The sequence below is a fragment of the Thermobia domestica genome, chromosome 9, assembly GCF_964235325.1.
Source record: "Thermobia domestica chromosome 9, izTheDome1.hap1.1, whole genome shotgun sequence".
Classification (NCBI taxonomy): Eukaryota; Metazoa; Arthropoda; class Insecta; order Zygentoma; family Lepismatidae; genus Thermobia; species Thermobia domestica.
This window is the reverse complement of record NC_137462.1, coordinates 209,556,144-209,628,232: the sequence shown is the minus strand read 5'-3', so window position 1 is coordinate 209,628,232 and position 72,089 is coordinate 209,556,144. Positions and strand designations below refer to the sequence as shown.

At 34.9% G+C, this 72,089-nt stretch overlaps 1 protein-coding gene across 4 annotated transcripts; it reads right to left on the bottom strand.

Moving 5' to 3' along the window:
- Positions 1 to 19,948: 19,948 nt before the first annotated feature.
- LOC145660580 (uncharacterized) lies at positions 19,949 to 66,659 on the bottom strand. Of its 4 annotated transcripts, XM_081725816.1 has the most exons (3): positions 46,111 to 46,224; positions 45,347 to 45,536; positions 19,949 to 20,880 (listed from the first exon to the last, which is right to left on the bottom strand). In XM_081725816.1, exon 3 carries the CDS (start codon positions 20,858 to 20,860, stop codon positions 20,222 to 20,224), a length of 639 nt encoding a protein of 212 aa, XP_081581942.1. In that variant the 5' UTR covers positions 20,861 to 20,880; positions 45,347 to 45,536; positions 46,111 to 46,224; the 3' UTR covers positions 19,949 to 20,221. The 4 variants fall into 4 exon arrangements, with proteins under 4 accessions (XP_081581942.1, XP_081581943.1, XP_081581941.1 ...); XM_081725817.1 differs by lacking the exons at positions 45,347 to 45,536; positions 46,111 to 46,224 and adding an exon at positions 66,554 to 66,659; XM_081725815.1 differs by lacking the exons at positions 45,347 to 45,536; positions 46,111 to 46,224 and adding an exon at positions 66,106 to 66,383.
- Between the last annotated feature and the right edge of the window lie 5,430 nt (positions 66,660 to 72,089).

The window sequence follows — 72,089 nt, the reverse complement described above, 5'->3', positions numbered from 1 at the left end:
TTTGTGATTTCAATTCTTTTTAAGGCCACTCGTACATGGCTCTTTTACAGGAATGTTTTTTGTTGGATATCACTTCTTTTTGTAGGCTAATTTCGAGGATAACATTTTCTTTTGGTATCAAACTCAGTAACTTGTAACTTGCGTCTTACTTTTCATGTACAAGGGAATTATATCAATATTTTGTAAAGAAAAAAATAATACTACTAATTGTAAAAAAAGAATACCTGTGCCATACACAGTGTGTAGAAGTTTTTATACCCTTCAATATCCTTATAGAACATATTTAGTATTGTACACTACCAAGACTACTAATAAAAGTAATGCCATTTTTATAATTACTACTGCCCCTACTACTACTACAAGCATTCTATAATACTACTACAGGAAATAAAAACAACAACAAAAATAACAATTACTAGTACTATAAAAACTACTGCTACACTGGGCAATTGTTTTTAGAGGACTTGAGTTTTGAGGAGGGAAGAGATTATTAGTTTTGGGGGGGAATGCGCCATCAGCTTTGGGGGGGATGGGCACCCCTGAACACAGATATTATAAAATATTTCACAAGACATTATTGAGTATGTACTTTTTATAATAGTTGAGGTCATAATGAAAGGAAAATTGTTATATTCGAATAGAGAGAGGAAGGACGTAAATATTGTAACTTTTTTTTCAATACTTCTTTTTTATTATTTTACTCGAGATTTCTTCATAGTTTGTTATTAAAATATTTACAAACATATCCTCATTTTATTGTCCTAACTAAACAATATTTGTTAATAGTAAAGTAGTTTAGATTGATCGAGCTTTTAGGCCTTCTGTTGGTAGGTATGGAATGAGGCCACGGGCTCATAACGTTTCGAGATAATGGCACATACTCATATTAGTAGGTTGCTAAGGAATAGAGTCTATACTGTGTAAACAGTTAGTTTATGTAATAAAAAAGATATTAAAAATGGATTGATGTGAAACCTAGTATGTTCCCTTAGTATGTGGATATGTAGGTAATGGATACGTTTGTTTATAATTTGAAAATACTACAGTACAGTGAAATGCAAGTATGATGTGGATGTAATACGGTAATAAATGGATTTAGTGAATTCGAATTAATAGTCTTTATAGTTGAGTATAAATATCAGTCTGTGAAACAGTATTAGCTTACAGACATTTGGAAGTGATTTAGGCAAATATATCTATGTAAAATATAAAGGTGTAGATTAAGTTTAAGAGAACCTAACCTAACCTTGGTTTTCAACACCTTCAGAATTTCATGTCTCGCTCCCCCCCCCCCTCCGTTACGAAATCCTGGATAAACGAACCAATATATGTTACAATAAAATAATTTAGAATGATCTAGCCCCTGGTGTGATGACCACAGTATTTCATGTCACGGATCCCCCCTTCACGAAATACTGGCTACGTGCCTGCTGCCCCCATAATCTGAAATCCAGAGTGGGGATGTTGGCGGTTGCCCTCCTGTCCCACTGACGCTCCTGTCTAGCGGCTGTCATATGAAACTATCCCACGCCCTTTCGTATGGTTTTATTTACATTTGTTTTGGACTCTTGACTGCGAAGATATTACGTTTTGAAACAGAATTCATTTGCTGAGCAAAACTGAACTTTATTGAAAATGGATTTTGATCCATTCTGCTCTGAACGCCCCAAACATTAACTTTCTTCAATAAATTATTTACTCTATAAACAACCAATTACATAGGCTTACAGAAAATATTCTAAAGTTAGCACAACATGAAGTGTGCTTCATATATTACTTTTCGAAAATTTATTATTTTCAAATAATTTTATTAGCATCAGTCTTCTGAAATAGTAATCAAATTTTGCAACAAAAATCTCACCCGCCTTCACGAAAAGCGAGCTTAACCCCTAAAGGCATAATTAGAAAACTTTCAGAAGCAGTAACTCCGAAATGACTTGTTTTGGGGGCTAAAATAACCGCCAAGGGTATTTTTGGTAAAATTTTAGCTTTAACATGACTCCCTTTGCATTTGAAATTTCGAATACCAATCAAAGATGTCCGACATGATGCTTGAAGCACTATCTGATGTGTCAGACCACTTCCAAGTTTCTTCGTTCACCCTCAATCCGTTCTCAACACACAAGGGTGGTAAGGACCTTTGTTTGACCATGCATATTGATAGATTGTGTGAAATCTACTTAAAAAGCTTATTACAACAAGAAAGTACACATGAGAACCACTGGCAAGAGGATGTAATAAAAGGGGGTCGTCATATGAAATAAGTTGAGAATTACTAATCTATACTGAAGTATTCTGTACCCAACCCAGGTAGTCTTAACGAGAATAAAATAAATGAAAAGATCGGTTGCAAGAGCAAAAAGGATCCTAATAAATACGGTATTACACGATTTTGAAATATGTTTAAAATCATGTTTTAAACTGGTCAAAATGTTTAAAACATGTTTTTGTGTGTGTGTGTGTGTTTTAAAACATGTTTAAAACATTTTGAACACCTTTTTCAATGTTTTAAAACACGTCTTTTGTTCTTTTTTCTTTAAAAAACTGTATTTTTTTCCAACCCTAATTCCAGATAGGTATTCTCTTATACCTAGTGATTCATTAAACCTTGTAAATGTGAGAAGTGCACCAGAGAAGGTACCTGTGTATGCAGGCAAGCCTCCTTCAAATGTTGTACTTTTTGTAAATGTTCCGGTTCCAGAGGCTGTGTAAATCCATATTAATGCAGTAGTTGTTTCCTTGTATCTTAGGATTTCTCATCAGTGTGTATAATTTTTAGCACAGCACTACAAATTTTTACCAAATTAAAGTACTCCCTACTTCAACGCTAGACTTCTTAGATGCCTTAGGAAAACTCGACAAATTATGCCCTGGTCACCTACGCGTATAAATAACACATTCATGAATTATTTTTTTCTCTGTATATACATCAACTATCTTCCTCAAAGTTTCTAGAAGTGTTGCAGATATATTGTTACTTTCCTACAAGTTTTATATTGTCTCTTCCTCTCACAGTTGCCAGCTTATAAGCGATCAAACTAGATAAAAGCGATTTTTTCCCCGTAAATTTCCAATAATTCTGCACAGTAATGCCTCCCTCCTGCGACATACGTGCATATCATATACACCGTTTTAAAGAATGGATATTTGCAATTCGAATGAAGTATAACTCGTTTCGGTATTATAATTAGGACCTATGCTAGAGCTATTTAATTAGTAACCTACTAGTTTTCTCAAAACTTCATTATCCCTGTTCAAAATTCAATATGGCGGACAGAACGAGCACTCACCACACGATGTAACCAACTTTTTTTTAATGCCCCAACCCCCAACCATCCGTCAATCGAATCTGAAGTCAAACGGAGGGGATCTTTCAGGGACACGAGACATGAGCTAGCCCCTACACTATAAGGATATTTTCAGTAAATAAGTTCAGTAAATAAGTTTAAAGTAATTTTTTGTTGCAATTTAAACATGTAATTACGTACGTCATAACTATTCTAATTAGACGTTGAATTAAAAGTTGCTCTTTAGAATTCCATGAACTAAATAGAACTTAACCTACACAGACATTTAAAAATATTAATTCGAATTCAAGCACTTTTTGTTAAGAACATAATTTTTCGGAAAAAAAATAGAGTAAATTTTTTCTGGTTTACATCACTAAAAAATGTTATTTTCTGTTGCAAAGAATTTATGTAGGTAAAGACGATTGTGCTTTTTCCCACATAATGGCGTTCAAAATATGCACTTTTACGTAGAATTCCGAACTATGCTATGCATATGTTCCAGAAGTCTTATGGAATGGCTGTGTCCGTTTATTTACGACCCGCTCGGGAAAGTAATACTCCCGGAAGTACTTTTATCGCGCGCTACCCTAGTCAGCTGTTTTACGCACTATCCTAGGCAGCTGTTTTAACTTGATCACAAAATTTATATCATGGGGGTCAAGGTGGAACAGAACGAGCCCTGCGGGGCTTTTAAGCCGTTCCTACTACTACTACTACTTAGCTGCTCAAAAGTAAGTAAAACACTTTTGAGTATTATTTTCATCTTGTTTTAATGAAAAAAGAGTTATGAAAATTTAAAACAAAATAAAAGCTTTCTTTGGGCCGGGTTTGATCTCATGCCAAAAGCGATCTCCGTTGCTAGCACGTAGCATTAGCACGCTCGGCCACGAGGGCCGACAGCAGCAGACGATTGATTTCTGCTATATGAATGCTACGTGGCAATAAACGGATAGCGCCAACCAATCAGACCCGTGTATTTCGTTCCTACTTCCGGGAGCATTACTCTCCCAAGCTAGTCCTGTTTATTCGGCGACAGATATTTGAGCGGTGAGAGGTGTCGAAAAGTTTTTTTTTATCGATTCAGCGTCCCAAGAATAGATTCCATCTTCTCCGTTAACCATCTATTAAAACCGAAACTGGCATAAATCAACCATTTCCGGTTTCAAGGTTGATCGCAATAGAACAAAAGCGGTAATAGATAACGACAAGTGTTTTTGGAATCAATTCAGCCTTTCAAGAAAACACATAATAATAATCCGTAACACTGTCAGAGCCAAAAGTGGTTGAAATTTACTAGTTCTTCTGTTTCAATGCTGATTTATATAGAGGAAAAACGGTAAGATATATCGAGAAGCGTCTTTTCTTTTTTAATCGATTCAGCGTCCCAAGAATGTTTTATCTCCTCCGTTAAGCATCTATTCAAATCAGAAGTAGAGAAATCAAACGTTTCCAGTTTTTAACGTTGATCATTACAGAACAAAAACTGTAACAGGTAACGGCAACCGGGTTTGTGGAATCAATCCAGCGTCTTAAGAAAAGATTCAGTATCTCTCTACTAGGACTGGAAGTAATAGAAATTTACTAGTTAACAGGTTTCACCTCACACTATCCTTCTACTGCAGTCAAAAGTTATAGGATGAAAGTCTACCCCAGTTTCACAACTGTGAAACAACACTCACTATTTCGTAAAACATGAAATTCGTTTTCCGAAGGCCGAGTTGTAAGTCTTGCAATATGTTGGTGCACAACATATCTGTACTTATTAGAGTCTAATGAAAGCAAGTACAGTACAAGGTTATAGTTACTGTACAGTTATAGTACAGTAAATTATAACTCCTCGTGTTGCACCGTCTGCAGCCACCTTCCTGCTAGTTTCTCGATACATCGTCTTGTCCGTACATGTTAGAGGCAAAGACTCTGCTGCTTGTTGAAGCATCGTCTTTTCAGGAAGTCCGCTATGGAAACAAACGGGTAGTAATTCGAAGGACTAAGGACAGCATTATATGCTGGGCGTGACATCAGTTTGACATCATCAAGTTACTGCATATATATATATATATTCATGTTTCTGAGACTAGTGTTATTTGTGTTATCCTGTTACAGTAGGGCGCACTTTCGGTTTAGCAGTTCAGGATACTTTCTGCGTAGTCGTGCATACATCCATTCCAACTGTTCGGAATAAAAATCGGCATTGATGGTACGACTTGAGGAACGAAATCAAAGTGAGTTATTCCTCATAGTTCCACCACATACAGTGCATGACTTTGTGCTCGAAACGGCCCTGCCGGTTCTGGAAGTTGCCTTTGCTCAACCATTATTTTTGTACATTCAAATTTCGAAAAAACACACTTCTCGTCGCATGTGAGAATCCGTTTTAGGAAAAGCACATTACGCGGATTTTGCAGCAGTTTTAGGCACACATCTAGGCCTACTCTCCTTTAAGCCGGAGGTGGTTGAACTCATATGACATAATGGGGCAACTTGCTTTGATTTTCCTTATTTCTTGAAGGTGTTAACACTACCATAGACTACGACATGCCGAGTTAGTTTAACAATCGTCGGTGTTAGTGGATGGATTTTCCTCATTGGTATGTCGTATGACTTATGAATCTGTCAACCTGGTGCGGCCGGACCTTGACTGATCTTCGTCATCTTTAAAACCACGAAATTTCTGGAACCAACGAGCTGCTGCTGTGGTTCACTGCACCTGCCCCTTTCGCATGAAAAATCTAGTGAGTTACTGCCGCAGAGTTATGCCCGAGTTTGCACAGTTCACGTGTGAAACGCTTGTGAGCACTTATCGTTTGCCACACAACCTGTTGGGACTAGTTTTACCTTATACTTATGGTTGATCACGTCGTATACATGCATCTGCTGTTTGGGTCGTGGAAATATTGCAATATTTAGGACTCATCCTTGTAAAAGAAATATGTATGCAACGGATGCTGAATAATTAGAATTAAAAATAACATACAGTAATTTTCTCTGTTGAATGCAGTAGTTATTGTCATGTTATCATGAGACCTTCTTTCGCGAACTTTATACCAATAAAATAGTCATTATTGAAGGTTATAGACACCTCTCTGATATCCAACTGACATTACATACATATATCACTATTACTATATTTTAATAGATTGTATCAATACCTGTTGTTGAAGTTTATAGCATTGAAGCTTTTCAACATGATGAAATTCGAATCACCGTAACGCCTTAAAATTGCAAATCTTACTTTTCTTTTTCTTTCTTTTTTTCTTTTTTTGCTTGATCTAAGTTTAGTCTCTTAACAGCGACGCTATTTAAAACGTGAACGTACAGCTTAACTTGGAATCTTGCATGCTATTCCACTGGGAAAGGAACTCGAGTCTCCCAGTTCAAAGTGGCATACGCCAACCATACAGCCATGAGGGTGCTCTCTCCAATCGGAAATCGAGGTTGGCACTCCATGCACCAAAGGTACGCGCGCTAGTCACTAGATCAGTTGGGAGGGCTATATCTACGTATAGCACTGATAAAATTGTTACGGAATTTTATGATTTTTTCAATTATCAGTTTTGTTTCAAAATTGTAAGGCTGGCCGCACACTGAAGGAGCAAATAGCTGGAAAAAAGTGCTGCGCATCGTTTTCGCTCTACTAAGGCTTGTCGGAAACCAATTCTACATACATTCAAATAGGTTTCGCACTCACTGAGAGAGCGTATGCTTCAGGGTCATTCTCAATTCAACACGGCACTTCTAGTAGAGGCAATATACGGTTTGACCCGGAAATAATTGCAACACAAATGGTTTTTTCGTATATCACTTCCAAATAGCGTTGCTAGTAATATATTCAAAATCCGCTTTCGTAATGCTTGGGGAAACTCCGTCATCTTGGATTCAATATGGCGGCCAAACCGAGACATCGACTCACACTTAAATGACAATATCTACTCACAGATTTAAACTGAAAAATTCGTTCCTGCGCCATTTTCAAGATAATAGCATACCTTAAGGGATGCAAGTTTGCATGCCTCTATGTACCACCGCCATATTGAAAAATGGCGGCGATTATTAAAAATATAGTTTCTTTTTAAATTGGCAATAATGTTTTATTGGCAGATAACTCAGAAACTAACAGAGATATGCAGATATTTCTTGAAATAAACGTAAAAGCTCATGATCTTAGCTTTCCAACGAGGGTACTTATGTTCGTTTATCTTACAAAGTAACGGAGATAGTCGAATTTATGTGGCATTGGGTGTGCGATTTTCGATGACTTTTTTCTCAGGTTCCTGCTAGAAGCTAAGTAGACGCAGTATACGGATTGACCAGTAAATAATTGTAACACAAATAATTTTTAAACCAGGATTTGTAACAAGGTGTATTTAGCTACATATTAAAAATCTTCTACTCCCTCCTTGGGGAAAGTCCTCCGAAATTTCGTTGAAATATGACTTCTGAGATTTCGTTCAGATGTCGCTACAGATCGCGATAATCCATCATTGAAATGAAAGAAGATGTGAAAAATTGCTCAAAATTACGATATTTCTTCAGTCCTTGTTATGGTTAACGTTACATATCAATTTGAAAGGCAAGAATTAAAACAGTGTAGCAACCTCTTCACTGAAAATATTGTCCTCGTCTTTACAAAGTTTACACCGTTTTCCACATTATCACAAGTTTCTTCCAGGCAATTGTCACTAGTTTATATTAGTAATAGATCACGTTTCTGGCATGAATACTTCATGTCTCTATTGTTTTCATGTATGTGTATATATAATGGATAACAATTAAAACAGTGTAGCTATCTAATCATTAAAATGAATGATCATCTTCATAAAATTCTAGAATTTCTTTACACATTGCACAAGTTTCTCTCACATAATGCCCACATTCAATGTACAAAATATATCTACTTTGCACCGCATACGTGTATATTCATACCTTATATACATATTCAATACATAAAAACTACATTAATAACTAAAACTAATAATTTTCATTTTCAAAAACTTCAGTTTTGTCTCACATTATCAAAATATTTAACGAGAAACACACCTAAGGAGAACTAGAGATTTGAGCGCTCCTGAAGTGCTCCTTTCTCCAGAAATGAAACTTTCTATGAAAAGGGAGAGACTAATTCGAAAATTGGGTTTGGAGCTTTCTGCTGTTGGATTTCAAGTTTTGTATTCAGACAGGGATGCTGACACACTGATAGTCAACACAGCTATTCAAGAATCACGAAACCAAGATACTTGTGTTGTTAGAAATGATGCTGATCTGCTCATTCTTCTCCTAAGTCTATCACCGTCAAACACGAATGGTTTGTTTTATAAAACAGAAACTAGGCTTTGGGACATTAAATCTACGAAAACAGACCTTGACGATCTCTGTAACAATCTTCTATGTATCCATGTATTTCTTGGTTGTGATTCAACATCACGATTTTTTGGAAAAGGAAAATAAGTGGCATCACAACTAGCTAATTCCGATGAGGTCTTTCAGAAATCCATCTCTATTTTTAATTCTAAAAATGCCTTTAAAGACGAAATTATTCGTGCTGGAGAACAGGCAACAGCAAGTCTGTACGAATGCAAGGAAGATGAATCTCTTGTTGCTTTAAGAATAAGAATGTTTTCTAGCAAAATCAGTACAGCAACAGATTTTGTACGACCAGAAAACCTTCCCCTTACTCCTGATGCACTTAAATATCATTCTCTGCGTGTTTACTACCAAATCATGGAAAGGAAGAGTCTATCCTCTCAAATGTGACCAGAAGATTGGGGATGGCGACTACATAAGGAAATGTATTTTCCAGTGATGATGGACAGGAAACCTGCTCCTGAGAATATACTGGAAATCATTCATTGTAATTGTCATGGAAATTGTATAAGCATGAAGTGTTCTTGCAAGAAGTATGGTCTGTTTTGTACATCATTTTGTGGACAGTGTCTGGGACAAACTTGTGATAATGTAGAAAGGGAATCAGAACATTCTGACAATGAAGACGACTTGTTTTAGTAATCAGGCTGGTGTGCTGCTTATTTGCCATTTACTAAATATACATATCCGCAGAAAACTATGTCAGTATGGTGTGTTGATGCAAGGAGTATGGACAGTTTTGTACATCAATTTGTGACCAGTTTCTGGTTAAATATTTTGATAATGTGAGACAAAACTGAAGTTTTTGAAAATGAAAATTATTAGTTTTAGTTATTAATGTAGTTTTTATGTATTGAATATGTATATAAGGTATGAATATACACGTATGCGGTGCAAAGTAGATATAGTTTGTACATTGAATGTGGGCATTATGTAAGAGAAACTTGTGCAATGTGTAAAGAAATTCTAGAATTTTATGAAAATGATCATTCATTTTAATGATTAGATAGCTACACTGTTTTAATTGTTATTCATTATATATACACATACATGAAAACAATAGAGACATGAAGTATTCATGCCAGAAACGTGATCTATTACTAATATAAACTAGTGACAATTGCCTGGAAGAAACTTGTGATAATGTGGAAAACGGTGTAAACTTTGTAAAGACGAGGACAATTTTTTCAGTGAAGAGGTTGCTACACTGTTTTAATTCTTGCCTTTCAAATAGACATGTAGCGTTAACCATAACAAGGACTGAAGAAATATCGTAATTTTGAGCAATTTTTCACATCTTCTTTCATTTCAATGATGGATTATCGCGATCTATAGCGACATCTGAACGAAATCTCAGAAGTCATATTTCAACGAAATTTCGGAGGACTTTCCCCAAGGAGGTGAGTAGAAGATTTTTAATATGTAGCTAAATACATCTTGTTACAAATCCTGGTTTAAAAATTATTTGTCACAATTATTTACTGGTCAATCCGTATACTGCGTCTACTTAGCTTCTAGCAGGAACCTGAGAAAAAAGTCATCGAAAATCGCACACCCAGTGCCACATAAATTCGACTAGCTCCGTTACTTTGTAAGATAAACGAACATAAGTACCCTCGTTGGAAAGCTAAGATCATGAGCTTTTACGTTTATTTCAAGAAATTTCTGCATATCTCTGTTAGTTTCTGAGTTATCTGCCAATAAAACATTATTGCCAATTTAAAAAGAAACTATATTTTTAATAATCGCCGCCATTTTTCAATATGGCGGTGGTACATAGAGGCATGCAAACTTGCATCCCTTAAGGTATGCTATTATCTTGAAAATGGCGCAGGAACGAAGTTTTCAGCTTAAATCTGTGAGTAGATATTGTCATTTAAGTGTGAGTCGATGTCTCGGTGTGGCTGCCATTTTGAATCCAAGATGGCGGACTTTCCCCAAGCATTACGAAAGCGGATTTTGAATATATTATTAGCAACGCTATTTGGAAGTGATAGAGAAAAAAACCATTTGTGTTGCAATTATTTCCGGGTTAGGCCATTTTTTCTCGTTTGTTTCTTCTACTATTCGAGCCAGTGTTTCTTCCAGACATATTTTTTTGGGGGGTACTGCCCCCCCGGAGCTCTGAGAGTGCCCTCCCTAGAGGAGACCAAAATAATACGTTTATAATATAAAAATAAATAGAATAGTACCAGCAGTGTTCCCCCCGAAATACTAAATGCCCCCCCGGAACATTTTTTTCTGAAAGAACGACTGCTTGGAACAGTGTCGGACTCCTACCCTCATTTCTTTGTTGCGCGTCAAAATTACAGAAGCACATGCGCCAACCTAGATTTGAACTTCCTGTCGTCTGTTCTTTGTGTTTTAGTGTGAATCCTGTCTCTGCGAGCACAATGCTACCGCGCACACTGAGGAAGCAAAGAGCTGAATTGCTCCGGGCATAAAATTGATTTACAACACTTACTTCTACCTGTTTGTCCTTCGATGTGCGGCCAGTCTAACTATTCACAATAATCGATTGCTTTTCTCATATTCATAGTTCTGTCCATTAAATTTTACCTTAACTTTCACATCTATAATGTTGATAATCGCAATCTTTAGTTTTACTTAATTTCGAAGTTTAACTTTAGATCCTCGAAATTTACGTGAAAACACCTGAAAAGTATATCATTCAAGCAAAAGTATAATTATTAAAAATCGATACATCTACCACGAAGTTATGCTTGATCACACGTTGGAGTCGGTTAATTGCGGTGTTCACACTGCACCTATTGAGATATTTTATGGACTAACTCCGAAGACTATTATAATCCTTATGAAATGTATAGAAGTCTGCTGGGAAAGTATACTCCTTTAACCCTTTCGGACCCAGGTCACTTTTGGCGTTTTCCTACATTTTCAGTTAGTGACCTATTGCTCAAAAACTATTTAACCGATTTATATGGATAAGGCCTTGGTCTTTAGTCTCTTTTTTGTTGTAAGTTACATTACAGTGTTTCCAACGAGAGAGGAATTATTCAGGGAAATGTAAGGGCAAAACTTTACAAAAAATTCTCTAATCGAAATTCAATATTTTTTATAGCTGGCACCATTGTTACCACATGGATCCAAGTCACCTAAAAAGAATTCTTTGGTGTGTGACAAGGCACAGTGAAAACCTGAAATCGCTGGTCGCTGGCTGTCATACAAAGAGAGAAAAAATTATCTGTCATCATACACATGAAATTTTGACACGTTTTACGCCTCAGAAGCAAAAATCAACAAATATATCGGGACTACAGTTTTCCTAATTATCATATTCAAACTTTTTTTTGGTGCGTACTGTAGGCCTAAGAGGAGGCCTTCAGACAGTGGTACGTTTGTTCGAATTTAGCCAACAAGAGAGAAATAATAGAGACAAAAAAGGAAATTTTCCAAGAATTTCCCCCCAAAATCGGGAATTTTCTATAACCAGCAACACAGTTACCAGACAAACGCAAAATATCTTAAAATAAACATTGTATACCACTAATATATCCTACATGTATCATGGCGATAGTTGAGAAAAAAAGCTTCTAATTACAAAAAAATAGATTACGATAAACAGAAAAGCAGGGAAAAACTACAAAAAATATAGTAAGAATTTTTGTTGCGTCCCCTAATTACCCTATTGTAACGATCTGGACCCCGATTTTGTTCAGTAAGGATCAATGTTCTACTGGCTTAAGTTGACTTGCGCTCGGACGTATAGGTACGGATTTACAAACAAAAATTTCGAATTTTTTGCCCAAATTTAGGGAAATTTTAATTTCCCTAGTTGGCAAAGCTGCGCGCGGGCCGTTGCAATAGATGTCCACAATTAGGTATCCATCCGAGTTACCTGTATCTACCTGACAAGTTTTAAGGAAATCTCCCTGCAACGAAGAAAGCTACATGGAAAAAATAAAGAAAGAAAAAAAGAAAATTCGATTTTTTTTTTTTTTTTTTGAGAAGGAAATTCGACGTCCAGAAGACAAAGAAACTAATATGATAAACTATGGTCCAACAATATTTGGACAACAAAATCATCCTGATATATTAATTAGTGTCCATACCGGAGTGGATTAAAAAAAGTGACACACCCGTGTGTACCAGTTTGGCCATCTAGGTCCAAACAGGAATCATCAAAATCAATGCCGAGGTTATGCGTGAACATGCAATATATATATATATAGGATGCGTCCACGAAGTATCAAGACTGGTCTCAAAATGACCCTTGGGCATCACCACACTGTTGGCAGTGGCGTAACAACGTTTTATGGGTCCCCCGCAAGAGAATACCCAGTGTCCCCTTAAAAACATTTTTTGTGTGTGAAATGATATTTATAGATATAATAAATAACCATACTTCGATGCAGACCCGCAACTGGAGGGGGCTAGGGGGCCCGGCCCCCTAAACTATTCGTGGCCCCTCCAGTCCTTAACAGAAAATGCTATTATTAATACAAAAAACACAATTTAATTATTTGTAAAGCAGCGCTAGATTGTAAGAGAATCTTTAATGACTTGGCTCCCCTAACATATTCATGGCCCTACAAACCTCTGTGGCTGGTTACGGACGTGCTTCCCTGTATCTGTAAATATTGAATTAAATGTATTGAACTACTAGGCCTAAATACTCATAAATGGAAACCACTTTGCTATATATATAATTTATTCAATAAGCTTCACAATGGAAGATGGATTACCTCTTTGCAGTTAGAGACGTCAGTCTTCATTAAGAGTAGCAGGAATTAACTTAAGGGTTTCCTTTTTTGCTTTCCTGTCAGCAAAATCCTTTACTAACTCCCATACATCCATTTTTTTCAGTTTATTAGGCATTTATTGGGAACAGTGCTAGATTACTTAATCTATTTTGGTCCATTGTGCTTCTCATATAGCTTTTAATATTATTAATTTCAATTTTGAGAAAAGAGCTCATCCGTGGCTAAGCGGTTAGCATACGCGCCTGTGGCGCGGGAGACCCGGGTTCGATTCCCGGCGGGAGCTCATGTGGTTCGGATTCCACGTTAATCAGTAAATCCACGTCTCATATAGCCTCGCTGCTGAACGGGACGTAAAACTCAAAATCAATCAATCAATCAATTTTGAGAACGACCTCTCCGCAGAACTGATAGAGACAAGGAGTGTCAAAAACAACAAATACGCGGTTATAAGTTCTGAAAAGCTAAACGCCAATAACTTATATTTCACAATTAAAAGCGGTGTTAGGTCAAACAAAGAATTCTGAACACTCAGCTGTGAATTTCAGATTTCAGCTGTTTTACTAAGCAAATTACTTCCACCGGAAACGAAAAACCAATATCACAACTGTAAGTTGTTTGAAGTATCTGTGCCCTTGTCAGAATTTCGTCATCAGTGAGATGAGTTATATTGTCAGGAAACAAAAAGGAAAATTTGGATACTATATCACGCAAAGTAGTAAAACAACAATGTAAGTGTGAACCCGCCAAAGGAAAATATATAGCCTATAAAAGCTGACCAACCGACATTCCCTCTCTTTGTTCGCGGTGTGTTTGACCTACACGTCAAGCCTCCCAAAGATAGCCGAAAAAAGGTAAGGGTGGAAGAAATCGCCAACGAATACAAAACTGAAAAGCAAGTTGATTCAACCTATTAGGAGGCTAGAATAAAGGGCCCCCTTGGAAGTGTCGCGCCCCCGTATTGTAGAGTTTTGCCCCTGGCCAGTGGGTTTTCCATTGTTCATAGGTTCCCTGAAAGTGTTCGCGCACTGGGTAGGGGTGTTCGATAAGGCTGAGGACCTATCGAACTTCGGGACTGAAAATTTATCGAGTTGTCATCGGTTACTCGAAACCTTTCGAGTATTTGAAATTATCGAAGTTTCGGGTATTATCGAAATTTCGAGTATTATCGAAGTTTCGGGTATTATCGAAATTTCGAGTATTATCGAAGTTTCGGGCATTATCGAAATTTCGAGTATTATCGAAGTTTCGAGATTTATCGAAATTTCGAGTATTAACGAAGTTTCGGGTATTATCGGAATTTCGAGTATTATCGAAGTTTCGGGTATTATCGACATTTCGAGTATTATCGAAGTTTCGGGTATTATCGAAATTTCGAGTATTATCGAAGTTTCGGGTATTATCAAAAGTAGTGATGGACAGTTCGGTTCCTTCACCTCTTCAATGATTCCTTCTTGCAGCCAAACTATTCAAACAACTTTTTTTAATCTGATAAGTTATTGCAAAGGAAAGCGAGTAGAAAGGAAAGCGTGCACAAAGGGATTGCTTTTTCGTCCCCTCCCACCCCCACCCCCCCCCACACACAGAAAGCGTTCATTTTCCCCTGAATTTTATCTCTTGTTTGTTATTTGCTAACAGCTAGTGTATTAGTGTTGCCAGAGATACGGTCTTAAACGTACAAATATGGTAATTTGCTCTTCATACAATATAGTATACGCCCAACACCTCAACCATATTAATCACGCACGGTGTTGCTAAAATGTTATAGCAAAATTTTATTTTTAAGTCAAATGTATTATCTTCTGTCATGTTTGCTTTCTCGTAATTGCCACTAGTTCACACATTGCCGCAATCAGATATGATGATGCTTTGGGCGCAAACTCCCCCTTTAGCCTTTCAGTAAAATAAATGTTAGTCAAATCAGTGGTGATTTCAGGGGTTGTTTAGGAGGAATATTTCCCCACAAATATATCTCTGATCATGTTCACCGTGGTTTACCAGTATTTTTGCTACTTTCACCCTCCGTGTATTCAAAATCTCCGGGGGTAGGATTACCATAATTTCTGGATATTTTTAAGAATGGTGTGTCTGTTTATTGAGAAGTTAAGAAAAGTTTAATCTTAATTTCCTAAAATGATTATGCTCATTTTCTATACTTAAAATATGTTTTTTATATTATTGTCTTAATTATTTTCCTGAGTAAAGTATTCTTGCGAAGAACACCTTATCGTTATTGATTTTTTCATAAATATCAGCACAAGACAGAATTGCAAGCCAAGCACTTGACCAAACACAGCGAAATTTTCCAGTCTTCCATTTTCCCTAAAATTTCGGGCATTAGTTAATTCCAGACAATTTTCCGGATCGGGCTTGAATCTAGGACGTATGATAAGACTACGAGGGGGGAACCTTGAAATCATCACTAAGTTTAATGAAGGTGAAAAACGGAAATAAATCTATTTTCTCGACAGTGAATATACAGTGTATCATATGTTCTATACAATTGATTTGTACATTATGATGAATCCACACACTAGCGGATCCAGAAGTGTAGTTTGGCGTCGTTAGATTGCTTCCTGGACGAATAATGTAGGTTTTAAAAACGTAAGAGTTTTGCATCAATTTAGAATAACGTGATGCATTATTTTATATAGAGTGTTTCAAAACAACACCGCCAACGTTTGGGTTGCCACATTACCTAATTTTAGCGGATACCACCAGATTTTCAGGTCTTATATTCGTCCCCCGCTTAATCATCTCTTAATCACGAAAAACCACCCGCTTTTTTGGATTGGAGAAAAATCTAAGACGACTTTGTTGATAAAGTGTTGTTATATTCAACGTAAACGGCTACATTTCTGTGTCAATCTCAATCGCGAATGGTCAGATGACAGAAACAAGATGAACGCAAAAACTGTCAAATTATTACTACTGATTTTGTACAATATAAAAGACGTATCATGCGTAGAATTTTATGATAAGATTTTATGCCATCGAGATTTATTAAAGGAAGTTAAAGGGAATGAAAAATGTAAAAAATTTGGCATAATCATTCACATTTTGGTTCAACCCATGAATACTAATGTATGATCTCATGGGTGCGTATTTCTTTGATAGCATTCTGTTCAGTTCAACTGAACACGTCTATGTTGTTACGTAATCTATATGTTCAACTAGTCTTTATATATTCAGAAATGATTGCAAATTGAACCTACGGATCCTTAGCATATTGTTTAGATTAGATTCATTATTAGTATTTTTTCTTTTAAAATGTTTACACTGTATTTCATATATTGTGAAACTGTGGTATTTTTGTATGTTAGTATGATTTCAAGTAGAAATCTTTGAAAATGATCAGAAATTTTATAAGAGATGGCCCAAGACTCCTAAATATGTTTTAGCTTTGTTACGATAAAAGTTTAGAAATTATTTTGTATTCCTTAGAGAGAAAACCGTATGAACAACATCTGCCATATATCGCTTGCTTTTTTTTTCTTTTCTTTTCTTTCTTTCTTTTTTTTTTTTTTTTTTTTTGAAAACTTGTCTTAGAGAAATCTTTATTAGAGATATTTTACTGTAATACTTATGTAATATTTACTTTACAATTCGAGACACATTTGTTGAACTTAATAAAACATTAAAGGCAAAAACTAAATTTTCTTTAGTTTTGTTAGAAAAGTACATTGGAAGTGTCACTTAAAGAAATCACTAAAAAAAAAAATAAAATAAAATAAAATAAAAAATGGTCAGAAGGATCGTCAGTATTTCTAATACACAAATTCACATCAATACTTACGGTTTAGAATCCTCCGCTTTTCTAATTTCAAAATATGGCAACCCTATCCTGAGACCAAGATAAAACAAAAAGTATAGACCAACCTGGGTGCACAAATGCTTCCTTTTGGAGTTATAAGATGCCGAAAACATGAATAAATGAACTTTAAGGGTCCATAGCTCCAATACTATAGGATCTACCGTAGTCCGGTCAAGATTTTATTTAGGAACTAGTATGTGCCCTATCCAAATATCCAAGTTTCAGAATGATCCAAATATCCCATACGATCTTTTCGCTGACATTTTCACTTCAATAACTTGAACACACTTTCCAGTACTGTTTCAGCTTGAATTAGCAGTATAACCTTATTTCCCATAGAGAAATCTGATTACAACCGAAGTGCAATGTAATCGTAATCGGTTTTAAAGACATTGGCTTCTTGTTTCTTAAAAGAAAGAAACAATGATAAGTAGTCTATTGTATGCAGGACACAACAGGAGAGATAGGGTCTAATATTTCTTTCAACAACTGCAAAGCAAGTACCTGCACGACCATCTTTCTTTGAAAGGCTGTTTGCAACAATATACGAAGCAGCTAAAAGAACTCTTGAGGAAATAATGTTTTCTATTTTTCCTTAAGAAGTGATCGGAAGTTATTTTAATTTGATATGGAAATTGAATCAGAGCCATTGAAATGTAAGTCAGAGGATGTGTGTTTTTCTCCTTTCCCCTTCATCCCTTTTGTCCCTCCCTGGTTCAATCCCCGACCAAGTAAGTTTGTGGTGGACAACATCGTGTCCGTGGGTTTTCTCGGCGTACTCCCGTTTCCTTCCACATTCCCATTCCACCAATTATTCCATCATCATTCACTTGCCTTAATCATACTTCCCCTTAGCCTAACAGACATAATAGTAGGTCATTAAACTGGAAGATTTCACGTCATTTCATTTTCCTTTAGTCTTCGTTCTATCATATGTAAAGTTCTCCCTTGTGCATAGCATCATGCCATGAGGGCATGTAGGGAGTGTGTCCTCAGTCGTAGATGAATGTGGTGTTGTCGGCACCACGCTTCGGCCGCATCCCTCCCTCCCAGGTACGCATTGAATCTGAGGTTGGTAATACCCAGAGCCGCACGGCATCTTATGCACAAAATCAAATATCGTAAAGTAACTACGAGCAACAGATACCTGACATATGCATTTAGACCAATCCTCTTTAAAATCGGATAATTCATTCGAAAGTTATCATAGCTTTCACACGCCTACGCCCAAAGTAAGAACAAATACTTCAATTCGGGAAAAATCCCCTTGTGGTATGGCAACCAGAACAATAGGTGTCTGGTGAAAGCAAAAGAGAGCATTTTAAAATGAGTTCCATCAAAATCGGACAATCCGTTCGAAAGTTATCGTCGGATGCCACATGCAAACAGACAGACAGGACGGCCTGTAATAGGGAGCTTCACACCAAAAATTCTCAAGGTTTGTTTCACGACAATCTCAAATACTCAAAGGCATTCGCGCGCCGGAGAGTAAATTTTCGAAACGGAAGTTTGATAAGTCTTCAGCCTTATCGACCTTCCTTACCTCTACCTATATCAGTACCTATCTCTATACAGAACTTTAAATTAAACCCTCGAAATTATATTAAAATCATTTTTCTGCCTGCCCCGTTATTGGCGCAATCGTCAAAGTGACTATTAGTAGACTAATGGTGTCTTGGATTCCAATTCCATTCAGATGATGCATGTTTTCTCTTTCTCTCTTCTGACAGACTGCTTAAACCTTATACAGATCTGTGGGGAAAAAAACTTTTCCTTCACTTCATTCCTAAGGAGAGAAGTTTTAAAATAAACACTCTGCATATATGTAATAAATATTATATACAACTATGATAACCTCGAATTCATTGTTTCTTCCGAACACTCCGATAATCCCGAACTTTTCAAAATATTCAAGCGACTCGAAAAATGCGATCATATTGATATATTTCTGTATTCGCTGCTTTCAAACAATTCGAGACTCTCGAAGAGTTCGAGTGTCTCGAAGTTGTCTAATGTTTCTTACATTTCGAGTGCCTCGAACACTTCGAGAGTCCCGAACATTTTGGGAGTCTCGATCATTTCGGGAGTCTCGAACATTTCGGGAGTCTCGATCATTTCGAGAGTCTCGATCATTTCGAGAGTCTCGAACATTTCGGGAGTCTCGATCTTTTCGAGAGTCTCGAACATTTCGGGAGTCTCGAAAGTTCGATAATTCGATAAAATTTAAATTCTTTATCGATGAAACGGTTTTGAAATTTTATCGAATTGTTATCGATTACTCGATTATCGGAACAGCCCTAGCACTGGGCTGTGAAGGGACATCGACAAAGCCGCCTGGATCGCTGGAATCGTGCCGAATCACTTACCTTTCAAGCCTTTCTTGATTCAGTGGAACAAAACAGTCGTTGGGAGCTTGATCGGGGTTATAGGCTGGATGCGGCAGTATATATAGATCGAATTGAGATCCTTTTCTTTATTTTTCTCAAGTCGAAACAGTCGGTCAGCACAGTAGCCTATTGATGTCTTGTGCCCCTGGGATTATTTAATGGCACAAAGCAGTAATGGGAAGGCTAGTAACCTTTGTACTCAACTTGACAATCAGGAACGGAAGAGAGTGAAATCGCCTTCAGGTACCTATGGCTGGACACTAGTTGAATAGTAAGGAAGATAGATTGCACTTCTTCAAAAAAAAAAAAAAAAAAAAAAAAAAAGTAACAGTTAAGTATAGGTTTCTTATTTCTGTTTTGAAGAGAGAGCAGAGCTTATGATTCATAAAAATTATTCTTTATTTTCTCGTATTTTAGCTTTATTCTAGATTTATATAAAGAAATTGGCATAAAAATCATACATGTACGTAAGGATGATTCATCTGAAAGTTCAACACCTGTACTTATACCAAGGAACATCCACATTTTTTAACTAGCAAATCTGAAATCAATTTCAAGAATACACGTTAATGAACAAATCTGGGATGTACTAAGCTAATAGCTTCGCATTTGCGAATATCAATTCGCACTCTTAAAAAATAGTCCGTCTTATGAATTAGATCCACTGCGAGAAAAATCACATTGAACGCTTGGCATTTGACTACGTTTTTGTTGAAACATCTCTTTCCAAGGATTATATAGATGAGGCATTGGAAATTTGTCCGGGTGTGTTTCATCTATATCAATTCTATCTGCAATATCATACGTTACATCACTGAAATCAAAAATCGATGCTTCTGGCTTGGGTTCTGTTTTATCTAGCCAATCTGATATAGAACGAATCTGAAGATCAGGACCATTTAGATCATTGATACAAGCACGGAAAAGCGCCTCATCACGTGGATGATTCAATGCAGTCAATGTTGGACTAGGTTTGTTTGACTTATGCTTCGAATTTTTAGACATATGCTGAGATTTCTCTGAAGCTACAGGATTCTTAGAAGTACTTGCTATCATCGAGAGTAAATTGCGGCTAGATGAGGCTATAGAGCGTAATAGGTCGTCCGGTTGTGAGTTATCAATATCTTCATTTGAATCTTCTCTAAGACGCCTGGTAGTGGTAAAGGATTCTCCAGGTGATATAAAATAACATTGTCTGGAAGTAATGGAAGGCATTTGCGAAGCTGCACGAACCATTAAAGCTTGGTCTAATCTTGAACCTTTTGGTCCTAAATCAGCATCAGGCATTCTTGGCTTTCGTCCACGACCTGAAGAAATCAATTTTTTAAATATTAGAACGACAAGTAAGTGATTTACGAAAGAAATGTGAAGAATTATTGTGACTTGTTATAGAAATATTTTCTTTGGCATATTCAACACTTGTTTGTTAAGGGGATATTTTGAGATTATCATTATTAAAGTTATAAACTACTACAATGTGACTAGTATTTCCGTGAAATGGAGACTCAAACTACTTTTATAATGTTCAATTCACATAGTGTGTTTGAATACTGTGAAGTTTTGTTGCTTCGGAATATATACATGCTGCCTTCTTCTTCTTCTTCTTCTTCTTCTTCTTATTATTATTATTATTATTATTATTATTATTATTATTATTAATATTAATATTATTAATAATAATAATAATATTAATAATATATGTATTCTCGATAACTGGCAGGCCATTTGCTAAGTTGAGAATCATAATGTATTCTGACCTTTTAAGCTTGATGTAGGAATTAACGATATGGTTACCTCTCATCAATTGTAATTCTAAGTTTTTTCCCTCAGAAGTCAATTTTGTTCTCAATGTTATAATCAACTTCTATTCTTTCCTTGTTTCCAATCTGTGGTGAACTTGTATTAGATTGCTGTGAATAAAGTGTCCGCGACAAAGGCATCATTTCCAAAGGCCAAAATGTGAAAATTACAATAAGAGGTTAATCATCGTCTACAATTACCCTTTTGCCATCGCTCAGCGAACGATCCGATTCTGTGGAGACGTCCACGATGTGAAGAAATTCTCAATCGTACGTTGCATTATCGGATTATCACTTCCCTTCTAAGAAATGATTCAGATATCAAAAGAGATAATACTAGTTCGGAGAGACGTCCAAAGAATATGTTGAATGAAAAAGCGTTTCATACTCCAACTCATTGAGAGTCTGCAATGTCCTTTGAGGTTTGAGGGACATTTGAGTATGTATTGTTGTAGAACATGAGGATAGTATAAGGAGCTCTTAGTGCAATAGTCAGCAAAATTTTTGTCTGTATCAGAACCTTTAAAATTTGTTAGAGGTACATGGTTTTGCCAAGTTTGGGAATTAAAATATCGAGGTCTTTTTATCAATTTTATTTGCAAGGAGGTCTTGGTCAAATCTGATATAGAAGAACGGTAGAATTTTGGATCCGGGTATGTGTCCTAATTTTGATAATTCCTAGAAAGATAACTAGTATGAAGTAGAAAGTTTTCTCTTTGTACACGGCAAAGGTGCCGCTCTAACTGTAAATTATGTATTTTTAATGGTTTGTATATGTTTTACAAGCTAGAGAAAATATGTGACGTTAATTGATTGTGATGTAATAATTTTTATTCGGTCGCTTCCGTAGAAGCTCGGCTTATGTTATACTTTTTATTCGCTCGCTTTTATAGGAAGCTCGGCTTACATAACAATTTTTAATTCAAATAGAACAGATATGAATTGATCGTATTAATTATTTTTTAATTGGTACGCTTCGATATGAAGCTCATGAGAACAGCTATACTAAAAATAAAATTAATCTCGAACCCAACCTTTTATTGTAATTTAGTCGCTGAACAATCTTTGATTGTTATGTAATAAAATTAAAAATTAGTTGTTAAAACATGATTCCTATGGTCCCTGTACTCCTGTAAAAGAAGAGGAAGAGAATGGTTCACACCCCGCGTTAATATTTTTACAGGATCCTCTTAGGGAAGGAATATTTCTTTATTCATTTGTAATATTTATTTTATTGGATAATGTAAATTCAGAACACTAAGTGTGAACATGTGAAGAACTCGTTGGTAATAATCTGAAAGACGTCGCGAACTTGTGAGGTGTGAAATCTTTATTTATTTATTTATTTATTTTTAATTGGACTGTTTCCCCTGGAAAATCGTTGTTAAAAATTTGATTGTGATCATATTAAAGGTGGGAGGGAATAAACTTTATTCATGTGGGACTTGGTTTTATTTATTCGTAATATGTAAAATATTACTCGTTTTACGGAGTAGGTATACGTCTACATGATAGGTTATATTGCATACAGGCTTGGTCTTCCCATGTCTTTGGTTGACGTCTGGACACTAAGTAAAGTTTTCGCGCGCTTTTGGAACCCGAATGTATGGGCGAAAGTGAAAGTTGCTGACGTCAGATATTGACCTTACTGCTACGTGACATCACAGAATGTCGCCGACTCATTAGCAAACAACTTTGGCGCCGCGGAGGGTAGACATCAGAGAATGCCGACAACTAATAGAAAACAAGTTTGGGCACCGCGTAAGGTGAACACGCGATTACCTTGTGGGTATGAAAATACTTTAAATACAGGTTATAAGAGAAAAAATATATATAAAGATACATCATGCAGTCGTATGAGAAAAAGGATAATTGCAATATTGAAGCACTATCATCATCTGATGCTGAAACAGAAATATACGTATCATCTTCAGATGAAGAATTTTATATTGACGTAATAGAATCACCAGCGCTAACAGTTTCAGAAACCCCACCCTCATCTCCACCTGTATTATCAGTAGCATCCAGATTTTGGAGTTTCTATTGTTGTTGTAATAGTCAAAAAGGACCGAGAAAATATAAAGAAGGCTATTGAAAAACGGAATTTTAACGATACATTAATATGCCAGGGTTGTAGAGAAGGATCCTATCATGATTATGCTCACGATTGTCTGAAAGTACCCCCAAAATCATTGGAAACTCGAGCTTGGAGTATTATAGCAAGTCCTAGTGTTGAAGATGTGTTTTACTTGTATGCAAATGCACACATTATTGGAATATTAACAAGAGAAACGTTTTATGAAACATATCTGGAATTATTAAATGATACAGACCATCACCCGGAATTACTTGACGTTTATTAAGAAAACACAGTCGGAAATCGGACATTCCGGATTGAAAAAATATATTCGAACAGTGGTAATGTTTCACGTGTGTTATATACTGCTAAAATATTAATGTCAATTGTATATTAAAATTTAATAAAAGTATACTTACGTAATAATAATCCCATTGAATGCGTGGAATGCAAATTGAATATTCTTCATGGTTGTACTCATCTTCACAATACTGGAAGATTTGCAGCGAAGTACTTATATCTTGATAAAACTCTTAGTGAACTATTTGAAGTGTATGAACAAGAATATAGTGAAATCTCATTTATGTGCTTTAGGCGAAAAACTTGTGATCTTTTAAAAAATACAGAATTCGTTGTACAAATTATACCATTCTTTATTCAGCTCACAAATGAAATTTAACCATGCGTAAATCAATATATTATTGATATTCAAGGTTTTAAAATGTCTGATAACGAATTTATTATTCGTGAGATTTGTCTAAGCGCATGCATGATACAGTAAATTTCCATTGCTTGGTAAAATCTCCAATAAAAATAATTTATTGTCATTAGGTTACGAAAAACAAATTGATTGGTTAATATTAAATTTACACGGTTTGAAGTGGGATAGCAACACTGGATATACTGTATCATTCATACACAACCTTGTATATCAATTATGTGCAAAGAATTCAACCTTTTATTGTAAAGGTTTGGGTAATCTCTTAGGATTAATAGAATATTTGCAATAGATAATGTTATTGATTTAGAAACAAAACATTGTCCTTTATTAAATGAATTGTGTGGAAACACATTTGATGAACATTGTTCTTTACACACAAATATTGTGAAGAAATAAGGATATCCATATCGCTACGCACAACACTTGAATTATTGGTGGAAATATGAAAGATCAACAGCACTAACTAATGCATTACCAAGATTGTAATGAGGAATTGTAAATAAAATACAGGAATGTATTTTTTTAAAAAAAATATCGTAAAATATAAGAAATTGGGAAAAATTGTATATATAATAAAAAATTAAAAAAGTAATTATATATAATAAAAAATTGTAATTATATATAATAAAAAATATTTGTTTTCTTTTTAAAATTTTGTTTACATGTTTATAAATGATATCATCATTCTTTTTCAAATTTTTCTTGTTAAACATTTTTAACTTTTGAAATGATTGAGTGCGAATAATTTGATGCAAACAGAATAAAACAAAATATCCACACAGCACAGAATCATCGTCCTGATATTGTTGACTATTTCTAAAATATAGTTTAGTATTTTATGATAAAAGTTTTGTATTTTGGGGGAATGTCCATAGCAAGACTATCAAAGTAGTAGCCTTGTTTTTCTCATCGATGTACACTGCGACCCAGTGTGAACCATTTGGTTTGAATGTATCAAGATTAATCAGAATTGCAGCAGGTGGTTCTACCATTACAGGAAGTTTGTCAATGGGGTAAATCCCAGTAATATTTGCAACAGTCACTTTATCAACTAGTAACACTTTAAACAATTCGTCACTATACATGATGAAGATTATTATTTTTCTTAATTGTAGTAAGTATGTAGTTATCACTGTTATTCACATGTAAAACATAATCATACACTTTTATATATTCACTATACAGTAATGCTTCATGAACACCTATATTGTCCGAAACGATGTTTATTATGTGCACACTTGTGAACATGAAAACTTAATGCAGTATTCTTTGGACAGTCTATTTCTTCCAAATTTGTAATATTTCTTTGAAGAATTTCTTAAAGAAAACACTTTCTAGTTATTCCATATGTGTATATACTTGTAGTATTTGAACAATGTGATTGAAGAATCTCCTTAAGATGAGAATACTCTACATCGCTTTCGTGCCAGGTAATGCCATACACATTCTCACTTAGATATATGTTTGTACTTATGATTGGCTCAGATAACTTACTTAATGGATAAGGTGGTTTAAATATCCAATTTTGAAAAATGGAAACGACAGGATTTACAATTGCTAGCTCCTTTACAATGAATTCATCATCTTTATCATGGAAAGCAGAAAAGTGCGCAACAACCCTCATTATACTCAACTGAATAAATTAGAAGGTGTTATCAGTATAAATATATCTATCTTTGTCTACTTGTGCTAAGGAATCAAATTGTGCATACACAATGCATGTAACAGGTTCGGTTAAAGTTTCTGAAAATGATACTTTTAAATTTACAGGGGAATCACGAACTACATCCCATGTATTGTCATCTAAAGTTCCTGTTGGAGACAGAATAAAAGCATACAGAGCATATCCATTAGGGTATTCTTCAAGAGTAACAGTATGTGAATAATTTTGATAATATATACCAGTACCTGATATCAGAGTATAGTAACTTAGAAGGTATAAATCATTATTAAAATCAGGGGTGAGGGGTTGAGAGGAAATGATTTTCAGCCGACGTGTAATTGCAGTTTCTTAACGTTAAAGTTTCGAAACTCATAGGGATTAAGATGTGATTTCCCATTGACGGCTGAGTTGGAGACAAACCAATAGCCAGGCCTTTAGGAACATTTCCAGGAAGAGATTATCAAGGTTGTAAGACTTGACTTATCCGGGAATAGTATAAGATTTTGTCTACTCTTGTGAGAGGTAATTTGGCCGTTTCCGAAACCATTCGCGCATCTAATTGCATAGCTAAATCTGCAGCTACATCACTGCGTCGTACATGAAGAATAACTTCCTCAAGTGCAACTTTATAACTTGTATTTTCAGGAAACTTTAAGCAAAAGTTATCTTTACTGCGGTGTAATTTTACACGTAAACTTACTTTATTGGGAAGCATACGACCTAAACTTACAATATCAGTATGAAGACGTCCGTACATTTCAAAAAATTACTATTTTTCACTTTATTAGCATGTTTTTCAAAACCAGCGTTTGTATTATCCAATTCATTAATTGTTTTGCAGTATCTTTAAGCCACATGGCACAAGCTAAATGTGTTTGAGAAGCATCATAAGAATAATTTAATAATGTTTCAATGTATGCACTATAAGGGTAAGATCCTGATGAAGAACTAATTAATTTATCATTTAACGAAATATCAATTTGACTAAATAATGAATGAAGGAAATTATTTACTGGTGCAACAGTATCATCTTCATTTAAATTTGTATCACCAGCTTTTGTATTTTTAGAACGTACAGAAAAGGTATAGATATGCAGGATGAATAAATTCCCCTGTTTCTCCAGGAATAACAAATTCAATAGGTCCTTCTGAGGTTAACGTAGAAATAGGACGATATACAGCATTTGTAGTTGCTTCAATTGCTGTTTATGTCATAGGCAGGCCCGTGCTGGTCCACTGGGACATGTCCCGGTGCGCCCTTCAAAAGATCACAGTATAAATAAAGGTACAAGTTTTTAATAATAAATTCTTACAATTTTATTGGTAAAGAACCAGTGAAAGGTGCAATGCGCCCTTGCGAAACCACATCAAAGATGAACTATTTTATTTATTCTTCTGTATAATTCAGTTCTGTATAATAAACGTATAAAGAGTCTGCAAAGGGTACAGCGCGCTCTTTACGTAAGGCGCCCTTTGAAACATCACATAATAGATAAACGGTTTTACTGTACTTGTTTTGTATACCAAGTTTGCATAATAGATTCAAGTAGTGACTGTTAATGAAGAACCTGTGAAAGGTATAAGGCGTCCTTTACATATGGTGCCCTACGAAAAATCACATTATAGATACTTTTTAAAATTTTATACTTCTGTATACGAATTTTGTATTATAAATTCATATAGTTGCTATTGGCAGCGAACTGATAAAGAGTTGAGTTGATTTTTGAGCTTAACGTCCCTTTCAGCAGCGAGGCTTTATGAGATGTGGACCTACTGATTAACATAGAATCCGAACCACATGAGCTCTCGCAGGGAATTCAAACCGGGTCTCCCAAACTGATAAAGAGTATAATGACTAGTAACTGATAAATAGTATATAATCACTTACAATAATATGTGTAAAGTTATGTATATATAAAACAAAACATTTGAGAAATCAAGAATAGTTCGGACAGCGAAGCATATGATTCATTGATGAAATACTATATTGACACTAGGGTCTGTTTCTAATTTAAGATTTTATAGAATTTAGGCTTAAAATCTTAATATGCATCCACATATCTGCGCATATTGATTGTTCATGTGTGTTTTAAAACAGTGTTTGGATAATCAGTGCCTATTGTATTTCTAAAATATAGCTATATGATTTTCCTGGAAGTGTGACCTTCTGTCACCACGGCAAGGCGGGTCCTCATGTTGCGGATCGAGGAGAAGGACTCTAGATATACATGTAAACGTTATATGCGAAATTACTTGATAAGTAGTCGCGGACAAACGACAAGGGGTGGTCCTCCAGCTTGGGGATTTGATATGAGGTTAACAACCTCATCCTGTAAACATGACTTGTTCAGAAATATTTTCAGAATCCTCGGATTAAAACTGATATCTTGGCACGAACTCACTAAAATGGTCATGACGTATGCAAATGGAATATGAAAATTCTTTATAGGGCAGATGCGTTAAAATCCGTAATGAGTGAGTTATAGAAATACAGGATGGACTTAGTAGGATATGAGGAAGTCAGGATTTGGATAGAAAATGGGACAGTCAAGTTCAGAAATTTTACTTGGAAGGAATTAAAAATTACCAACTAGGAACAGGGTTTTTCGATCACAAACGAATAATATCAGCAATTATGTGGGTTGAATTTGTCAATGATAAATTTTCTTTCACTTCCTTAAGTGTCATTCGAGTATTACTATTGATTCAAATTTACACGCCCCAACAGAAAATAAGGATGATGGTACAGAAGACAGTTTCTACGAATGAATAGAACGGGTATTTGACCAGCCCCTGCAATACTATATGAATTTCTATTATTAGTTTTCAACGCGAAGGTAGGACAAGGTATTTTCAAACCGATTATATGAAATAGTCTGCATAAGAAAAGTTATGATGACGGCATTAGACTTGTGAACTTTGCAACATCCAAAAATCTTAGCGTGAAGATTACAAAATTCCCACACGCGACATTCATAAATTTGCTTGGAATTCACCAGATGCAAAAACACATAATCAAATTGATCACGTTTTAGTAGGCAGAAGAAAACAGTCTATCACATTTGATGTTCGGTTATTCAGAGGACCTGACTGTGATACTGATTACTACTTGCTGGCAGCGATAATAAGAGACACTATTGTTGAATAAAGTAAATATTCAATATCTGAAAACTGGGAGATTTAATTTTCAAAAATTAGAGAAGAGACAGGTGAGAGTGAAATACCAGATTGAAATGTCGAATAAATTCTCAGTCTTTGAAGATTCGGAATGCATTAGTGATGAGGATACTTGTATTGAAATTACAAATAACATTAAAATTTCAGCAAGAGAGAAATTGAGGCATGGTTCGACCAAGAATGCACTAGACCAGCGTTTCCCAACCGGTGTGCCGCGAATGGGTCGCTGGTGTGCTGCGAGAAAATCGAAACAAAATTATTAGTTCTATAGCAATCAAATTGCAAGGCATAGAGAAAAGGGTATATTTGTATTTCACATTACTACTACGAATCTAAAATTTAAAGTTTCATACTGTGTTACTTTTCTGTAGAATATTTTTAATTCTCTGTAGAATATTTATCTGTACATTTCTAATTTTGAAAAAAGGCATCTGCTATCATTGTTATGAGCATTATTACTTCTTTATTGTTACAGACTATTTCATAACTTGAAATTTTAAAATATTATTCAATTGTTCCGGCAAAGTAAATATGCATACGAATTACCTACATTTGTGTTTTAAAAGTAAAAGAGATTCGTTTGTTCGTTTGTTATTTAGTGATCCTTCTTCTTAATGAAAGGTGTGATACAGTTTTTGAAAAAGAAAGTTTATTTTTAACAACTTGAGTCCTGTATCTGATTGCAATTGTTTTATTTTTATTTTTAAATTAAAATGAAAAATAAGCATAATGATTTACCATGGGGAAAAACCAGTGATCAAGCTTACTTCTCTGTGAGAAGGATGTTAGTAATTAGAACAAATTACTACAGTATTTTATATTTTCAAATAATAATATGTGTGCCCCCAGAATTCAAGTTACCCTGAAGTGTGCCGCAAGTTGAAAAAGGTTGGGAAACGCTGATTTACTATCGAAAAACAGAAAATAGGCGAAACAGCGTTAGCTACAAAATGCGAACAAAACAAATACTCAAAATTTCGTTGTCATCTAGCGGAAAACTTCCAAAACTTTTAGCATAAAAAACCGCGATCTTTTGAAAGCTAAAATTAATGAACTTGAAGATAATAGTAAAAATATTCGGGATATCTTTAAGAGCATGAACGCCCAAGAAAGGCTCGGCTTCGTGCTTATATATATTAAAGAAATCCGATAGAACAATTAGCACTTATACAGATAGCATCTTGAATAGATGGAACATTTCTTTCATGGTTTTCTTAACATGCAGCCAAAAACTAGTGTTTGTGGAACGTACAGCATAACCGTATATTCCAGAAACTAACCAAACAGAAATAGAAATCGCTATAAAAAATAAAGAAGCACAAACCTTCACACGTAATTCTGGCTGACTTAATTTCAGACGGAGTTGAAAAATTGTGGAACAAGATACACAAACCCATTCTCCTTATTTGGAACAAGGAGGAATGGCCATAAGAGTGAAAAGAATTAATCATTGTTCCAATTCACAAGAAAAATAACAAAACTGACTGCAATAATTATCGAGACATTTCTCTTCTGTCAACCTGCTACGAATCCTCTTAAACATTCTGTATGAAGAAAGATTGACTCCATACTCAGGTAAAAATTATTGGAGATTATCAGTGCGGATTTATTTGAAATCGATCAACTATTGAACATATATTTTCCATTCCACAAATACTCGAAAAGAAATGAAAATACATTATTCCGGTACATCAATTATTTATTAATTTTAGAAAAGCCTACGATTCAGTTAGGAGAGGAATATTGTACAACATTTTTGCAGAATTTGGAATACAATAAAATTAGTTAGATTAATTAAGATATGTTTAAATGAATCTCAAAGTAAGACCAGAGTAGAGAAATTCTTGTTCGCGAGCTTTCACTTTGATACAAGGCACGTTGTCGCCATTATTATTTAACTTACTTCTGGTGTACGCTATAAGGAAAATCAAAGACAGCAATCAGGTCTTAGAGTTGAATAATATTTATCAAGTTATGGTGTATGTTGATTATGTAAATATAATAGGGGGTGATAGAAAAATAGAAAGAAATGCAAAAATCTTAACACTTGAACTCAAAATACACTTAGAAGTAAATGCAGAAAAACAATATACATTAAAATACCAAATATGGATGCAATAAAATACCAAATAATACTTTCGACAAAGTAAATCAAATATCTAGGATCACTATTAATAGACCAAAGCCATAAGCACAAAGAAATATGATGTTGACTGAAAGCAAAGATTTCGTGTTATTATTCAGTTCGTATATTCGGTCGTCGCGAATTCTGTCGAGGAATTTGAAGCTTAAAATATGTAAAACGATAATCATGCCTGCTATGCTATATGGTTGTAAGACATGGTTGCTTACTCTGAAGGAAAGACTCACACTGAAAGTATCTGAGAACATCTTGAGGCGAATATTCGGACCCCAATAGAAACGGGAATGGTGTATGCGGAAACTTCATAACGAGGGTCATCAAGTCTAGGAAGATCAGATAGGCAGATCATGTAGCCAGAATGGAAGAAATTAGGAGCGCTTTCAAAGTTTTAACTGGAAATCTAAATAGGAAAACGACCATTAAGGTAGGTTGCCATGATACAAGAATCTTGTAGCTGTCATTAGAAAAATCTTGCAACCCTACATTTTCCCCCGTCTAAACATAGTTTTGACAGGGTCATGCAACAATTTTTACATGTTGCAAGGATTCAAACCATGTGCAACTTTGTGGGTCGCTTTGCTTACTACCTGCTATAGCTTTCCCACTATAAAAAAAAAACGAGTTTCGCCGCTTCCGAAACTACGGATTCTTTTGGACGGGGAGAGGAAACGCGCCAAAATACACGTTTTTAATGAGGAAGCTCACTATTTGTTTACTAGAGTGCAGTGCTGCTTGGGTGGATATAGCCTTCTTGCTTTCAGAAAGTTGTAAAGTGTAAGCAGTAAATAGAAAGATGGGATTGCAAGATTTTTTAAATAATAGCTACAATATTCTTGCAGCATGGCAACCTAGCTTTAGGAAGGCTGAGGGGTAGATGGGAGGATAATATTAAGATGGATCTCGCAGAGGTAGAAATATAAAGTAGAAACTGAACCAAATTTGCGGAATTGAACATCCTGTGTCCATAGGCCATATAAGTTGTTGTTAAAATTAGTTTCATTTTGTTTGACAAAAATGTTAGTATAGGAACTAAAGAAGTGTTTCTTTAGTAAAGAGGATTTCGAGGTTTTCACAGTTTTAGCTATTTACGTTACTAAAACTAGTTTGGTGATTTTGATGTAAAATGGTATATATATATATATATATATATATATATATATATATATATATATATATATATATATATATATATATATATATATATATTCGGGTCTGTGTGGACGCCCTTTTAGTAGACTTGTCCACCGCCCTCGTTAATATTCCAGCACGGGCCTAGTCATACGTATAGAAAAGAAATCAAATTCATTGGTACTCCTATCTGAACTTAGGAGCGACAATATGAAAAGATATCGTTTATATGTTTACGTTTTGTTAGTGGTCCAAACTTTACAATTGTAGAAGCCTTCATTTTGCGCGACCGTCTCATACCGCTACCAGTTAGCAATTGTCCGACTTTATTAATGGCTTTTGTCTTTAAACTATCGCCAGCTACTTTTACTCGTGCCCGAACAGATTCTTTAAAAGCACGATTTTCCAATACATCACCCGCAACTTGTATACCCGTTTGTAAGGTCTGACGCCCTACAGTTTTTGCACCATGTTTAAGAAATTGTAAAGCAAAACGAAATAACCCTAAGAAACTACCTATATCATGTCCTCTTTGATATACAGGTCCAGAAAAATATGGTATTCCACGTCCACGATGATAAGAAACACGTCTTGATCTCATCTTTATTATTATTATTTAACAGGTGCAGGAGAGCGTTCAAAATGTAGTGTTACGGTCAGTGTCCCAGATCGAAATGGCAAATTTCGCCCTGCATGATCTTTTAATAGTATTTCAATTGTGTTAAAACAAAATTTTGCAAGTGGCATACAATGAATATCTTCAAAAGTAATTTTTTGAACTTTTCCGTATTTAATACCAGAGATTGTTGCTATACGTAATAATGGTGCTTTTGTATCACCTAAAAATTGATATTGTATAATATCCGTATAAATAAAAATTTGATGTGGATATCCAATATCTACGTATGGTTGTTTGAATCCCCGACGGTCTTTTACAAGGTCCGATTTTTCAGAAATACCTAATTGTAAAGGTAATATAGGTGACAATGTAACTGATTCTACACGTTCATCACATTCAAAATGTACAATATTTGAAAAACTAAATCTTATAAATCTTGATACTGTGTTTAATTAATCTATTAACTGATGAATGAATTGATAATATTCAACGATAACTTTACTTTTCATAGGCTCTGCATTTTTTAATTTATACCGTATAACATTTTCACCTTTGGTAACATTATATCATGTTAATGGAATATGCACTTTATTTAACCCTACATACCAATCGGATTCTGATAATTGTATATTATTTTTAATTGATTAATAAAATGTGTTGGACTATTTGTAGGATATACATTTGTACTAGCGTTTGAAACTAATGTAATGTAAAAAGTATCATCAATGCTTTCAGACATCATTCTCGTTTAAAAAGTGTCAAGTTTGAAGTCCCGAAACGAAATGGTAATTTTGAACCCTGTTCATCTTTTAAGTTTACTTCTATCGTATCAAAATATTTCTTTTCATATTTAACATAATGCAGTGTGTGAAACACAAAAGATTTTACATGACCGTGTTGTACATTATACACACTAAGTTTTCGAACTATCGGACTTATATTTTGTTGTTGTTTTACAATATCAACGCATACATTAATTGTATTGAGAATATTATAATCTAAATTACATGGAAATTTTTCACGTGTTAATATCAAATAAACATTTCTAACTTTTGTGTGGATTCAAACAACCATACGTAGATATTGGATATCCACATCAAATTTTTATTTATACGGATATTATACAATATCAATTTTTAGGTGATACAACATGTTTAATATCAAGTGTATTTTCATTAATAAATCCAAAAATATGTTGTAATTCCGATGTAATACCAATCATAGATTGATCTAATTTTAAAGAATGTGTAATAACTATTTGATTTTTATTTTGTAAATATTGTAATATACGAAGATTTTAAGGAATCAACTGAAAAATAGATTCAATAGATGAATAATATTCTGGTGTTATTGGAACATGATAACGTTTAAGTTTATCATCAATAACAGTAGTAATTATAATTTCTTTATTTTCACCATTATAAAAACTCCACGGAATATTAATTTGTGTTAATGACACCCCATTCTCCATCACTTAAATGAATAGGTTGTGCTAATTTAACTCGAAATGAAGCTGTAGTATTATTATTATCGAAAAGTTTACTACTTGCATTTGAAGGAAGAGTAACGTAAAAGTCGTGTGTAAAGTTCGAATTCATCTTGGAAACTGAATAGAATCTGATCTGATCCACGAATTCATACTTGACGCGTATCCCAACCATTTTACATGCATCCAACCATCCATGCATGCATCCATTTTAATACTTTTCAATTAGATAAGTTTTCTTTGAATTTATAATTACTTTTCGTAATTCTTGTGCATAAAATATCCCTTTAATTTCTTCACCATTCCAATCTTTTAATTTCTAAGTGACCGGATCTGATTTAATACATTTATCAACAATAAATATTTCTTGTGACCATTTAGGTAGATATCCTTTTCCTAATATATGCTTATACTTACTAACACGAACATAATCACCGAGACTAAATTTATAAGTTACATTCTTTTTATTCGTTTTATTTCCGTAAAATGTTTTCCACACTTGATCGACATTGGAATCATTTACTTGTGCAGGTGCCATTTTAATACTTGAATGAGATGAATGATTAAAATTATTTACAATTTGGTCAAAGACATTAATGTATCGATAAGTCTTCTTTACATTAAAGTAACGATACAATTTTTCTTTTAATGTTCTTATAAATCGTTCTGCTAAACCACATTTAATTTCGGAATGAACACTATAATGATTAATTTCATGTTATTTAAATAATTGTTTTACATGACGATTATAAAATTCACCGCCTAAATCTGTTTGTACGTTAAACACGGGCAACTTGAAATTTTAAAAAAATGGTTATTGCTTTTGCCATTTCAGGACCTCTCTTTGTTTTTAAGAGAACACAATACGCATAACGTGAAAAAATATCAATAAAACATAATATAATTTACAATTATTATAATACTTTGCAATATTTTGCATATCTGCTAAATCCATTTGTAGTGTTTCATTTGGTGTACTAACATAATACTTTTTACGTTCAAAAACTTTACGAGCTGTTGCACATGGGCGGCGATTAGGGGGGGCAAGAGGGGGGCAGTTGCCCCCCCCCCCCACTTTTTGAAGTGACCACTTAACTCTTTTAAATTATATCATCTATTTTTCGGTGGTAGGCTATAATCTTCATTATTCGATTTAAAAAATTACAAAAAAATTTTTAATTTATGTTTTTTACTCAAGCCTGGAGACATTGTAGAACACGTTACATATGCTTTCACGCCTTTCTGCGTCGAGACGTAGTATGATGACGTCATACTAAATATTTTTTGTTATGACTTTTTTATTACTTTTTGCAGGGCTTACTTTTGCACCTAGAAGATTGAAATTTTGCACATACATTCAGTGCACCCCTTAATATTTTCCAGATTCTTTTCAGATTTGTGCGAAAAAACGGGGGACCAGAGGGGCAAAAGGTGAAAAAAGGATATCTTTTTAACAAAGATCCCTTTTTCCGCGACTTTCCCTTCTCAGATACATGATGGAGATTTGTGAATGGTACCCTTTGAGGGTGTTCTGTTCTAAAATGAATGATGTACGAACCATGATCCTAGTATAAATAGGGATGTCTCAGGCAATTTTTACCTCAGATTCTTTTTTATACGGGAATCTGGAGTATTGTAGAGATATTTTTTGGGGGTTTACTTTTGCACCTAGAAGATTGAAATTTTGCACACATATTCAGTACATCCCTTAGTATTTTTCAGATCTCTGCGTTAAAACAGGGGGTACAGAGGGGCAAGAAAGTGCAAAGAAGGAATATTTTTAAAACACATAATCCATTTTTCATGATTTTCCCAACTCAAGTACATGATGGAGACTGTGAGTGGTACTGTTTTAAACTAGTGCTATTCTGAAGGGAATGATGTACGAACAATGATCATAGGATAAATAGGGATGTCTCAGGAAAATTCTGGGTCATCTGGGGCATTGTGGGAATGTTATTAGCTCATTGGTAAACATTTTCCCTCAGTTTCCGAGATAGTAGCTTGAAATTTTTTATACACATTTAGTACACCCCTTCGTATTTTTCAGTTGATTTTGAGATCTGTGCGTTAACAAAGGGGGCTCAGAGGGGATCAAAGTTTGAAAAATCAGAAAAAATCCAAATTTCCCTAAAAATTTCCCGCCTTAGGGACATGATAGGAAAATGTAAATGGAACCGTATGAAAGGTTCTATTTTGAAGGGAACGATGTACTAACCTTGATGCTAGGATAAATAGGGATGATGCTGTAGCTGATTGACTGAAATTCAATAATTTACCTTTAAAAAGCCTTAATTTAAAAGGTTAATGTATATAGTTTCATTTGGAAATGTAAAGTTTTTGCACATATTACTGGTTCATAGAAAAAATGGTACCATATAATATTAGTCGTTGCGTAAGTGTATATTGGTTATATGTCTTCCTGTGGGGTTAAGACAGCTACAGAAATTGCGTTTTAGTTGCAATTCAAAGGAATTAATATTACAATTGTATCGTAGCATATCTTGTAGTATTTACTGTCTTTCATTTCCTGAGAGTAATAACATACATTTAATGGCAAGAGTGGAATTAAAAATGCAAGTTGTTTATTAATCCTTAGTTTCAGTATAGCTTCTACAAAACAAGCCTCATTATTCATTAGTGTGATTAATAATATCCTTTCTATTTATTTGCTTTACAAATATGTTATTAAATAATCTGATCACACAATTTTCCAGTCAGAATTTTAAGATGTTCATGAGCAAGGAATAAAGGGTTAGTACCTATGTGCTGTAGTGTTACCTTCCAACCTTTAATTTTTAACTTTTATCGCTGGTCTCTTTCTAACGTCTCTTCAGGCTCCTCTAGGAGATATTAACAATTAGGAACACTAACATAAATAATAATTTTAAAAAATTCCAACCCACTCATGCGAATATCTCTCAATAAAACTTGTAACAAGATTCACGGTAAAGAACAATCTTTATTCAGTAATTAAATCAGAAAAAATTAAAAAATGAATTCTCCAAATAGCGAAAAAAATCTTTCAGAGCTCTGTAGCCTCGGAGCCCTGTCTCTTAAGTTTGAAGCTCAAGCAAAACATCCTATCAGTCTCTATTCAGACTTCACTGATCAGTCATCTCCTCACAGCTCAGTCCTACCCTAATTCTATCAGGAAGGCCTGACTCCAACCTTCCGTCAAAAAAATATCAAGAATAACCAGAAGTGTCAAAGGACATCACTCAGTCCAAAGACGATTATTCATATCAAAGAGAAAACCATCATTTAGGTTTCTCTGGCCTAGCAAAAAAATCTAAAAAGTACCTATGAAGCTTGTCTGAAGTTTTTTAAATTTCCCAGAATCCTACTTTCTCCTAGCTAGAAGATTACGGGAATCATTCATCCCGATAAGCTATCACTCAACCTTATTTCTATCTGAAACTAAATTTTCATACTAGCTACGGTCACCACTCTGACCCAAGGAATTTCTCCCTTGCTCTAACCATCATTTAGGCTAGTCCCTCAAAAATGCTTATTTAAAAAAAATTAAGAAAAATCTACAGCCATCACTCAGGCCCCAGAGAACTTAATTCTCCGTCATTCGGTTATCACTCAAACCGATCCCTAAACAGATAGGAAAGTTTAAAAAATTCCCAGGCGAGGTAATTTCCAAAACAACGACTGGAGGCTTCTAACAGCCAAGTCCCATTCCCAACTCCCGCACAATGCAATGGCTCCCTTCGCTTATATATCCTCGAGCGAACATATTCCTTTTTTATGCTGTTTCTTATTTTCGCTAAAAAGAATCCGCAAAAAATCGTTTGAAAATCTTCTCCAACCGTCTTTACCCTCTGGAATTTTCCATTGCATACTAGAAAAACTATATAAAAAACTTGAACGAATAACTTTAAGCAACTAGAAAAAACAAGAAGAAAACACAACGCAGTATATATACAATTTCAAGAATAAGCATTAAAATAATATTTTACCCTATCAACATGTATGTATATATGAATATAATTATTAATTATACTATAGAATATACACATCTGGCCAGACTTACCTTTATAAACATTTAAACAGCATAATTATACTTCACTATAAATTTAATACTAATATATACAGTAAGGGCGAAGACTCGTCCTTACAGTGCATTGCTCGTCAATTTACTTAATTAATTGTGATACACGATATACGATATTTTAACTGAAAAAGATAGTATCCTATTACATTGATATACACATATTCAGATCTTATCTTTGCCCCCCCCATTTTTAATGTTAAACGCCGCCACTGCTGGTGCATGTAATGCATAGTCATCTTGAGAAGTTAACCAATTCTTAAATTTCTTTTTAGACAACTTTGTTTTACGATGTAATTTTTGTATACTGTATAAAGAATGAGGATGTGCATAATCATCATATATTTTTGATAATCTTGTCATTTTACATACCATATTCTTTCCAATGTTTAAATAAATTAGCTGCTGCTGCAGGACTAGATGATTTTTTACTTTACGACTACGTTGTCTTTTACTACTACTACTAGTACTACTACTACTATTCAGTTTTGATGCTTGTGTGTCAATAAATTCTTTAGGAACATTAAGATTTTCTAATAAAATTTTAAATTCATGAATACCTATAGGATTTCTTGAATATTTTCTTGTACGAACATCATCATATACTAAATATATAATATTTGAACCAGGTATTGTTTTTTCTTGGATACGTACTATACTAAATGTATACCACTGAATTTTATCAGAACCTGTCAATTGCTTTAATAATAGATCTGTTTTCCTACGTAGCGTTTTCGGTACTGATTGTAAAATGTCTGATACAAATGGTAAAATAGAAGTATTGTTATCATGTTGGAAAATTGATGATGATGATTTTTCTTCTTTTTCAACTTCTTCCTCCTGAATAACAGGTAAAGTAATAGGTTTATGTGAAGATGAAGTATGCTGTAAATAACGATGCAAAGTTTATTGATATAATTTCCACTTTTGTTATACACTAAGATCATGACATTTTAAACTATTATACATATATTTATGTAAACGTGATTGATGTGAATCTATGGATTTAAGATTGGATCGAATTTTATGTACGTCATTTTCAGAAACGTAATCTAAAATCATTTTACGTAGTTCTGAATTTTTTATCGACTGAAAATACTACTTCCTACCGCTGCAAGAAGTGGTCCCAAGATTAATGGTAGAAGTGCACCACCTTTTTGTACTAACAACTTCTTTTTCTTCTTGAATGCCCTACGTTGTTGAGATAAAGCACGTAAGATCTTTTTATGAATACGTAAACTTTGCTTCTGACGAGAATTTAAAGGGATGTTTCCTTTTATTGTGTTTTTGCTACTTGAGAAATTGTTCTTATTAAATCCCCTGAAGCATTTTGTAATTTTTTCGTTTTGAACTCATGCATTTGCACAGAGCACTGAGCGTGTTGTAGTGTTTTTTCATCTTCAAAATCTTGACTCAGACTAAACAAAAATTTCTGTATACATGTCTTTTACGTTAGCGTACACATGCATGATTTTATTAGGAAATATATTTGTAGGTATTCGCAATGCATTCTTTGTTTATTGTGTTAAGTCAAATAATACATAAGTGAGACTCACGTCTCCTCGAACACATTCGCGATTTTCTTACTATCTCGAGGCATTATTTGCCTTGCTAAATATTGTATATGTAATTTATCACGCGGATTTTTAAATCCTAGAATATAATGTGCATTTAAACTAATATCATGTGCATGTTTCCCTTTTGGAAATAAATTTTGGGTAATAAATATTAGACAACTTTTTATGATGTACATACTTGGTAAATAAATTAGCAACATCATCATTAGTGTCTGACATTAAATCATCAAGTATTAATAATGAATGTTCTTTAATTTCGAAATTATTCATGTCATGTATCCCCTCCACAAAACGTATTTTTGTATGTGCAGCTAATTTTGGTATTACTGCACAATAACACCAAACAATATCATTAAAATTTATACTAAGCATTTGATAACGTTCATTAAGTAATGGATTTACAAAACATGTCTTCCCCGCTTTTGACGGACCAGCGATTAAAATAGTAGAGGAGTGTTGAAACTTTAACATCTTGTACTCCAATGAATGCATACATAAAGCTTTTGCTTTATATACACACATTCAGAGAGAAAGAGAAGAAGAAATAGAGATTTTTAAGAAAACGATCCAATAAATAATTAACACCGAGCTTCTGATGAAGCGATCCAACAAAAAAGTAATCACTAGGATATAAGAATATTAAAGCTTTCGAGTTAAAGCCACAGGAAATATAAGAATATTAAAGCTTGAAAAATTTTAAGCTTTCGAGTTTGCACAGCAAACGATCCAATAAATAATTAACAACGACTTTCAACGGAAAAGAGACAGTTAAAAGATAAGAAACAATCAAATAAATAAGATAAGTATACATCGCACACGATACAACAAAATAAGGAATAAATTAAGAAAGATAAATAAATTAATTAATTAAGAATAAATTAAAAAAGAAACCTTCATACAGCTCACAGTTAATCGTTCGTGGGCCTATAATCGTAAGGTACCCTTGCACATTTTTGTATGGATTCATCGTCAGTTACGTCACGTTCGTGAATACGTTTACGTTTTTGTTGACCTCACGGTATACTTTTGTCTGTACGGTTAGATACGGAATCCTGGTCTACGCACGATACTATTTGGATTTTCTATTACTGTGGACTATAATTGTCCAGACACTAAATTATAGAAACTTTTAAAGTTAATTTAGGAGAGGTCCTATCATTCAGCGTTATCCCCCTAATTTTGAGTATATGCCGAATATCCTCTTGGGCATTAATTAGCCTATAAGCATAGTTTTTGGGGCCTAAAGCGATAAATGTAAATTTCCAGCCTTCTGCAATTTCATCTGTTAGATCACCCAAATAGTTTTCAAGCGGTAACAATGGTTCCTCATATTTTTTCTGTATAAACGTCATACTGTCGGTGTCACAGTAGTTTGCTCTGTATGCTGTTACAGACTTCAGTAGTTCGTATAGTTTAAGTCTAGAAGTAATAAAGGCAGCTAGAATTATATTGGAAAACTCTAAAGGCACGTTATTAGTTTCAATGTCTCTGTAAGTGATAATTAAATGATCATCATTAATTGGGACAACACTTTGAATTTCATACCGCGCCGTTGTTAAATACCTAAGAAACGTGACTTCATCATTAACGATTATACTATGTGACATCAGTGCGCTGTCCCCATTTGCCATATAATGAATTGAGGTAAAGTTTTGCACATTGCCTCAATCCCGGGTGCGTCCTAATGTTATTACAGTTATCAACTGTATGCCTTCATGGGCTTAATATTCATCGATATATTCTTGTTTGTCTTCTTCAGTTTTACAATAAGTAGGAAAACCAGAAGGTCCCTGCTTCATCTGAAGTAAGGAATTCACATAAGTTCCGAACAAACCACCATCAGTTCCCCTCGTCAGGATCCATGAGTTTGAATTCCCATATTTCGTGTATACCGAGTATTTTGTAACCTTTTTAAAGAAAATTTGTAACTCTGGAGTAAAAATGTTCCTGTGAGTGCACACTTATTGTCACTATGAGTACATTCATTAGTGTTTTCCTCCTCCATACATGTACGACAGAGACCAAAAAGTAATCGGCCTCTCGCAACACAAGTCAGGATTGGAAAATAGGTCTTTTGGAGGCAATATGTTGCATTTCACTTTACCATGAATACTTTTCACATCTGAAAAGTCCGGCCCCGTATGTATCTTAGGTGAATTACCCCCATAGGTTTTCGTGACATGGCCCAAGGACAAAGGTTTGTGGTATCTCAATACCTGATGACGCCATCACCCCACAATTGACGTAAGATAGAAAAAATTCAGTGCGGCCACCGTTGTAACAATTCTTGGGAATAAGGAAATCAGGCAGGTTAGTACAATGTTCTTTACTAAACCTTTGTACGTCCTTATCCGTCTTTACCTTTTCATCCCAAGAAAATTTCAAGATTTCATATAGGTTTATACCTATACTCTTCAGGTACTTCCGGCGGAGCATAGTTTGTTCGTATCTTTTTTCCATCGTATTGTAAGTCATGAGCGTTATGCAGAACAGCGTCGCGGTTAAAGGGGTAACAGCGCTTACATGAATGCCAGTAACATCTCATGAAGTCGAAGGCAGCGTTGAGTCCTTTGGGCCATCCATCGACAGTGTACCTACCAATACACTTCTCTCCAGATCTCATAGTATACGGGATTTCTATCCCTAATTGTTCTTCCATGTACATAAGCCATTACATAGCTTTAGTACTATACTTGGTCTTATGAAACCCAACGCGAGAATAACGGGGATAATATTTTCAGGTAAGTACAAAGTACGATATGTGCGCGTTGCAAGACTTGCAATGGTGGATGAAACAATGAAACATTGCAAACCATTCGTTTTCTCTTCAATAACATCACTAAATATGATGATCGCTTTCTAACATCATTCTCAAAATAAAAGAGCATTTCCTTTTCGAGGTTAAACTCCTCGCCACTTGCACACGTTCTTTGTGGCAGGCTTCCAATTCTCGCTTTTCTTCTGTGCTTCGCCCCTCAGGGTCGTAAATTCAGGCGCGAGATAGGGACAAACACAATTTTGATTTTCTTTAGTATTGAACAAATATGGGAAATCTGTCTTTTTTAAATTTTGATTAAGGCCTAAAGTCTGGTAGTTTAGATAGTTTGCAACCGAGGAACACAAAAGGATCTAAAAATACGCTTTCCAATGTTAATATTAAACATTTTCTGACCCCGGATAAGGACATTAGGAATAATATGCTGCTCTTCTATTAGATTTCTAAGGCAGAAGATACCATCGTATCTACTAGAGTTGTGGGCAATGCATACTATACGTCTACAGACGGGAGGCACTACTAATACATGATTAATAAAAGCCGCCATCGTCTTAAAAGAAAACAAACGATTTCCAAAATTATCACCACACGTCTTACAGGGCTCATCGATACCTTTACTTATACAGGTGTGACAGACATGTTTATAACACACGAGCACTACTTCGTGTTCCCTTTCACCGCGCGCATTCGGTGCCTTTAACATAGTTTCTACATCATAGGCAATGTACATAAACCTATTAGTATTCGTACAAAACATGTGTGGTTTATATCGACGTGTTGCATGCCTGTGGAACAAAAATGTTCACCACACGCATGATCGGATTTTCGACGCTTGTTATCAAACATGACATCACAAGTAATGCAGACCTTAACATTATCACAAACAGATCTACCCGCTTTATTACGATTCACACGATTCTCACAACACACCTTCAGCAAACTCTCTAATGAATTTATCACATTTAGTTTTGTTATTAGTATAATCGCGTTTGTGAGTATTGTCGCAAAGAGAACACTGAGTTTCACACTTGTGTTTATATGACTAAGCATTATACCCTTTCAAACAATAATAACAATAATTCTGTTTACTAAGAGAGCTTTTAATGTTACAAATAGGTTAGAAATGGCCAATAGTGTCACCTCTGAAAATAGATAAAAATCTTATTTTCTGCTGGTTCTTCTGGGTAATGAACTATATATTCCCGGTCATTCTTTTCATGCTCCTCATAAATTACAGTTTGATACCCCCCTTCCAAATAAGATTGGAAAATATCAACGTCTGTAAAGTCACAGCCTCCCTTCGTTTCAACGTTAACTCCTGCCATTTCGCAGAGAACTTCCGCTTTAAGAAGCCATGTATCCTTACCACTTGTTCTTAATATACACAAACTTTGCGTACTTGCTGTATGTTTGGTAATCCACCAAACAATTGCCAGGAGGAGACAATACATATTTTTATTTTCTATGCATATTAAACGCTTTTCCAAATAGTCTTGGTGTTTTGAATATTTTGCAACGGCACTCGTTGCATTTCTTCCCTAGCCATGCATCCTGTTGGTCAAATGGAACCGAAAGAGTACTTCATGCCCCAAAAGTAATCCTCATTTGAATTTAATACTCGGTCAATTGAGGTAAGGACAGTTCTAGCAGAGAAATCCGGTTTTCTTCTGCACGGCACATACACAGACTTGTTATTTGTACTATTACTGCTGTCTATGTATAGCCCGATATAATTAGTAGGGCGCACGTTGGAGATCACATGTTCCAACACAAAATTAATTAAACTTTTAATATAGGCCTCTGGATTATCAATTGTCCTGTCATTCTCCTCAGGTCTAACCACGATTTCATGGCCCGTAAGATGAAACTTACGGAACCTTTTTCTGCTCTCTCTTACAACTTCGAAGTTATTATTGTTCTGATTTTGCCCGTCATTATTATTATTATTATTATTATTATTATTATTATTACCACTTGTATTACTACTACTAGTACCACTTATACTATGACTATTATTGCTCCCATATCCAACCAATACTGGATCAGAAACGTATGAAGGGCCAGGCTAACGATCAGATTGGTTCCCATATCCATGATTATCCTGTACACAATATTCAAGCTGGGGATTGTATACAGGATTTTGTCCCTTTACTTGTTGCGTGTATATAACGTCATCTTCGTCCAAATTTCCAACCAATCTCCTCATTTCTTAAACGGAATTTAGATCAATCCCATCTAAAATGCTAAATCATTATTAATTAATTGATTTATATTATTATTACTACTCGTTACAACTTTCTTCAGGGGTCACGACTATGGATGTTTTACACGGGACTACACATTTATTCAAACAAACCGCGTCTCAAATTAAAAAAGTTAGATAACTCTGTATCCTTTATTCTGTCTACCTCACCTTCCCCACAAAATAATAAATATTTAAGTTTACGCTGAGCGCAATCATAAGTATCTTTACTACGGAAAAATCCATAAACAAGTCCAACACATCAGCACTAGATACACAGTGCTGCAAAAGTAATATATCATTACCTTCAAAGACACGAAGGGCGCGTAAAAGTGCATTGCATCTCTCCCCGTCCCCGATGACCCAATCGTTGTAGTTCCATTATGGGTTTCGAAACGCTGAAAACCCTCGGGTACTCATTTAGACCGCGTAACTCTTCTTGTAGGTAAATCTCATCAATCATATTAAATCTTGGGCAGGGCAGAAGAAATGCATCTGAAATAAACGACAGAGAAACAACGAGCTCAATTTAGTAATAATGTTTTTAAAAAAGTTTCTCAGTGTTTCTTAATATCAGTTAAAATTGAGTGTAACAAAGAAACCAGTCAAATATTTTCAAACGGTAGTTCAATATTGTGCAAAATAGATGAGATTATTATTGTCAAACTTCAGTTATATAATAATCATGTAAGTAGAACAAAAAACAGCAGTTAACTTACTTTATGTATGCAAAAGATTGACTACAATTTTAAAGAAAATTTTTGCAGTGTTCCTTAATATAAGTTAAAGTTGAGTGTAACAAAAAACCAATTATTTTTAGACAGCAGTTAAATAATGTATAAAACGAGGATCAATTAGGTATTTTCAAGCTTCAGTTATATAATAATCATATCAGTAAACGTGCAAAACACCAATCAACTTACTTTATGTCTGCAGAAGATTAACTACAAATTAAAAATGGGTCTCTCTCACTGATCAATAATACTGGTTAAAAGCAAGCCAAGGAAAAGTGCAAATTAGTATTTCTTTTTTAACAATTCAGTAACTATAAGAAATATAAAATACACACCTCATAATCTCTAGTTATTCTCTAAAAACAGGAAAATGACGTGCCCACGTCGTTACTCCTGTCGTGTAACAAACAACAAAGTAACAGCCTCTCCTTAAACAAACTGGAATGTTTTTCTCCTAGGCAGGTTCCACTAACATTCCATCAGGGGTTAGTACACTGTAATATATTAATGATTGATCTCAATAACAATCTTAACTCCTTTAAAAAATTCTTTACCAATATTCTTTATTTAAAAAACAGCGGTTTAAAACATTTGCTTAACACCTAGACGAAACTCACATTTGATCTTTTACGTATGACGGCGTAAAAGGAAACATCAAAACCAAATAAATAGCTATATCACCTCGTATCATGTATGCCGACATGTCCTATCATGTTGTCGGCAACAGTACTAGTAGCGACAGCTAGTGTCAAAATTTGAAATTACTATTCAGTTTACTGCAAGATAGTGTCCAGGCTGGATGTTAACCAAACTTTTTCTCTCTCTGTTACGTATGTACAGTCGTTTTATATGTAAATTTATTATAATAAATAACCATTTTAAACCATTAATAAGTAACCATTTTATACCTAATGAACATTTTAAAACAATTATACAAATTTAATTATATATGAAGCTTGCGTATTGTACCACCATTTGCGTATTGGACCCATTCCATCAAAAATTTTGCTCACATTGAGTTTTACGGAACGCTCACATTGAGTTTTCGAGTATTTTTTAGCTTGCGATCCAGCAAAGAAAATAAAAGCGATCCGTAAATAATTAGTTCGCTCACACTGAGTACTCGAGTATGCTTTGGCATGCTATTCGTAAAAGACCCAATGTATTCGTCAGAAGGATCTATTTAGCACGTCTTTATAGCAAAAGTTTTAAGTTCAAATCCCGGAGGAGGCATTTATACCGTAAATCGTTTCCTGATGGTAGTGAGACGCGTTAAAAACAGCTGCAATAACATGTATTATATTTACTTCTACCGTAGGAAACGCAACTGTTTAATGTACCAGTGTTTAGCTTAAAGACCTAATTTCAAACGTAAATAAAGTCCGGTATAGTACCGTAAGCCAGCGAATAATCTTCGGTTTAGAAGAAAACTTTCGTGCAATAAGTCCGGTATAGTACCCACTTCTGGTTTCAAGTAATCAGGGCTCACAGCAAAAATACGTGGCCTAAACACGGATGGTTTATGCAATTCGGATTACTGTTAAAGTCACTACAAAGAAAGTCTTCTGAGAATTTAAGATACTTAGCTAGGTAACAACTAAAAATTAAATAAGTACAAAAAAGTGTAGGTCCACGTCCCATGTAGCCTTAGTATTAAATAGCATATACCAATAAATTAACTCTTAGTTCTATCCATTACTTTTTCCTCTTAGCGTATTTTCCTAGAAAAAAACATCAAAACGATTTTCTCTACCTTTAAACCATACAATAAGTGTACGTGTCTGTGAGTTTTCTCCCACTTTTCTTTAGTTATTCATTTTTCAAGTACTGTAAAATACTCCATCATCTTTTCACATAAAACTTAACATCATTTCAACGAGTTAGACTTCTAACGAAAATTGACTCTGCTCATAAATTTTCCTAGAGCTCTCCCGTTTCCTCCCACATTCTCATTTTACTTTTTCAATGATACTGCAATATTACCCAACTAATCTTATTATATAGTAACACGTTTCTCTTAATGTAACTTTATAGTACACATTATGTTTGTGTTCGTGGATTTTCCCAACGTTCTCCAGCTTCCTTCCACTTTTTTAGTCATTCATTTTTAAGGACTAAAATATCTCAACCTGTTCACAAAACTTAGCTTAACAATGTTGATTATATATATATATATATTGTCAAGGAACGCTAAATTCGGATATAAATTTCTATGTTCATTTCATTTATTTGGCTAAAGATGAAAATTAAATTATATTTTAAAATCGGCTTACATTCAGAAATGAGAAATCTTGCAGACACGAATTAACTAATAAGATTACATTATGCTTATGGTTGTTTGTTTTCAATGAAGTAACATTACAGACACGAGGAAAGAAACCACAAGATCATCGTCTAGTGAATGACATAAAAAGGTAATGTCAAAGAGAATCAAGATCAGTTCCTGGAGACCCGTAAAAGGATCAGTTCCTGGGTATCCGTTGTGGAGTATCAACTTCAAGTTTCCAGTGGAATCCCTTCCACTGTGGTTCACCGCTGACATCTAGCTCAGAGTTCATGAGTTCGATTCCATCAACGTCAAGGTATGTGGTATTACATCTCTGGTTGCTCTCAGATGAGTGAATAACAAACAGTCTATCTGATGTGATCAAACAATTGACTAACGATTCATAAACATACACAATACACATAATTCAACATTAAATTATTGACAATAAATGACCAATTTAATAGTAAGTGTTTAGTTCATAATTTATAATACAACCTCTCGCATGATTGTTGTATAATTCCTGTCTATTACGGATAATAGACAGAAGCAACTAATATCGTGTCAAAGAGCATTCTACATCCCACATAAGGCTCTCCATCGATATTAGTTGTTATGGCGGAGATGCTTTAGGTTCGATTCCCAGTTGGTGCATAGGCATTTCTAAATAGATTACATATTAGTTGTAATGCTGTGAGGCCTACGCCTTGTATCAAACCCAGGTCTCATTAAGATAGTTAAATAGAATAACTTGCGAGTAAGGATTAAAATTATAATAATAGCTGAAATTCGAAGCGATTAGTATACAATAAGTTAACCCATACCGCCCACCCTCTCTAGCTTGTACTATTAAATCAAAATCTTACAATTTAGAGTAACGTTAGTATTTATAAGTGTATTTTAGAAGGTTTAGACACGTTATCTTTAAAGAATAACCACAGGATACATTATGCAGTGATAAAAGAAAATGGAAAACCTGCTACTATGTTTTCCAAATCAAAATATTATCGGCTAGATCTAGGGGTACTAAAGCACTTTGAGGAGTATAATCCTACGTTTAGTAGTAATAAGGAATTAGATGTAAGGCATAATATTTTAGGCCTAAGATACAAAAAATATCATATGGTACAGTTTTCGAACAAAATCTTCAATTTAGACGAGTTAATAGAACTTGGTTACAGGAGACACGTTTTAGCCACGATTTCTGGCATAATAGAGACGAACCTGGTTTTGCGTGAAGCAATTTTCTTTGCGCTGAAATCAGAGAAACACAATTATTCGGTGTACGCAATCTTCAAATCTGGAAAAGACCAAATAACAGTAAATAGCTGGTTAGAAAGATTCAGGAATAATTTTGATTGCACGCAAGCTATACAGATAGCGGGACTAATCCTAACCTTAGCACAGTATGAGAAGCAGTCTAAGCTGGTAATTGCAAGCGAGAAGCTAGCATTGGATCTAGTAGCATTCGCCGGCTTGTTCATCCAAAGGAATGCGTGGATGTTCAAATGAACATGTAACAGAATAGACGACAAGTTCATCCAAATGTAAATAATTTTTAGTAGTAATAATTTTGATAATAGTTTAAGGGGATAGGTAGATTCATATATTTAAATCGTTATAGATTTAAGTACGTAGTATAGGGAAATAGGTTAATTATTTTAAGATTAGTATTAAGATATAATTATAGTTTAAATAAGTAAAGGGTGAAGGTAATTTCTTGTTAGTATTAGAATATATAAGTAATTTCTTATTAGTATTAAAATACATATAAGTTAAAGAAAAAGAAAAAAATATTTCGATATAAACATAGAAATTACTATGTCTTCATGACATAGGGAATATAAACTACATTGAATTAATAACTAACGATAATTAATACTTTATCTACTTTAGGTAAAGTAAAATTAATAATACGAAGAAATGTGACTATAGAGAAGAATGAACAATATAAAAAGTATGCTATCAGGAAAATATCAGAAAGAGGCGAGATAGAATGAAATTAATAAATGATTGGTGAAATTAAGGTTTATCGATTAGTACGATATAAAATTAGTTTAATTAATGACGTAATAGACAAATTAGGCCAACATCTCAAAAGATCAAGATCTAAGTCGGTAGGAAGTCACATTCTCTCGATGTTAAAGTAGGATTTAGCCACCCTCTCAAGAGAATTTTTATTTATAAGATAGCACATAAGTCTTCGGTGATAGGATGAAGAAGAGACAGAATGGATGCCTCGTCTATCACTTCGTAAAGCAGTGGATTTTTTTCTGTGAATCTAGTCTATTTAGCGTAATGTCTAGCGAGAGCAAAATTCTGAATAAAATTAGATTTAGACAATAAGATTACTTATAGCAGTAAAAGAGAAGAATTTTAGACATTAAGGAAAATAAATGTTAAATAAAAAGAGAAATATAGAAAATAGGTTTTTCAATCTAGCAGCACGTTAGACTAGTAAAGACCTAGGAAAAGGTTAAGGAGTGAAAAAAACCTAATCATAAACACTTAATTAAGGAATGAGAGAAAAAGACGGAAAGAGGAGAGAAGGAAAGATCTGGAAAGAGAATGAGAAGGAGAAATAGATACAATGATAGATGAATAGATAGAAAAATTAAGAGATAAATAGTATAGTGTCAATTTTATCAAGGATTAGACTATTAAGAATATAACTGATTTTGAATTAATATATTATACCTGGATTATGACAATTATTATATTTTATAAATGTGAATATAGAGAAGAATAGAATAAGCTAACTATTAAGTAAGCTTACAAGTAATAAATAGTTTAGAGGAAATAAATAAGACGTGGAAGTACCAGTCTATAAAGGTACCCTAAAGAAATATAGAACAATCGGAGACGGGTTATAATATCAAGTTTATACAACTGATCAAGACGCCGTTTCAAAAGTTGAGCCATTTGGTAATATATTTATTTAATTATTAAGATTATATTAAGATTATTAATTATAGAACAGATTTTGACGTTAACTTAAGTCGTTTTTGAGTTGACAGGCCATCGACCAAAAACATTGAAGTATATTAACCAGGATTGAGACATATATACCTAAATAAGGACGTATATACTAATTGCTTAACATAGCGATTAGAAGTGTAAGATCTAGACGGTATAGGACATCAACCTCGTTGATAAATTGAAAATGCAATTTTGTCGAAAAAGTGACACATTTTGAAGTATTGAGAAGATCGTGATTTTGAAAAAATAATAATAAATATAGCAATAAATAAATTAATACTTTGGAAAAAATAATAATTATGGCAATAATTTAAATAAAATGTTTAGTAGATAGGGAAATTTAGTTAACTGTAAACAAAATGGATTTATTGATGAACTGCGAGCAGGACCGCAGTTGAACAACAAAAGCCTAATCCAAGATCTGAGGAAATGCGGATCTTCTTCAATGGAAACCCTGAATCGGTAAATGTGTTTTGATTACAGTTAATAGAGATAAAATATAAAAATAATTAAAATAATAATAATAAAATAAATGGATATGTGTCGGGATATATAAAAATATTAACGTAAAATGGAGATATGTAATAAAATATGTAAACTTATAAATAAGCATGTAAATAGTAACTAGTAAATAGTAACTAATAGTGATAAAAATAGTAATAAAAATAATGTTAGGTACTCACCTAATAACGTTTTGATGAAGTGTATGTAGTAGAAATAGTTAAGAAAACACTCAACACTGCCACACACATTATTTTTTAAAAAAACATATAATTGCACTAAATTAAGATCGCACAGTAGACTTTTTGGTTTCATAATAAGAGCGATTGGGATGGTAATATCACATTAAGTTTAAGTACTGGTGTAGTGATTGAAAACATCGGAAAGTGGTTGAAAACCGATATATCACGACTTAACTTGGTGATGGAATATTATTTAATATACATTGTGGAAAGATGTGTATTGAAGGACGTACTCGTTTAGAGACGTGGAAAGGAAATGGACACCGAGTCAAGGTTAATCGGAAACGGGAGAAGACAAAAAAGGAAATAAGTGAAACTGTAAAATCAGCATGGATACAGAAGAACGTTGACAGAGTTGCCAACTAGGTAGCTGGAAAAGATTCAAGATTATTAAAACAAGAGTGCAAGTTTCGTGTTAGTGTGATTAATTACCTCATAAAAATCAATTTATATTAAAAGTGAAAAGTGTGTTTAACATTAAATGTTTGTAAACATGAAAAATTCTGGAAATTCTGTGTGTGTGCGTTTTTAAAAATCTACTAAAAAACTTAGGATGGACAGATTTTTAAAGTATCAGATGAATGTGAGAAGACAAAAAACTCACGTAGTTGTGTGTTTTGACGCTAGATGGCAGATGAATGCAGATGAATGCTATCTAGAATAATTCTTTTAATAATATTATAAGACTGACTGAACAATGAAAAAAATCAGCGAGAATTAATAACTAAAATTTTCTTTTTACCAAATTTAACATTAAAATTTTTGGCTTTCCTTTTGACATTTTTAAATATGAAAATAATATGTGTAATCAGTGCTATGAAATAATAAGATCATTAATGTGTAAATTCTTATACAGAGTGTTATCTGAAAAACGATTTTAAGTATAAGATCTAAACGTCATCGGAGATGCTTCAGTTTAAAGAGGGAGCGTGTCAAGGAACGTTAAATTAGGATATAAATTTCTATGTTAATTTCATTTATTTGGCTAAAGATGAAAATTAAATTATATTTTAAAAGTGGCTTACATTCAGAAATGAGAAATCTTGCAGACAGACGAATTAACTAATAAGATTACATTATGCTTATGGTTGTTTGTTTTGAATGAAGTAACGATACAGACACCAGTCTGCACGTGTCATCACAATGTAAACAAACATTGAGGCAAGATGAAATTGTAAAACTTTGTAAATTTTATGTTAACACCAACACATTCTGAAAATTGGGTAAAATTGTGGAAATCGCAAACGTAGACTGTTTGGAGATTTGGTCACTGAGAGACAATGTAGAAACTACGGTTTCAGCAAAAAGATGTAATAACATCAAAATTTGGTAAGGAAAGAAACCACAAGATCATCGTCTAGTGAATGACATAAAAAAATAATGTCAAAGAGAATCAAGATCAGTTCCTGGAGACCCGTAAGAGGATCAGTTCCTGGGTATCCGTTGTGGAGTATCAACTTCAAGTTTCCAGTGGAATCCATTCCACTGTGGTTCACCGCTGACATCTAACTCAGAGTCCATGAGTTCGATTCCATCAACGTCAAGGTATGTTGTATTACAGCTCTGGTTGCTCTCAGATGAATGAATAACAAACAGTCTATCTGATGTGATCAAACAATTGACTAACGATTCATAAACATACACAATACACATAATTCAACATTAAATTATTGACAATAAATGACCGATTTCATAGTAAGTGTTTAGTTCATAATTTATAATACAACCTCTCGCATGATTGTTGTATAATTCCTGTCTAACGGATAATAGACAGAAGCAACTAATATCGTGTCAAAGAGCATTCTACATCCCACATAAGGCTCTCCATCGATATTAGTTGTTAATATATATATATATATATATATATATATATATATATATATATACACTAACTCTATCCGCGGTTTGTCTTGGGTACTCCCATTTACTTCCACATTCCCACCCCACCATATTTCAACATTCTAAACTAAGTCTTAATTCTTTTTCATACATAAAAAGAACACAGTAAATATCAAAGCATAAAAAGAACTTACATAAAACTTCTAAGACGATGAAAAAGAAAAAAACACAAAATTCAAAAATCAGCAGAGAGACAGTGTATGAACACCTTGATATCACAAAATAAGGATAAAGGATATAAATTAGGGGATTTTATATAGTTTATTACAGACATTGGGTATCACACTTTTAACGACAATTGGGACATGTTGTCTAAAAAGTTTTCAAGATGTAATCTACATAATTGCAAACTTGTATTTCATATACCAATAGCGATATATATACCAGAGCTTTCTCTATACTCATTAAATTGTATTCTCAATCAGTTTTCATCTGCCATTGCTTACAAATGTTCTCTGCATATATAATTTCAAATATTACAAAATAAGTCTGTTTATTGCATATCAGTTAAAATTTCGTTTTCTATGTATACTACATGTACACTTCGTATTATAAAATTTCATTCTACTGTATGGCTGTTGATAGTATCAATTTTTTCTTAATGTGTTCTCAAATTATTGGATTTCATCTGCTTTTTCAACTAATCACTCTCCCTGTAGCACTATGAAAGGTGATCACGTACTTCAATCACTCATGCCCTGAATTCCGAGTATTCCTTCAGGGTCGCATATACTTCAGCTCATTCATACAGAGAGGAAGGGGAAAGTTGTCTACATGTACAGTATACAATACGTAGAGGAAGGAAGGAATCAGTTGCAACAGCTTATCACAAAGTTACTTCCTTCTCCTCCCCTTCACAGGTCATTCGCATGCAGCCAGCCCTAAGCATTAAGAAGCATTGGAAAAGCGCTACCAATGCAAGCTGAAGGGTTCAAGGATCAGAGTTCAATGCCTCTGTAATGTCACGCTTGGGGTGTCACGTCAAAGCCAACATATCGCAAAACACCAGGTTTACTGTCAGTCTTATTTAGTTTTCATAGTTCGAGCAAAAAGGATGTGCTACAAGTTTATCTTTATGAGAGAATAAAATATACACACTCAATGAGTGTTCAAACGAAATAAGTGATACAATAAATAAATGAATAAAGATTTTAACCCTACCAATTTTCTATCTTTCCCTACCAATCCACTACGCCTTCATGGTTAAACACTTCATGTTAACATAATTAACCTGGTAGTACCGGATTCAATTCCCGTTATATTTACAATTATTTTTTAAAACGTTCACACATAATTTTCTGAATTTGCAAAAAGCAAATGATCCAATTTAAAAAATACCATAGAATAAAGAAATGTTCCTCCACTCCTCACAAAATCCCAACATCTTTCAGACGGAAAAATGCGTAATACTACACCTCCTCCTAATCCAACTTTCCATAGAAAAGCATTACTGTGCAGGGCTTTCACATAATGGGGTCCCGGGCTCAATTCCTCTTAGCGGTCTCCTTTCCATACGAAAGACGTGAAAAAGACACATATTTAACGAGTATGCCTTGGCATACGTTCCAATTAAAATTTATTATGAGATGGTTAAAATATTGGTGTGCACGCCTTTGGCGTGGAAGTCCAGGGTTCGATCTCCATTTTTAGTACACTCACACAGAGTGTTCGAGTAATTATTACGAGCTGGTCAAAATGTTTGTAATCCGACTTTCCATAGAAATTCTTTGACAGCGACTATTATTGTAAATAATACGAGAAAACAAATAAAATTGTTCTAAATTTGCAAAAAGCAAATGATCCAATTTAAAATACATTGGAAGCCATGACATGAGGTCAGTAGAAACCAAGAGGCTATGATCTCTACAGAGGGACACTCTTGTCACAACCATTTTAAGGGTCCTCAGCAATACAGGGGCTATAGAAGGTCCATGGGAACACAGGGAACCATTTGAAAACCCAAAACCTTTGAATGGGGTCCTGAGCAATACAGTGCTCTGCACGCTACAGGGGCAGCTTTCAGAGCCTATAGGACATCCATGGCGGCCATTGGGGGCCATGCTCGTGCGTGGACACACCAAAGGTCAATCACATCATCATCTAATGTCATTCCACTTTCCAGGAAACACTCAGACCTACTTTCAGATGTGAAAATTAACGTCACAAACTTTCTAAAGCTTGTCAAACATATACAAACCATAAGAACTAACATATTCTGTAATTGTCGGCATCCTTTCCCGTGTACAAAGTGAAAACTTTGTACTGTATGATGCCCTCAGTAAACGGGGTTTCTTAGTTCGAGATCATGAAGTAACTTAAAATTCGAATACTAAAATTGTCAAAAATCAAAATTTGGAAGGTTTTATTTGTACACCATCTAAGGTGAAACTTTATTACCTTACATAATCTTCTGGAAGGTATTTGGCAAAAATGCATGATTTTTGATTGTTTGAGGGCTAAAATTCCAGGTCATTAATATTTCGGTATAGGTATCTCCTTAAAATAATGTGACAGTTTTAACAACTGTGTATATGACTATTTTATACCCTTAAATGGATATAAAATAATATTTTGACAGAACCATCTTCTACTCTTAGGTAGCTGTATAATCTGAAAAGGATACCTTAAGGTTCACATCTGCACAAATGTACTCTTCGAACCAAATTCTGGAGCTATGATTTTGGAGATGCTTTTGGTATATCTTGACTTAGTTCTCCTAAACCTTTTTATACTATGACGTAACATTGATTGTTTGCTCTGACGGCACATTATTCATTTTATCTTTGCTGAATTCTAATTAGTTGTTTTTATTAATTGTACTGAATTTTGATTCGGCAAAGTTATCTTTGCTAAAATCAGATTGGTGTAGAGTAATTTTGATGGTCAACTGATTTCTGAAATACTATTGATTAATGTCAAGTTAACCACACTCACTAAATGAGAGAATAATGGGCTGTTATTAACAAAGAATTATAAAGATTGCGAATAGATTATTAGACGATTAACAAAGACGATTAACAATAGAATAGACGATTAACAAAGATTTATAAAGCTTGTTTTTTACTTCATCCTTTAATTCGAAACTTCACACAGCACATTTCACTTCACAGCATTTCTCACATAACATATCCTAAATCTATTCACAACTTCAAACCTGTTGCAGGTTTTGGAAAAATAACCTTACCGTTGGGTTTCTCTTCGAACGAGGATGTTGTTTAATATGTCACACGACCATGTTGTTATTTAAAGTAAACCAGTTGATTCCAAGATGGCGGACGACAACCTTAAACACGTCATAATGTTTCGCCCCACCCAAAAACATTGATCGCAATTGACTTCGGATCGACTGCATTGACAATTTCTTGCATATTTAGCCCATTCCAGATTTTGTATTTCACTTAACAAAATATTATCTTCCAATTATTTCGGACATTTGGATATTTTCCAATATGGTGAACGAAGAAGTTGTGGGATTTTAGTATGTCATTTAAATAATCTTTACCATCTATGTCAAATTTTAACTTGTTAATAATTACTTCGTAAGTTCAATAAAATTTTAAATCAGTTTGACGGTAGTTTTCGGAACTTTAGAATTTAAAGCTAAATATTTTTAAAAGTATGCGTTTTATGAAAAATTGTTTCTTTATAAATATATTGTGTTATCCATGTTCTATAAAACGACACTAAGTTTATCTCTTTATGTTCAACCATAGCGAAGATATTGCTATTTTCATCTGGGTATTGTTCATTTGACACTTCCGGCGGCCATTTTCCAATATGGCGGCGAAAGTCACGTGGGATTTCAGGAGACTCTTAGTATGTTGTTTAGAACATCATTTCCAGCATCTGTGCAAATTTTCAGCTTGTTACTAATTTGTTCCTTTCTTCATTAAAATTTGTGCTTCATTTACTGCATTAATAAACACATTTATGAAAAGTTCTTGTAAGTAAAAGAAAATAATGAAATCATTCATGATATCAAGATTCGGCTCTGAGCACTGACGAGCGTGAGAGAACTTGATGGCATTTCTCGCATGCAAAAGATGAGTCAAGTGGTTTAAAAATTCATCCGATATTACTTCACGAAGAATCACAAAAATCAGGATTCGTAAGAAACAAGCACACAAAGCCCAGAGACTCAAAGAAATGCATTCATTCCTGCGCAGAGCCAACGAGAAACCGAAACGTTATGGATCCCGAAAGAGCAATCAACATCGATCAGTCTGGTTTACGACTTAAAAAGAACCTTCAGACAAAAGTCCTACTAAACCATGTATCCCTTTTCCCAATTACCCAAATTTATGTTGTCGCTTCCAAACCAATCCGAAAAAATCACAAAGCTGCTCCTAAGGGAATGGGTCAAAGACGTGTATGCCAAGACTACACCTCCTGAATCATACTTCATTGTAGATTCTTGTGGTACTTACAATGACATTAATGACATGATCCCTGAGAACATGAAATTTGGTATCGACAACATGATTTCGGGGTGCACATCGGAAGGACGGACAATCGAGGTATTTTACTTCCGAACCTTAGAGTTTTCATGAATACATTGAGGATCACATCGCAGCCGAAGAAGTTGACATCGATTGGAAACACAGCAATAGGATTCGAAAACTCAGTCCTAGACACAAAATCAGTTTTGTTGTCCGAGATTCAAGGAAATGATTCGATTTTCCTGGCGTAAAGCTAGGTATGATGTTGGTGTGGTTCGTAAATTCTTGGCACAGAAGAGTTCTGTTTCAACTTGACTGGTTACAACTGTGCATTGTGTAAAATGCTGTAGTGCATTGTGTAATTCATTATCTGTGGCTGATGCAAGAAAAGCTTTTGCTTTAAACACTGCACATCATATCCATGAGTTTCCTCGGCATCTCCCGTTTCCTCTCACATTCTCATTCCACGAATTCTTCCATCTTTCACTTACCTTAATCATCGTGTCCCTTAGCCTAACGGGCATAAACGTGGGACGTTAAAGTGAAAGATTTCATTTTTCATTGAAACATTTCTATCGTTGTTTTCATGTACATGCACCGTGGAGATGTATATACTTGACTACATGGCATAATTGTGTAACTGAACATGTCAATCTGTATCATTTGAATTAATCCTGTGGAATTTAACAATTCTAACTTGACACATAACTATGTAATGTGAAATAGTTTGAAACTTACATACGTGTTGATTACTGACTAATAAACAAGTGATTCTTTGCAGATTTAAAAAACATGTGACATATTATATATGTATCTACATCAAATGAGAGAGAGCAGAATGAGCTATAGTTCACAGATCTAAGTCGAGAGGATCAGTAGTTAGAGCATAAAACTCAATATTCTATAATACTTTTGATTTTTTTTATCTTGAGAACCGTTGACCGAGGGTCACCAATGTCATCTGTAGGTAGAAATTGCAATAGCTCATAAATGCACTCGAGATGTTGAATATACAACCCCAAGACCAGAGATATGTAGGTTCCAAATGCCAGACATTTCGTTGTTTTACACCGTTTTGTGAGTGCCATAGTGTCATATTGAATATCAAATTAAAGTACTTACTAAGTGCTATCTATTGATATATAGAAACGACTTCTTGTCTCCTTATAATTGTACAAAATCAAAAACACCCAAAATTTCAAAAATCTTATAACTCCGGTCTCGGGCAAAATTTACAAAAAGCGTCACAAGATTATAATGTTTAAAGTCAAGATCTACCTGCCCACCCAGTTTGATTGTGATAGGCCTGGGACACCTGTGTCCCCTCCCTTGTGAGACGGCAGAAAAAAAACATACAAATGAATGGGTTATAAATAAAGATGTCCTCTCTGCCTAACTTCCTTCTCGACGTCGACAGTCCGTTGTATTAAAGGAAAAAGAACTGTAGTGTATTGTAGCTCAATTCAAATCTTCTACAAAAGAGTAGAACAATGATGAGTCATACGTCTTGCAATATTTTCACAATCCAAAGAGCAGATGCGGCCTATACGCCGTGATTGACCCTAAGAACAAGGTCAAACTATCCCGAAAGGTAGTGTGTCAAGGTGACTATTTAACACAGAGGCTATTACTCCCTCAGTATTTTCAGTCAGTTTCTAGTGGCAGTGACAAAGAATGCTCAATTATGTTTAATATGTGAACTGTTATTATATTAATTTGGAATCAGGGATAAGGCTGTTGCAGCAGTCTGAAACGTTTCTATTGTGAAAGAAGCAGGTGCTGTAAACCACAACGTAGCAACTCGTTGATTTCAGAAATTACGTGCAAGCTGTAAAACTGTTGAACATTAGTCAAGGATAACAGATTCGAAGGTCATACGACACACCATTGACAAAAATCTATCCATCATCCTACGCCACTTGTCCTCGTATACTGTAGTGCATCACCCTCACGAACTCAGGAAATTCATTGGGAGCTGACACTTTGTCATATGAGTTGCCCCAACCTCAGGCACAGAGGAGATTAGACGTGTGCTGACAACTCTTGCAAAATTCGCGTGATGTGCGTTTCCTGAAACGGATTCTCATATGTAACGAAAAATCTCTTTCTCCGAAATCTGAATGTGCAAAAACATTAGTCGAGCAGGGGCCAACTTCCAGAACCATTTTCAAACAGGCTTGTATTGGACATAAAGTCGTGCCGAGGGGGTAATTCACTTGGACCTCATTTCTATCGGTCGTACCATCAATGTCGACATTTACTTTATTCCTAACGGAGCGGATGTACACTGCAATACACCAATAATATCCTGCATTGATGTACCGAAAGCATTTCCTGCTGCAACAGAAGAACACAAAACCATACTCTGTTCGAAAAACTACAAAAATAGCAGTAACTTTATGGTATCAAACTGATGCCAGACCCAGATATAGTCCTAACCTTGCCCCTTTGGATTTGTATCTGTTTCGGTCTATGACGCACTTGTTGAAATCACGATGCTTCACCAACCAACAGGAGATGAAAACAACAGCAACTGACTGCTTTTACCTTAAGGACAAAGCATGGTGTCGACATGGAATCAAAGAATTGGCAGGATTGTAGCTGCAAACAGACTAATACGAGGGATTATACATGGAATGTTAAGCTGCTTTCATTGTACTGTAATAAATACAGGTATGTTGTATACCAGAATATTGAAAGACTTATGACTTATCCCTGTACAATATTTCAACTGCTGTCCTTAAGCTTAACCTGTAGATAACTCACTCCCATACCATACTTTACTACCGCCTTATTCTACTTTACTCTTAGGAACTTATGGCCATTGTCTATTCTAAAAGGAATCCACATCAGTTTAAAAAAAATCGGGTAAACTTTGCAATGCCTACTCCAGTTGGTACCCCTAGGCAGGCATGGTAAATTACAGCGGCGTAGCATAAGGGAAAGCCGGTATGCCCGGCATCCCCTCTTAATAAGAAAAAGTACGTATTTCATTATATATAAATTGTTTGCTTGTAATTATCACAATTATTTCCAGTGCAATCTTCTGCACGTGATCTCTCGCCTTATTTTGACAAGCGGAACCTGCGCATGCGCGTCACTCAGATGCACATTTTCTGTCTTTCCTCTTGTCGTATACTATGGTCTTTGGGCATCCAGGCCTACAGCAAGCATCAGAATTTTCGTCTGCTTTTTGTCGAATGCGCATGCCCAACTACTTGTTTCTTATCCCTCTTCATCCCTTGCAACCCTACATTTGCTTTAGATATAAGCTGGCGTATTCACAAGTATTACCAACTCTATCTATTAAGAACTAAGCTATGGTTTCTGTACAGAACGTACAAGCGCTAACATCAAGGAAATAGAACAAAACATAAATGGTTAGTTCAACGCCTTTTTGAAGTATGTCACTTATGTAAATGATAGTATAAAAATAGTTATACTTTAATAGTAATTAAATACTACATCGTAATTAAAGCTAAACTATTAATCTTCATCATAAATACATAGTATGCCCAGTGGCGTAGCCAGAAACTCTTTGAGAGGACTCATACACACAAGCATACCGGTAATATAAAGCCAAGAAGAATCAAGGTCACCGATCTGATAGGCCAAGAGAGCCAGCATGCTCCGCCCCTCACAAAGATTGTTTGGGCCCTTCAGTATCTGCATATTTGACAAAGAAACAGGCATACAGATACAGGCCCCCAGAGTTGTTTTAAGTGCTTTTATTTGCATCTTCAAATGATATATAATTACACTCAGTCTCATATTTGCGAACGGGCGTCTGAGGTCCGGACGTAAGATGACAAATTTCTAGGGAATTTTTTTTAAAGAACGAGATTGAAGTATGGTATGCGGAGAAAGAAGCTGCCCACGAGAGAAAAATAAAGGGAACTATACTGGAAACAATGTTCCTACAACAGTAGGGCCGAGTTTTCTCGTCACAACGGTAGCGACAAGAAGGAGCTGAGACAATTGCTTATTGGCTTCTAACGTAATCCACGCAATTACCTATGTATGCCCCACTAGGCTCTCAATTAGGGGTGCCTGCCCCCTAACTTTTTCATAACCTTATATTTCCCCTCGAAATACCTATGCATCGCTGATTGCAGTAGTATTGTATCGCATAAGTGACTAACTTTGGCATCCCCATTTCGGAATACAACGCTACGCTACTGATAAATTACACTCGATTAATTTTAACAAAAGGGATCCAAACTTCCCTCAAACTAAGCTAACCCAATCCTACTTTATAATACACTACTATGCCCTACCTAAACTCTACTATACCGTTTTAAAGCAGTCTTCTTATTGATGCCTGGCTGAAGCGTGTATCGCATAATTTACCCAAAAATTCCCAATTAAAAGAAGGAAACCTACCTAATATGGTAATTCTAATATACAAAAATTGGTGCATTACGTAAGTTTTCTTCCTTTAATTTGTGAAGATAAATTTTAATTTTCACCGATGTGAATACTCTCAAGAGCTGCCATTCTTTATTTTAAAGAATCGCAATATTTATTTATATGTCTATCTACTCTGTATCTACACGCTTACCTCTTCTACTCATTTTCAAATAATTATTGGAAAGATATAAATTAATGGTAATTTCTTCTGCTGTAGCAGACAATAGTGATCCAACGATGAATATCTTTGACTAGAATAAGCTTTACGTAAGCCCAATAAGAAAATTATTTCATCTGATCTGATTTCCTTGAAGTAAGAGACCTTTGCTATAATTTATAAGTAATTGCAGCTATAAAATATTGTATTTAACAAAGAAAACATGAGATCTTGCTATTATTGATACCAATCTTGAACTTGGTAAAATATCTACCATGTCTTGATATTTTGTTTGAATACTAATCATCAACTTTTTTGCTTTTCCTTTATCTCCACTAAGCATGTTCGCAAACTAATATGATTTTTCACCCGCCATGGAATATTTTTAGCTTATGTGAGAAACTGTGGTTAGAAATTTATTCAAGTATGATAGAAATCCACTCAAAGTGTTTCTGTTTGTAAAGGGTTGATATCTAAGGATATTTTAGACATTTTCCCTTACATATTCATTTTCTAGAATTGTGTTGAGCGATGCATTAACGTAAAATTTTCTGTATATTTCTTAGTGCAGAAATACGACATGGATTCACACATTTGTAAAATTTACAGGACAAATTTGTAATAATATTTTAATAGACCAATGTGTAAATAATCAAATATGTTGCGTTCTTATCAGGGGCGTCATTTCAGACTTCGCTTGGGGGGGGGGGCAAGACCACCACCGACATAAGACTTTCACGTTTTGTACTAGAATATTAGTAGGCAATCTATTAAAGTATATGTATTCCTCAAACTCTAGGGGGGGGGGCAAATGCCCCCTCCTGCCCCCCTTAAATGACAACCCTGGTTCTTCGTAGAAATACAATAATGGAAGTATAACTTGTTAAGTACGGATTCGTCAATAAGTAGCCAGTAACCACAGTATGCAAACTGAAGTGCCTGAAGTCAGTGTGCTAACTCAAACGCGCACGTCAGTAATCTGTTATGGTATTTTGAAATATGTAGCGCCCCGAACTGCCCAAAGGTTCTAAGGCACTAGCATCCTTCAGTGTGGAAACACTGAAATAAGGTGGGGTCGCCATCCTGCTAATTTTAATAAGCACAGGAAGACAGATAAGAAATTAAAGTGTAAAAACAAAAATTTTAAATGTGACCTTTACGGAAGCGAATGGATGACACCAGACTTAAGCGAGGCTACCTCTCGCTTAATCATACAAATAAGTAAGAGGAAACCCTTTTCCCGCACTTGCTTTTAGAACCTCATAGGTTTATCTATTGGCTTAACCTAAGGTAACCTGAGACAAAGATATACCAATAAAACCTAAATATAGGATATTTGTAACGATTTATTTCGCTTTCTTCCTTTCCTCAAAATTTGGCCTAGGTTGAATATTCTCCTGGATACTGAAGGTACTCCAGGCTATCCAACCGTAACTTAATTGTATTTGCACAACGAAGAAAAAAAACTTAAATTAAAATATAAAAGAAAAATAAAATAACACCTGCAATAATGAAGAAAGGAAGATTTAAAAGAAAAAAAATAAATAAAATAAAATTAAACTATACTTCGAATCAGGATCTTTCTCCTGTTGAGACCACCGCGAGAAGCACTGTAACTGTTGATAGTATCCATAAAGCTTAATTCTTTCCTTCTGAAGACCACTTGCCAATATTGTTAATCCAGCTTATAACTAAGGGATATTCAGATCTCCTAACACAATGACGACTACTTCATACAGTACAAACTAAATTTATTGTTAGAACAGAAAGAAAAAAAAATAAAACTACAATGACAGAGCTCTCCTTCCCGCACGGGGAGGAAAAGAAAAAAAACTGAAACACACATTGCAAGTGGAAAGAAAAAAAAAGTATAATTAGGTTGAAAATTTAGTTCCAGATTATGTTCTTAATTCCAAATTTTGTCTTTACCAAACCTGTCTTTACAACCATATCTACGCGAACAACATTCATTTTAATGCACCTCTTAAGTTTCCAAATAAAATTTAGTTCAGGTTATAGTTAGTTTCATACAGTATAAACTCTGTTTCGTCAATCCGATTCTTAGTGCAAGTACATTTTTGCATTTTGGAGATTTAGAATTACATGGTACAAAATTACAAGTTCTGTTTATATCGGGTTGACCAAAGAAAAATAAATTGTTATGTTGCCTGAATTCAGTTTCGTCACAATTTAGTATTAAATTTTACAATTGTTTTTTTTAAGCACTATTACATCATTCGAAAGGAAGGGGGGTGGTAACATTTCTTTCGCCTGCTGACATACATCAGGAATACAAAATAACTATTACAAAGGTTTACGGCATACTTATTAAATCGGTTCACAAACTGAATACAATTTTCTCCCAACAGCTTTCCTAATGGCTGAACACCCTATGAAAGTGGCAGCGGTGGAGATAGAGAATGGCCGGGCCTACATAAACGCACTGAAGAAATAAAATATTATCTGCCTTCGAGCGGGCAACCTGTCTATCTCAGGCGCAACACGTCTCTAAATACACACTTTCTTCATATATTTAACTATTTCTTTGCCCATGGCTCATTAAATCGCAACTTCTCTAGTGTCACTTTTGTGTAGTACAAATTTTTAACTACTGATCGTATCTGCCAAATATTTCTTTAAGTTACAGGGTGAGCGGACAAGCTTCAGGTAATTCCATTATCACAAGCATTTATGTTAACAACATGCCAGCAGGATAGAGAGAGAAAACAGTGAACGTTCTAAACATCACCCCCGGTTTATCATTCCATACTTAAAGTTTACTAGAAGGGTCCTATTAACCACAAACAACAGAGCCAATTTCAGATTTTGGTACACAATAGTTAACGATACTAAAACTAACCTAACTGCTATAACTAACAAACAAAGAAATAAATTCACACAAAACGGAAGAGATTTGAACGAAGATTTGATATGGAGAGGTGCTAAGCTAAGCGTAGATTTTTGATATTTGAAGTTCCAACCGAGACAAGTGGAAGTGGAAGTGAAGGGAGAGGAAGGACGAATTCTATCACCCAGGCGACTGGGGACCCATGCTTGACCGGAAAGATTTACTTTAAACAATCATGTCTCTAGATTCCATTACTCTAAAGAAACTCATATAATGTTATTTTTATCATCGTAGAAACAATTTACAGTAAGCAGGCGTATATATTAATTTATCTTTGCTCCCCCCTTTTTATCTGATATATAAAAAAATATAAATTTCGAGAACCGAGAATTTAGTTCATAGTTCAAATTTCAAAGGTTTGTCACGGTTTATAAAACATCAGCCAATTCGTCCGAAACTAAATTTAGACGGCAGCAGTCACTTCCCCTACGCCTGGAATCTTCCGAGTCGCATGACCCTTCCGGATTTACAATTTATCTTCTAGATTTACTCCAGCCGCATCATAAATAAAAAAAAACATTGATGTTACCTTGTAATCCTGGAAACTAACGTTCAAACCTTATCCACTGCGAACTAATCCATTATGGGTGAAGCACGTGCATCATCATCAGGGAAGAAGAATTCTGTCGTAGCACGGATTATGACGGTCTCACTTCATAGCTGTCCTTTAGTCCTTCACCCCACCTTCCTAACTGTATTTTTCACTAATGACTCACATATTAAACGCAGTGGGTTTCTTCTATTTTCAAGGTTTCAGTCCACCGTAGCTACCTGGGATGTTAACACGCCATAATCAACCCGAAAAAGGACGCTATCCCCTCCTGGCGAGGATAGCTTCACTTCACCCCCCTTAATTTACAATTGGTAGATTTACTACCGGGAGATTTTTTTTTAAAATTTTAACATGCTTATCCACCTATTAAATGTGGTAAAATAATTACGATTAAAGTAAAAATATCTAAATTATAATTACTTACTTGAAATAGTTAAAAATTAAATTGTAAATTTTCTTCTTAAAAAAATAAATTCTTGATATTTGTTTGTTTTTATTCTAGCTTTTCTCACTTGGTGGCAGCACATTCGCGCACAGCGAGGACTATAAACAAACACTTGATGTGGCTTTGGATCGAACTCGAAAACGGGCGCCATTTTGGGTCCTCAGATCCCAACGATCTCATACTAATATAAACAGTTATACATGAGCGGAAAAAGGGACCGTCTCATCTTCGGGGCCCACCGAAGAAAAATAAGTTATCTCGATCGAGATTATTTATTTTTCTTCCATCTTGAATTCCCAAAAGTGGCGACCCAGCCGTAGGATGATTACAGGTTGCCCGCTCGAAGGCAGATAATATTTTATTTCTTCAGTGCGTTTATGTAGGCCCGGCCATTCTCTATCTCCACCGCTGCCACTTTCATAGGGTGTTCAGCCATTAGGAAAGCTGTTGGGAGAAAATTGTATTCAGTTTGTGAACCGATTTAATAAGTATGCCGTAAACCTTTGTAATAGTTATTTTGTATTCCTGATGTATGTCAGCAGGCGAAAGAAATGTTACCACCCCCCTTCCTTTCGAATGATGTAATAGTGCTTAAAAAAAACAATTGTAAAATTTAATACTAAATTGTGACGAAACTGAATTCAGGCAACATAACAATTTATTTTTCTTTGGTCAACCCGATATAAACAGAACTTGTAATTTTGTACCATGTAATTCTAAATCTCCAAAATGCAAAAATGTACTTGCACTAAGAATCGGATTGACGAAACAGAGTTTATACTGTATGAAACTAACTATAACCTGAACTAAATTTTATTTGGAAACTTAAGAGGTGCATTAAAATGAATGTTGTTCGCGTAGATATGGTTGTAAAGACAGGTTTGGTAAAGACAAAATTTGGAATTAAGAACATAATCTGGAACTAAATTTTCAACCTAATTATACTTTTTTTTTCTTTCCACTTGCAATGTGTGTTTCAGTTTTTTTTCTTTTCCTCCCCGTGCGGGAAGGAGAGCTCTGTCATTGTAGTTTTATTTTTTTCTTTCTGTTCTAACAATAAATTTAGTTTGTACTGTATGAAGTAGTCGTCATTGTGTTAGGAGATCTGAATATCCCTTAGTTATAAGCTGGATTAACAATATTGGCAAGTGGTCTTCAGAAGGAAAGAATTAAGCTTTATGGATACTATCAACAGTTACAGTGCTTCTCGCGGTGGTCTCAACAGGAGAAAGATCCTGATTCGAAGTATAGTTTAATTTTATTTTATTTATTTTTTTCTTTTAAATCTTCCTTTCTTCATTATTGCAGGTGTTATTTTATTTTTCTTTTATATTTTAATTTAAGTTTTTTTTTCTTCGTTGTGCAAATACAATTAAGTTACGGTTGGATAGCCTGGAGTACCTTCAGTATCCAGGAGAATATTCAACCTAGGCCAAATTTTGAGGAAAGGAAGAAAGCGAAATAAATCGTTACATTAAAAAGTGGCGACCCAGCCGTAGGATGATTCTCTTGTCTGAGTACTGCTCGAGAAGTAACGTGTAATAATATTAATGGATAATTCAAATATTAAGCAGGTGAAGTGGAAGTGAAGTGGAGAGATGGTGGGTGAGTTTTGTTTTCCGGCGCTGGGACTGGAGGCTTGACTGGAAATATCTTATGAGTGTTTATATAAGTATATAGTGTTCTTGAAGTGAAAGTTTTAATGTCTTTTTGTTTTATTTTATGCTAACTGTGTTTGTAAAGCGATTGTAAAATGGCGTCTCGTGGAAGTGGCTCCGATGGGGATAGCGTTTGTTCGGGTTCTCAGCAAAAAGAATATGCATGTTGTGATAATGCGCATCAAGTAGTCAGTAATGAAGGAGTAGAGAAAGTGAAAGCCGTGATGTGCGAGAGTTGCCTTCGCTGGTTTCATTTTGATTGTGCAGGTATGAAGAATACCTCTAGCATGTTTGCTCTAGTAAGCGCTGATTCCTACCGTTGGGTATGTGCAGGGTGCGAAGCAGCTAAGCTACCTCAGCCTAACAATGGCAATGACGAGGATCCCGAAAAGGGAAACAAGGAGTTTACGCTTGATAACGGTATTTCTGACAATGCACCCATCGCGACCTCGTCACCTGTCTTACGAGACAATTGTACTGTGTCGTCTGTCTCGCGAGAAGACGGTCTTATGTTAATGATGGAAAAGCTGTTCAAGAAGATAGACGAAATTAGCTACGAGGTAGTTAGTAGTAAAAAGGAGGTGAGCAAAGTTAACCAGAAAATAGACGAAGGGTTCGAGAAATTTGGGACTCAAATTACTGAGGTGCAGTCTAAAATTGAACGAACTGCTATAACCGTGCAGCAATTATCCTCTAAGTTGGAGCAAGTAAAAATACAAGCTCATGAGGAATTGCAAGTAGCAAGCCAGAAATTAATGGATAATGTTGGGATAGTTAGCACGAAGGTCGAGAGTAATGAATTACGAATTCAAACACTTGAGCATAATATGAAGGGAACCTTGAGTAGGCTCGAATCTCAGGATACGCGTTTGCAACAATTACCTGAGAGGATAGAAGCGCAGAATATTGTTTTACAAGAAGTTAAAAGTAAGCAGGATGGAGTTGAGGGCGCAGTGGGCGAGCTGAAATCACAGAATTCCAAAACAAATGAAAGATTAGAGAAGTATCAAGGCGAAATAGGAAATGAAGTAACAGCATTGAAACAGCAATTAGAAAAGTTAGAATTAGCTTTGCATGAGGATAGTAAAAGTGACAAGTCTGTAAATCACGAAATTCCTAGAAAAAGAGCGCACGTGAACTTTGAAACCGGGCTTGCTCAAACAAGTAACCGGAATAGGAATATCCCAACTAACAATCCTTTTCTATACAACCTGTCGACTCCTCCTCTGTCGAGTGGTAATGGCAATTATCATAATGTGGCAGGTAATTGGCAAAACAAGATTTATGAGAGTACTAACTTAGGAAATTGTTTCGGATCTTCTTTTGTAACAACCACCCCGAATTTGGAATCCCAATGGCAATGGCAAGGCCAGAAACCTGATGTTCATCCAGTAACTTCTAACCCATTTTTCTTGTCACCTAATAGTGGTTTCCAAAATTCTCCTAGTTTCTCATCGTCTATTATCAAACCTAAAGACCTTAAAGACTTTCCGGTTTTTAGTGGAGAGGTGACAGCAGGTGCAGGCCGATCTTTCTTGCGAAATTTACAACGATGTTTGGATATGTATAGATTGTCTGATGCCGAAAAACTTTTAATAGTATCGAAGTGTTTGATGCGGGGGGTCGAAGCGTGACTGCAATCAGTGGCACGCGATATTAAAAATTATGAAGATTTTGTAAAATTTTTTAAGAAACAGTATTGTTCTGCTAGTATGGAAAGGATCCATAAGAAAGCTTTGCAAGCTTTAAGATTCGATAGGTCGAAATTTTCTACACTGCTTGAGTTTGCTTGGTATATAGTTGAGGTTTATTTCAATATAACTGAAGTGCCAGACCAGTCCGAATTGATAGATATTTTATTGGGTTGCTTGCCGGCTGAGGATTCGCGGTTGTTCATGGTAAGCCCGTGTTCAGACATCGATGAATTGATGGCTAAAATTGCAGCACTGTCGGGTCACGCAAACGCGCACGCGAGTGATTTAAGACCTCCTGCGAGACGGTTTTCTGCCAAACAGGCTAAAGTCGTCAAAAATAAAATTCAGCAAGTAGAAAGTGGGAGTCAAACTGATTTTCTTAGCTACTTCGACAGTCAACGTACTAACCGAGACAATTTAGGATACGGTAATGATAATAGAAATAATCGGAATGGTCAAAACGCGCAAAACAATCAAGGCATTGGATCGTACCGAGGAAGGAATCGTAACTTCCGACGAAGGTGGCGTGGTAGTCGAAATGGAAATTCGAACTATAGGCATGAGTCATCAGAAAACACTTCCGGTCAAAGTAATGAGAGAAATAGTGATAACACAAATTTTACCAATAACTCGGGAAACATAAACGGAAATAGTACGACCCCAGACAGACGGGCTCCGGCCCCGGAAAACTAGAAAGGCAGTCACTTTTGGAAATGGGGGAAGCTGGCTGCGGTAAGGATGAAGACCCCATTATAATTGATCAGACATTAGAAACTATTCCTAAAACTTTAATACCGTTAGAACCTAATGAAATTTCTCAGACTTTTGATACTAATCAACAATCAGTTTATTTCAATGTAAATTTTGTAGTAGAAGACGAAATATCAGAACCAATTAGTGAACATTATTTTTCATCGACTCCGGTAGTAAGTCGTAATATTGGGGGTGTAACGTTAAATTGTACAATAGATAGTGGCTCAGATCTAAACCTGATGGACTGGGAGATATGGAGAAAACTTAAGCAGAAATTCCCATCTGCTAAGCTAAGACCATATTCAGGGTTGACTTTGGGCGCCTTTGCCGGCAAGGAGAAATTTTCTGTGCAGGGTGTTCAGACTTTTAATCTGAATATTCAGAACCGGATTTTTGATGTGCCAATCTTTGTCATAAAATATTTAAGGACTGATTTAATTTTGGGTTGTCCCTTCTTGGACAAGTTCCAAGGAGTGATTGATAGATGTAGAAGAGAAGTTAGATTGAAGGATAATTCCGGGAAGGAAATTGTTATTGAAACCACAAACCCGAACATACTTTCGGTTTCTATTTCGATGGTTGAAATCGAAATTAGTCCTTTTCAAGTCACTGGAAAAGATAGTTGCGGTAGTAAGCGAAACTTCTAATAGTATAGATCAGTCTAAAGTGGGTTCATTGACAGATTCGGTTAGGTTGGAGAATAAAACTAGTGCGGTGACGGAATTTGAATCTAATCTCAGTGAAGATGAAATTCGAACTTATATTTCCTCTCGAGACGATCTAGACTCCTCTTCGAAACAACGCTTACAAGATTTACTTATTAAAAATAGAGATCTCTTTTCTGAGTATCCGCGAAGAGTTAGAACACCCCTGTGCAGGATCGAATTGACGGATGAGGTGCCTATTGTCGGTCCGTATTATCCTATTTCCCAGTCTATGCAGGCAGCTTTCGAAGAAGAACTTCAAAAATGGATTAAGTTAGGGATCGCCAAAGAACAACCTTCTCCTTACCGCAACCCGATCCATTGTGTGAAAAAAGCTTCTGGTGGTGTACGCCCAGTCCTTGATACGCGATATCTCAATAAAAAGGTAATTTCATCTAAAATACAAGTGGAGCCGATTGGGGACATCCTCAATCGTGTTGCCAAAGCATGCTATTTCAGTAATTTTGATTGTTCGTCAGGCTATTACGGAATAGGACTTCATCCTTCTTCGTATAACTGTACCAGCTTTGTTTACTTAGGCAGACAATATGTAATGACTGTTCTTCCGATGGGAATTAAAAGTGCTCCATCTATTTTTCAAAATGTAATGTATAGTTTTTTCAAAATTCTACGAAATCGTACGTAACGGTCTATCTAGATGATGTTCTCGTCTCTAGCATCACTTTAGACCAACATTTTGAACATT